Source organism: Lithobates pipiens, unplaced genomic scaffold (genome assembly GCF_037356315.1).
Source record: "Lithobates pipiens isolate NorthernLeopardFrog02 unplaced genomic scaffold, aLitPip1_a1.2 Scaffold_3, whole genome shotgun sequence".
In the NCBI taxonomy this organism is placed as follows: Eukaryota; Metazoa; Chordata; class Amphibia; order Anura; family Ranidae; genus Lithobates; species Lithobates pipiens.
In genome coordinates this window covers 1,744,915-1,814,672 of record NW_027507790.1, presented here as the reverse complement: position 1 = coordinate 1,814,672, position 69,758 = coordinate 1,744,915, and the positions used below count along the sequence as shown (strand labels likewise).

At 42.7% G+C, this 69,758-nt stretch overlaps 2 protein-coding genes across 2 annotated transcripts; both read left to right on the top strand.

Moving 5' to 3' along the window:
- The first annotated feature begins 29,658 nt into the window (after positions 1-29,658).
- Positions 29,659-30,699, top strand: LOC143940068 (olfactory receptor 5V1-like). The gene has a single exon (XM_077461110.1). The coding sequence runs from the start codon at positions 29,770-29,772 to the stop codon at positions 30,697-30,699; it is 930 nt and encodes a 309-aa protein (XP_077317236.1). The 5' UTR covers positions 29,659-29,769.
- A 13,876-nt stretch (positions 30,700-44,575) lies between these two features.
- Positions 44,576-48,271, top strand: LOC143940090 (olfactory receptor 5V1-like). The gene is made up of 2 exons (XM_077461139.1): positions 44,576-44,683; positions 46,615-48,271. The coding sequence occupies exon 2, from the start codon at positions 46,836-46,838 to the stop codon at positions 47,760-47,762; it is 927 nt and encodes a 308-aa protein (XP_077317265.1). The 5' UTR covers positions 44,576-44,683; positions 46,615-46,835; the 3' UTR covers positions 47,763-48,271.
- The last annotated feature ends 21,487 nt before the right edge of the window (positions 48,272-69,758 follow it).

The following is a 69,758-nucleotide window of genomic DNA, read 5'->3' as shown; positions in this document are numbered from 1 at the left end:
CGGTATAGCGCCAGGTCTATTTCTCTTTTCCCCTTTAGTATCCTTCCACCCAATTGGGTAGAAACAAATAGAGGCTGCTCTTACCTAATTTTTTATTTTATTTTTTATTTTATTTTATATTATATATTTATTATCTTTTAAACTGAGTGCTCCATAGCGCAATCTACCTCCCCCCTAATCTTGTACATATGTAAAATTGACCCGGAAATAGCATGGCTAGCACGAGGAAAAAGGCCGCAAAATCGGGTATGGTCAGCCACATGACCAAAGGAAATGGATCCCATGGAGGACCTGGGGATATTGGTCCCGTGACCATTTACCAGGTCGTACAACCAAAAGGACCAATGATGTAAAACAAATCTGGTCACACAATCACAACTGGATGTTGTTTGTGACATGGCTGGAAGCGAACATGGCCGCAAAACGGTCAAATCACATGTCCAAACAAACCACATACCTCGAGGTAAATTACCTGACTTACCTTCTGACAATGGTCACGTGGCCAACAGTAAACAATCTCTAAACTGCCAGAACGAGGCACAAAGATCCAGTGGTATAGGACTAATCTGGTCACATGGCTCTAGACTTAGCCCTTTAGTGACTGCAATGCCTCCACTGGATGATCACAATACTGCCATAGTCTCCCAAGGTAATAATCTCACTGAAGGGTCGCAATGGAAGGAAGCGGACACTGGCCACACGATCGGACGCCACCCATCACAACCCCCCTGTATGTTGGAGAGGTGTACACAGCGGCACCCAGCGAGGTGGCCAAAAATGAGTCGTCATGACACGGCTAAGCGTGCAGTGCAACCCAGAAATTAACAGTCTGGGTAAACACCTTCACACCCAGTCCATCAAATACAAACTTCGCCCACACCAAGGTGGGGTAATCTGATCTCCCCATGAGTGATGGCCATCAGCATCCAATAATGGTGACAAAGATGTGCCTCCAAACATGGAGAGAACATAAGTGATAATGACATGGGTCATCTATGCATAGCAAGACATATTGAATAAAAGTAATACAATACAATGCAATGAACAATGTTAGATATTTAACAAATCCACGAAAACAATAGATGGCAAACAAACATTTATGTGAACTAATGTGAAGGAGATGCAGTACATATATTAAAACTGACATAAGTAAAGTTGTAAAGAGAAGCAAAAATACATTTAGGCTTGATTAATGAAAGAGTTAATGTCACACTCGACGTTCATGCCGAACGGCGAGTAGGACTTAAGCTCATGTATCCAATATGTTTCCAGACAAGAGACTCCGAAAAAGCGGGACGCCCCCTCCAGTGGGGGACAAACTTATCAATGGTCTGAAAATGTGTTCCCGTGGGATCTTAGTTGTGATATTTTAAATAATGGCGAGGGATGCTGTGGCTAATCTTTCTCTTCTTAATACTGGCCAAATGTTCATTAACACATATTGAAAATGTCCTGATAGTATGTCCCACATACTTCTTTTACAGGGGCAGGTCAACAGGTAAACAATAAATCTCGTGGCAAAAGTAGTAAAATGCTTCATGGGGTAGGAATGTTCTATGACAGTTGAAGTGAATGTGTCTGTTTTGCATTGTGAACACTCACATTACACTTCCGACATGGATAATAACCCTTACATTGCTGGAAGAAAGAGACTATTTTGCGGGGGGGGGGGGGGGCTGGTCAATCACATTAGGTGCTATCTGTCCCTGTATTGACTGTGGGTCTCTGAATATAACACCAGCCTGTTCTGGAAGAGCTGGAGCCATGTATCTAACACTCTTAAGAAATTTCCAGTGTTTCTTCGAAATTTCCCTAATCTGTCTAGATTGCACAGAATAGGTGGTGAAGAAAGACCATCTGAACTTGTTATCCAAGATGGGTTTAGGGCAGTGATGGCGAACCTTGGCACCCCAGATGTTTTGGAACTACATTTCCCATGATGCTCATGCACTCTGCAGTGTAGCTGAGCATCATGGGAAATGTAGTTCCAAAACATCTGGGGTGCCAAGGTTCGCCATCACTGGTTTAGGGCATTCCATTAACAGGGAATTTCTGTCAACTAGAGATACCCTATTGATCTCAGTATCCAAGTCGACAGATATGTAGCCCTTCTCTAAGAATCTATCTTTCAGAACTTGAGACTGAGAAAAATAATCAGTTATCCTAGTGCAGTTCCTGGGTAGTTGCAGGAACTGGCTACGTCGAACCGATTTAAGCCATTGTCAGTGATGGCAGCTATCAACCGAAATGGATGCATCAATATACCTAGCCCAGAGAACCAGTTCAGGTCTCTGGAGGGCATAGACGACATCCTCCTCCCACTGGGCCATAAACAGGTTCGCCAGATTAGGGGTAAACTTAGCCTTTATAGCCACACTTTTCTTTTGTAGATAAAACTGAGGAGTTCCATGATGAAATTCCGTTGAACTAGAGGGAGAGTAGTATCCTTGGAGAGATAATGTTTGGCAGCGGAGAAGCCCAAATCATGTGGTATGCATGTATAGAGTACGGCAACATCTGCTGTCGCCAAAATCATACCCTCCCTAAAGTTCACAGACTCAAGAAGTTGAATGGTGTCTCGAGTATCCTTGAGATAGGAGGTAATCAATCTATCGGTTGATGATGAAAGTCCACATATCTACCAATTCTGGAAGTGATCGAGTCAATCCTGCTGACTATTGGATGACCAGGGGGATTGACTGGGTCCTTGTGCACCTTAGGAAGGTAGTATATAGCTGGGTCATGAGAGGACCTCTGCGCTACTATAAGTAACAAGCGCTTGTATAAACAGAAATGCTGCAAAATTATATAGTGATCACAAATCACATGAGATAAAAACATTGTGCAAACAATCCAGATATTGCGCATAACCTCTAGGTGAAATATCTTCAAAATCGTAAAAAATGTATGTAGTCAAGCAAATGACATATAGAGTCTAGAAAAACTGACTAAATATATATAATATAAAGTGCTTGATGCAATAAATAAAAAGTGTTGACAGGCCATATGATGCAAAACAGGGCAAAAGTGCTACAAAAGTGCAGAAAATTATGTCAAACAAAAATATTTCAATAATGAAATCCAGGTGAGTGAATGTGCTCTTGCCGACAAGATTCCCACTGCCAGACGTTGATTTCAATTCCACTGGTACGCTCACAGTGCTCTTACCTCATAGGCATTAAAAAATGCCTTGAATAGGTGCCTTAGCCATCTCTGCGGACCATTGGTTCCATAGTACAACTGTGCCAAATGCAAAGATGGGCATCCACTAGAAGTGCTGAATGAGTGCTTGCATAGGTTGACAGTATCCACATGTAAAGATGAATAAGCTCCAATAGTGTATTACCCAAATAATAGACTATTTTATTAAACTTAAAAAATGGCTGCTTACATTATAAATGCAATAAAATGGCCAGACAAAGGGTACATAAGCGTTTACCACCACCACCTACGTTACTTCCGGTATTGCGATGTTTACTTCTGGTCAACAGTAACGACTTCCGCTTCACAGTGATTACTTCCGGTTGCGTGCTTGCATCCTACGTGCTACGTCACGTACCTCGTGACTTCCTCAGGGAAACTGAGGCTCCGGGTTACTTCGTACTCTTCATCTGTCAACTTCAATCAAGCAGATTATCACCAGAGCACACTCATGCCCTGGATGTCCCGATCTGTCTCTGCAGAGGTCAGTGGATTCCAGGATCAGCTCAGCACCGTTTGTTATCCACATGCAAGTGATGCGGCTGCAAGAAGCACAGAGCCGAGCGAGGGAAGGGGCCTTTAAATCATACCCTCCCTAAAGTTCATGGACTCAAGAAGTCAAATGGTGTCTCGAGTATCCTTGAGATAGGAGGGAATCAATCTATCAGTTGAAGATGAAAGTCCACATATCTACTGATTCTGGAAGTGATTGAGTCAATCCCGCTGACTATTGGACGACCAGGGGGATTGACTGGGTCCTTGTACACCTTAGGAAGGTAGTATATAGCTGGGATGCGTGGAGCCAGTGGGACAAGAAAACTTTTCTCTTTCTTATCGAGAATCCCTAATGAGGAATCTTCATTATTTAGATCTACTGGGGCATTCTTATAACTGGTGGTTTGATCCATCGGAATAAGACTATATGTACTAGGATCAGCAAAAATCCTAGTCATCTCCTTCACATAGTCATCCTTGTCCAATATGACAATCCCCCCGCCTTTGTCTGTGGGGTGGATGATCAAATTTTTTCGTTCACAGAGTTGTTTCAATTCTGCTTTTAAAGTCTGGATTGATATGGAATTTTTTTGGGTAGTTTCTCAAGATCCTGTAGCACTAAGCTATGAAAAACATTAATAGATGGCGCTATGGTCCCCAGAGGGTTAAATAAAGATGGGTTTGTTAGACCTAAATGAACATGACTATCTTGAGTTCCTAATAATGCGGGTCTAGGAGGTTGGGTGAGGAAATGTCTCTGAATGCTCAGTTTATGGGTGAACTTTTGAACATCTATAAATGTGGAAAATGTGTTTAATTGTTTAGGGGGAACATATTTTAATCCTTTGTCTAATACTGATTTCTCAGCATCTGTCAAAATGGCAGAACTCAAATTGAAAATGCCCGAACACTTCAGGTTCTTTTTCTTTTTGCCTTGGATCCTCCACCCCCCCTCGGGTTGACTCTTTTCGTTCTTGGCTTCCCGGGTTTTCCTGCATGGGTCTTGGAAAACCTGAATGGCAGGAAGGACCGGGGTATCTCTGATTCTAATTATAAGGGGACCTATTACATAAGTCCTCTTCCCTATCATTATAGGAATAGGTTTCCTGGTAGGTGTCCCATGGAGCATTTTCTCAAAATGGTGTAAATCGATTATACATGCGCATAGGTTTTCTTTTAATATAATCATTGCTCTGATTGCTCTGATTGTAGTCATCATGGTAATTACGCCAACCTTGAGGGTATCCCCTGGACCCCTCCTGGTAATAGGAGTTTGCCGAATAACCACGGTGTTGGCCCCTACCTCTACCTCTAAGACCTGTACTTCTACTGTTGGGGGGAGGAGGATGGTTAGAAGTAGAAGGATAAGGGGGTCCATTTCTTAGAGCCTGAGATTTGGAAGGTCCACTTCTGGGGTGACCCTGTGTATTACCACAGTTCCCTTGAAGTCCAGAGCCCTCCACCTGTGTAGGTTCGTAGATAAGCATTCTGTCAGGCCGCGTACACACGCGGGGACTGTTCGCTCAACTTTGTCCGCTGAACAGTGTTTCGGTGGACAGTCCGCTCGTGTGTGGGCTTTCAGCGGACAGTTTCAGCGGACAGTCTGCTGAACAAAGTTTTTCGGAAATTCCGAAAAACTGTCCGCTGAAACTTTGTTTCAGCGAACAGTCCCCTCATGTGTAGGCTTGTTCGTCAAACTAAGTTCCGCGCATGCTCAGAAAGGATTTACACGCCGAAGTTTGCATTGCAGTGTATAGGACGTCGTTTTCTAGTCCCGTCGTACGTGCCGTTCACGTCATCGTGCACGGTTTCAGCGGACTGTTCGTTCGTCGTGTGTGGGCAAGTCCGTCCATGCTAATTTTGAGCGGACTGTCCACTGAAACTGTTTGACTGACAAAGTTGAGCGAACAGTCCCCGCGTGTGTACGCGGCCTCAGGGTTTGGTGCCATAGAATTAGAGGTCTCATTCGGGGATGTCTCTCTTTCTGGGGTTATTGGCAGGTTTACTTTTTTTGCCAATTAAAAACTAGATTAGTCTTATAATCTTTAAAGTGGATGTAAACCCACCACTCATGAGTCTCAACTATTGCCATCTTTCTTATGTATATACAGTGGTGTGAAAAAGTGTTTGCCCCCTTCCTCATTTCCTGTTCCTTTGCACGTTTGTCACACTTAAGTGTTTCGGAACATCAAACCAATTTAAACAATAGTCAAGGACAACACAAGTAAACACAAAATGCAATTTGTAAATGAAGGTGTTTATTATTAAAGGTGAAAAAAAATCCAAACCATCATGGCCCTGTGTGAAAAAGTGATTGCCCCCCTTGTTAAAACATACTATAACTGTGGTTGTCCACACCTGAGTTCAATTTCTCTAGCCACACCCAGGCCTGATTATTGCCACACCTGTTCACAATCAAGGCATCACTTAAATAGGAGCTGCTTGACACAGTAAGGTCCACCAGAAGATCCTTAAAAGCTACACATCATGCCGAGACCCAAAGAAATTCAGGAACAATTGAGAAAGAAAGTAATTGAGATCTATCAGTCTGGAAAGGGTTATAAAGCCATTTCCAAAGCTTTGGGAATCCAGCGAACCACAGTGAGAGCCATTATCCACAAATGGCGAAGACATGGAACAGTGGTGAACCTTCCCAGGAGTGGCCGGCCGCCCAAAATTACCCCAAGAGCGCAGCGACGACTCATCCAAGAGGTCACAAAAGACCCCACAACAACGTCCAAGGAACTGCAGGCCTCACTTGCCTCAGTTAAGGTCAGCGTTCATGCCTCCACCATCAGGAAAAGACTGGAACACTGCATTTCATAAAAAGAACATTATAACAACCGTAAAATATGGTGGTGGTAGTGTGATGATCTTGGGCTGTTTTGCTGCTTCAGGACCTGGAAGACTTGCCGTGATAAAAGGAACTATGAATTCTGCTGTCTACCAAGAGATCCTGAAGGAGAATGTCCGACCATCTGTTCGTGTACTCAAGCTGAAACGAACTTGGGTTCTGCAGCAGGACAATGATCCTAAACACACCAGCAAGTCCACCACCGAATGGCTGAAGAAAAACAAAATGAAGACTTTGGAGTGGCCTAGCCAAAGTCCTGACCTGAATCCTATTGAGATGTTGTGGTATGACCTTAAAAAGGCCGTTCATGCTCGAAAACCCTCTAATGTAACTGAATTAGGACAATTCTGCAAAGATGAGTGGGCCAAAATTCCTCCAGGACGCTGTAAAAGCCTCATTGCACGTTATCGCAAACGCTGGGTTGCAGTTGTTGCTGCTAAGGGTGGCCCAACCAGTTATTAGGTTTAGGGGGCAATCACTTTTTCACACAGGGCCATGATGGTTTGGATTTTTTTTCACCTTTAATAATAAACACCTTCATTTACAAATTGCATTTTGTGTTTACTTGTGTTGTCCTTGACTATTGTTTAAATTGGTTTGATGTTCCGAAACACTTAAGTGTGACAAACATGCAAAGGAACAGGAAATGAGGAAGGGGGCAAACACTTTTTCACACCACTGTATGTATACATGCCTCCTGCACCTTTTAAAAATGACCCCCTTCTGCACACCGAGCCCCGCAAATCTCAGAAATCCATGGGCAGCTCTATGCTTCAAAGCTAAGTGGGCAGAGTCGTAGCGTCACTAGACTTCCCGCCCACCTCTACACTCCCCTTTGGCCAGGGAGCATCGCAAAGGAAGCAGAGCGTGCTCATGGCCCCCTGTGACTCCTGCGCATGTGCTACACAGCACAAGCTGTAGTAATAGCTGTGAGTCGCTAAAAGAGGGGAGTAATGATGCTGGCAAAGTACACTGAATGTCTCTCATAAGGAAATGAGATGGCACTCACTGCAAGGGGGAAGAATGGACTGATATGTCTGTCTGTCCGTTTTTATCTCACTGAAAGAAAATAAGAGGATTGCTCAGAGCTGGATTAACCACTTGCCGACCGCCGCACGACGATGTACGTCGACAGAATGGCACGGGCAGGCATAAGGGCTTACATGTACGTCCTTGCCTGCCCGCGGGTCGGGGGCCCGATCGGGCCCCCGCCCGGTGCCTGCGGCGGTCGGTATTCGTTCGGGAGCGATCCCGGACGAGGGGACGGCCATTCATTCATGGCCACCCCCTCGCGATCGCTCCCGACGAATGAAAATGTCCCGTGACATCACTTCCTCTCCTGTAATGTAAACACAGGAGAGGAAGTGATGTATTCTCTCCTCCGTGTCGGTATTTTTCGTTCCGGCACCGAGGAGAGAGCATCGGTGAGTTGCACAAGCACTACACTACACAGTAGAACATGCCAGGCACACTCACACCCCCCCTTTACCCCCTGATCACCCCCCAATTACCCCTGCCCCCCCCCAGTCACAGTGACACCAATTGCATTTTTTTTTTGCATTGGTGTCATTTGTGACTGTAATAACTGTTAGGGCAGTTAGGGTTAGCCCCCTTTAGTTATAATGTGCCCCCCTAACCCCCCAATAAAGGTTTAACCCCGTGATCACCCCCCGTCGCCAGTGTCACTAAGGCTGGGTTCACATTGCAGCGGTTTATGAGAACGAATGTGATTCGCACCGCACTGCAGTGCAAATCACATCCGATCTCTGTGCGATTCGAGTTCAGCCATACAGATAGTATGGCTGAATTCGTGTCGCACCCGCCGCACCCGCCCCAAATTCGCACGGGACCCTTTTTTTGGCCCGCAGCAGAATCGGATCGCATGGGTGTTCACACCATGCGATCCGAGTTTGCAGATCGCACTGTGATATGCGAACTGATCTGGGGGTGTCATTAACATTTCACTGACACTCCCAGCAGTTCGCATAGGGCAGTGTGAACTGCCGCCGGGAGGCATGTGATGTCGGCTGTAGCACCCGAGATCTCGCGAGATGTCGGGTGCATTAGCCGCAATGTCTCCTGGGATTACACGAACGAGATCCCAGGAGACAGTGTGGGCTTCAGCAGGAAATGACGCTGATCCCCGCAAGAGACCGCCCATCGCCGCAGGGGTTTAAAATAAACTACTAAAGATTACAAAAGGTAGGTGAATGCAAAAAAAAAACAGGTGGCATTATGAAATATATTAACTAGAGGCAAGAGAATGGGCAAATGTTTTATTCTGAGTGCAGAACCCCTTTAAGTCTGCTGTTTATCAAAGACTGTTTTGTTTATGGGCAAGTATTTTTCTCTGGAAATTTTCTCCTTTAACAGTTTTAATATTAAAGTTAAGTTTAGTTTAAAAATGTGATGTCAATGTGATGTTTCCCTTGTGCTGCTGTCTTCAGGTTTAGGTGAAATCTTCCTCCTCTAATCATCCCCCGTGCCATCATTATCTTCTGATGTGGCATGGGTTAACAGAACTGAGGAAGCTGTGGCAGATGACTGAAAGACCCCTACCCCACCATTTGTACATCCTGTTTCACTCATAGACGCCTTAGTACTGCTTCTATGAATGGAAGAGTTGGGTGGAAAGGGCAGGCATACTCAGGCACATTTGATGAGTGCCTGTCATAGTGATTTCTGTGTTTTAGTTTAGGCATGTTTCACATTTTCAATTTCAAATTAAAACCACCAAAAAGCACTCTGTCTACTAGCAGGGTCTAGTAGGGTCTTGCATAGATCCCCCTTTAGAGCAGACCAGGGTCCCCATAGATCCCCCTTTAGTCTTACATTTTCACCAACAGTATCTCTCAAAAGTGAGTACATCCCTCACATTTTTGTAAATATTTTCATGTGACAACACTAAAGAAATTACACTTTGCTACAATGTAAAGTAGTGAGTGTAAAGCTTGTATAACAGTGTAAATTTAATGCCCCCTTAAAATAAATCAACACACAGCCATTCATGTCTAAACCACTGGCAACAAAAGTGAGTACACCCCTAAGTAAAAATGTCCAAATTGGGCCCAAAGTGTCAATATTTTGTGTGGCTATTTTCCAGCACTGCCTTAACCCTATTAAGACTGGAGTTCACCAGAGCTTCACAGGTTGCCACTGGAGTCCTCTCCCACTCCTCCATGATGACATCGCAGAGCTGGTGGATGTTGGAGACCTTTCCCTCCTCCACCTTCCGTTTGAGGATGCCCCGCAGATGCTCAATAGGGGTTAGGTCTGGAGACATGCTTGGCCAGTCCATCACCTTTACCCTCAGCTTCTTTAGCAAGGCAGTAGTCGTCTTTGAGGTGTGTTTAGGGTCATTATCATGTTGGAATACTGCCCTGCGGTCCACTTTTCCTGAAGGGAGGGGATCAGTATGTCACAATACATGTTAGCATTCATGGTTCCTTCAATGAACTGTAGCTCCTCAACGCCGGCAGCACTCATGCAGCCTCAGACCATGACACTCCCACCACCATGCTTGACTGTAGGCAAGACACACTCTTCTTTGTACTTCTCACCTGGTTGTCGCCACACACCTGACACCATCTGAATCAAATATGTTTATCTTGGTCTCATCAGACCACAGAACATAGTTCCAGTAATCCATGTCCTTAGTCTGCTTGTCTTCAGCAAACTGTTTGCGGCTTTCTTGTGCATCATCTTTAGAAGAGGCTTCCTTCTGGGTTGACAGCCATGCAGACCAATTTGATGCAGTGTGCGACATGTGGTCTGCTCACTGACAGGCTGACCCCCTACCCCTTCAACCTCTGTAGCAATACTGGTAGCACTCATTCTCCTATTTCCCAAAGACAACCTCTGGATATGATGATGAGCACTTGCACTCAACTTCTTTGGTCAACCATGGCACGGCCTGTTCTGTTTGGAACCTGTCCTGTTAAACCGTTGTATGGTCTTGGCCACCGAGCTGCAGCTCAGTTTCAGGTTCTCTGCAATCTTCTTATAGGCTAGACCATCTTTATGTAGAGCAATAACTCTTTTTTTCAGCTCCTCAGGGAGTTCTTTGCCATGAGGTGCCATGGTGAACTTCCAGTGACCAGTATGAGAAAGTGAGAGCGATAACACCAAACTTAACACACCTGCTCCCCATTCACACCTGAAACCTGGAGGGAGGGAAAATGGCTAATTGGGCACAAATTGGACATTCTCTCTTAGGGGTGTACTCAGTTTTGTTGCCAGTGCTTTAGACAATAATGGCTGTGTGTTGAGTTATTTTGAAGGGACAGCAAATTTACACTGTTATACAAGCTGTACACTCACTACTTTACATTGTAGGAAAGTGTAATTTCTTTAGTGTTGTCACATGAAAAGATATAATAAAATATTTACAAAAATGTGAGGGGTGTACACACTTTTATGAGATACTATATATTCCCTGTGCTACCAGGTTTTCCTGCACTACCAGGTACTCCAGTCTCTCCCTACAAAGAATATATATATATTTAGCCAGAATTGCCCCTTTATAGAAGGCCAGGGTCCTCATAGATCCCCCTTTAGAGCAGGGTCCCCAATAGATCCCCCTTTAGAGCAGAGCCCCCATAAATAACCTGGTAGAGCAGGCCAGGGTCCCCATAATAAAAATGTGGGTGCAGGGTTCCCCTTAATATCCATACCAGACATGAATGGATTTTGGGGGACACCCACGCCATTTTTTTTTTGGTATTTTTGGTATTTTTATCTATATTGCCAGGATTCAACAATTTTTTTCCTTTAGCGCTGTGTCACTGTTATAAACATGGAAAATATGCACTACTTTACAGGCATACTAGGGACACCCCCAGGCATGATATTTAAAGGATTATTTCATTTTTATTGTTTCACTTTAAGCATTATTTAAATTACTGCTCCCAAAAAAACAGCCCTTTTTAAAACTTTTTTGCATTGATACATGTCCCCTGGTGAAGGACCCAGGTCCCTAAAATTTTGATGGCAATAACTTGCATATAAGCCTTTAAAATGAGCACTTTGGATTTTTCGTCCATAGACTTTAACAGTGTTTGCGTATTGGAACAAAACTATTTTTTTTGCCTGTTTGCATGTTCTGCTGAGAACCGAACTGGGGGGGGGGGGGGGGGGCAGTGTTCGGCTCATCCCTAGTTATTGGTAAGAGGCATGGTGAGCTTTTTGACCTTGTAAACCTTTGTCACAATTTTTGGGGAAAATTAAGAAATTAAATACTTTTTTTTTCACAAAGTTGTCATTTTACTAAGTTATTTCTCATACACACAGCATAGGCATACACACAATTACATCTCAAAACATATTCTGCTACTTCTAAGTATGGGGATACCACATGTGTTTGACTTTTTTACAGCCTAGGCACATAATAAGGCCCAAAATCCAAGGAGCACTTTCCTAACTACCATATTTCCTGAGTCCCTGAAGTTCTATTTTAAAAAGCAAGCACCCCAAATTATTTTCTGAGAGGCATAGAAAATTCTTTGAAAATTTAATTTTTTGACACAAGTTTTTGGAAAATGCAGGAAAGCAAATATAAACGTATATATTTTAAGCTATTCCTAACACACATGTGGTGGTGATTGGAAACATTTTCAATTTTCTTTACTTTATAGTAATCTTCTGTCAGTTCAAAATAATCTAAGTTTCACTGGGCAAAGTGGCTGGACAAACCATACATGGCATCTAATGCCGATGGGGGCCATTAACCATAATATGGGTGTTTCCAGTATAAGGGATGTATGGGGCCATTGGTGATAGCAGGGATTAATATTTTCTTTCCACCCTTCTCTCTGTATATGAGGTGAAGTTTGACATTTGAGTTGCCAAATGGGAAAGCCTATATTTAGGCCTAGATAAAATGTATATATTTAATTTGGATTCGTACGAAATACGAATTTTCATTAGGTTTGTTAACTTTTCTTAACAATTACGAATGTTTGCAATGATGAATTTATCATTATGAGGGGATCCCACCTTCCCTGTGCTGTGCTCATTATGAGGGGCTCCAACCATCCCCGTGCTGTGCGAATAATAACGAATAATCGTAATTAACGAAAATTCTTATTTTGTCCAATTTCAATCCAATCTCCCATCGACTACCAGTACCAGTCTCCCACTCCCATATTAAAAAAGGTCATTTTGCCAACCCTCACTCAGCAGCAGAAGAAAACCTCTGATTGGTCAACAAAACACCAGTCACATTTCCGTTATAACGGAATTTGGATCCGAAATTTGTAAACAAAATTTCATATTTCATACAAAAGCATAGAAATTCGTATTTCAGATCCTCTTGAATGTAGAAATTTACGGAAATTTGTACGAATTTGAACTAATCACGCATTGTCTAATAGTTGCTATGCAGGGTAATTGGATCCTGATAGTGTATTAATATACTTTAGGTTTCAATGTGTATGATGTTTTGTTGTGATGTGCTTTGTTTTGTCTGTTTGTCTGTTAAGGAAATTAAATGAAAAGGTTTATAAAAAAGAAAAAATACTAATGCCTTAGCTTGAGCTCTACTTTATTTTACACTTTAATGAGCTTTAACATTTTCAGTGAAATTCATTTTCAGCTATTGTATAAGGGTGGCTACATTGCCCTGCACTGTCTCCCAGGAGGCCACCCAGATGTGCACACTCCTGCCCAAATCTATATAATTATATTCAGCTCTGCTGCTCACTGCCTTGCTTAGGGTGCACATGGACATTGTGGCCAGTGCTCAAGGAATCACAGGTCACAACTGAAGCCACAATGGTCCCATATGGTGTTGATATGTGGAGAGGGCAGCCATACCATCCAAGACAAGAAACGCTGTCTTTTTTAAGGTTATGTAGGGTAGAAAAAAGTTCATCCTACAATCTACTGTACTTCTGCCCACAATGGTGGTGCTATCATGTAAAGCATCTGTGGAAAAAAATAAATAAAAATAATGTCACCATCAAATTATGCACAAGAAAGAGATTTATTTTCAGACTTTTGATCCATTGCAACTTTGTGATCTTTGTGTTCAAATACACTATCATTTAAATTAAAATGCAACAATTAAAAATTTTTTTTTTTTTTTTTTATTCTTTATTTAAATTTTTCATTTATGTTGCATACAAAACATAATCAAGTATTAAAAGAAAAACCATAGGACCAAAATACGTTCATGCCCTTCAATTTTTCACATTATCCTGGTTTTCTTTCTTTACTTCTCAAGTTCTTCTAAAATATCTCCCTCCCCCCCTCTCCCCGCCCCTACCGACCCATTACCTCGCTAAAGATCATAGATTGTCTAAAGATTTTCCAGTATTTCCATTTCACATGGAATCTCTTTCTTTCTCTTTCTTCCTCCATTCCCAGCCCTTCAATACTATATATTTCCTCTACTTTTCCTAACCATTCCTTTACTTTGGGTGCTTCTATTTCTTTCCATTTTTTCGGAATCAGACTTTTTGCCGCGTTTATTAATGAGCTTGTAAGGGAATTCCTATACTCCTTAATTGGGGTGTCTACTGCATGGAATAGGCATAACCATGGGTTCTCAGGTAACTGTATTTTAGCTATTACTTCTATATATCTTATTATTTCTCTCCAAAATTCTTTAATCTTGGGACAGTCCCACCATATATGGGCCAAACTTCCCGTTTGTCCACAATTCCTCCAACATTTCCCAGATTGTCCCTCCTGGTACTTTGCCATTATATCTGGGGTCCTATACCATCTTACTAAAATTTTATAATTTGTTTCTATCATCTCACTATTTTCCGTGGATCTGTGAACCATCTTCAATATTTTTTCTATATTTTGGTTGGTTTGGTGTGCTCCTAACTCTTCTTCCCATTTTTTAATGAAAGTTGCTACCTCCGCTTCACATTCCCGTCTCAAGACCTTATAAAACTGGGCAATGCCTGCCCTTGGGGTTTTCCCCTCGCATATCCGCTCCAAAGCAGTCAGATTTTCTCCATCTCTAAGCGGTTGTGGTAGTCTTGAGATGAAATGTCTAAGCTGCAGGTATCGCCACTCATTCAAATCCATCCAATCATTTTCTTTCTGTAATATTGCTAGTGTTTTCAATTTCCCCTCTTTAATTATGTGTCGTAATTGCATATTATCTTGTTTTATCCATTTCCCTCCTATTGTACTTTTACCAGGTGAAAAAAAATCATTATCTTTTAAATAAATTAAAGGGGAATTATATTTCTACTTGTTATGTTTGTGTATTCCCTCCCATACTCTAAACACATTTTTTGTGACCAAAGGTGTTGTCTTCCCTAGTGATCTATATTTTAAAGGAGTCCAGATTTCTCTACCTAAATTTGTGCCTGATAGACTGTGTTCTATTTTTCCCCATCTTTTTTTACTTTCTAATTTTGCCCATTCCGCCACCCGTGTTAACACTGCTGCTTCGTAATATTTTCTAAAGTCTGGGACATTCAGACCCCCCTCATCTTTTCCCTTTTGCAAAGTCTTCAGTGGGGTTCTAGGTTTCTTGTTGTTCCAGATAAATTTAGAAATCAAAGAATTTATCATTTTAAAATATAAGGGGGGGGGGGGGATATATATTGGTAATAGCTGAAATTTATAAAGGATTTTAGGTTGAATAATCATTTTTAAGGCATTAATTCTTCCCAACCATGACAGGGGCTTTGTTCTTATTCTCCTTATTTCTTCTCTCAATTCTTCTAAAAGGGGGATATAGTTTATTTGATATATTTTTTCTATTGATGCGGTCAGTTTAATCCCTAAATATTTAATTTCTTTTTGCCATAGAAATGGGAATTCTCTCTTAATGTCTAATTCTTCTCTCAAATTTATATTTACGTTTAAGATTTCTGACTTGCTTGGGTTAATTTTAAAGTTAGATAATTCCCCGTACTCCTGTAAGGCCTTTAACAAGTTTGGCATGGAAATTCGTGGGCTAGATACGGTACATAAAACAGAATATCATCCGCGAATGCGGCTGTCTTATGTATTTCCCCCTCTATCTCAACCCCCTTTATATCTGGGTTTCTCCTTACCATCTCCAGGAGTGGCTCCAATGCCAGAACGAACAATAGGGGAGACATCGGACACCCCTGTCTAGTCCCATTGTTCATTCTGAAGGCTGTTGATAGTACCCCATTAACTCTTACCACTGCCTTGGGGCTGTTATATAGTGCCTTTATCCACTTCAAAATTTTGGGTCCAAACCCCATTCCCCTTAGGGTACCCATCATGAATCCCCAGTCTACTCGATCAAAAGCTTTCTCAGCGTCTATTGATAGGAGTAGACTGGGGATTCTACTCTCATTCATCCTCTGAAGCAGTAATATTGACCTTACTCCATTATCTTTTCCTTCTCGCCCCTCAATGAATCCCACCTGATCTGCATGGACTAAACTAGGCATCAACTTCTTTATTCTAGCGGCCAATATTTTTGCGAACAATTTAACGTCCGTATTGAGTAATGAGATCGGTCTATAGTTTGAGCATATTGTATTCTCTTTTCCCTCTTTCAATATCGTGGAGATTGTCGCAGTGGAGGCCTCCTCGCTCAGACCATATTTTGTACCTAGTCCATTATAATATGCACATAGAATTGGAGCTAGTATATCTCCAAACTTTTTTAGATATTCTATTATATAGCCATCAGGCCCTGGACTCTTTCCTCCTTTGGTCTCTTTTATTGCCTGTATTATTTCTTGGACTGAGATTGGATTCTCCAATTCCTGCACCAATTCCGCCGGTATTTTAGGGATATTTGCTTGAAATATATAGTCTTTAATTTTTCCCCTTCTCTTCATCTCTTGTTTTTCTGTCTCTTTATTTCTCACGGAATATAACTGCCCATAATATTCTCTAAAAACTTCTGCTATTTCCTTAGTTTTATAGACCGACTCTCCCTCTTTATTTAATATTTTTTCTATATAATTCTTCGATCTTTTTTTCCTCAATATCTTTGCTAAGATCTTACTATTTTTAATGCCGCTATAATATCTCTCTTTAGTAATCCTATTATATATCGTCCTCATTTCCTGTTCCATTAATTCCCCAAATTCCTCTCTTTTAATAGCCAGTTTATGTAATAGGTCCACTACCTGTCCACTTTCCCTGCCATTTGCCTTTTTATGGTCTTGCTCTAATCCATGGATTTCCTCCCTCAACTCCCTGCTCTTTTTAATACCTTCTCTCGTCCTATTTGTACCTAATGAAATATATATCCCTCTTATATAAGCTTTATGTGTCTCCCAAACAATATTTTCCATATTCTCTTCATTTAAATTAGTGGCAAAAAAAAACTCCAATTCCTTTCTAATTATTTCCTCTCCCTTCTCGTCCAACAGTTCCCTATTCAATTTCCAGGAGAAGGGAGATTTCTGAAATCCTGGGATTTTGATCTTCAGGCTTATTGGAGAATGATCAGACAATGTTCTAATTCCTATATCTGTGGATATCACCTCGTCCAGAACCCTGTGTTCCACTAACCAGTAGTCGATCCTAGTATACGTCCCGTGTACAGGGGAATAGAACGAGTAGTCTCGTATCCTTGGATGCATAGTTCTCCACACATCCATAAGCTGATACTGATATAGCCTATGTTTTATTATTCTCCTCTGCTCCTTCCCAATCCCCTGTACACGGGACGAACTATCCATTTGCGGATTCATACAAAAGTTCATATCTCCAACTATGATTACTCTTCCTCTCTTAAAATCCCATAATGTCTCCAATATTCCTTTCAGAAAAACCGTTGGACTTCTATTTGGGCAGTATATGTTAGCGAGGGTATAGTCTACTCCCCATAGTTTCCCCTTCAGAAAGAGGAATCTACCCTCCGGGTCCACTAATCTTTCTTCTATTTTATAGTATAGTGTAAAAAAGTAACAGTACAGCGCATAAATAAATAATATAAGTGAATAATAAAGTGACACTCTATTAATGCATCTAAACACAAAAGTCCATAGATACAACAAAACAACAAGTAGAGTTGTCAAGGAAAAGATCCGCTTGTGCAGTGTGCCTTCAATCGACAAAACAAGTGATGATGTGATTCCTTCACCAATAAGCAAGATGGACTCTCACCTCAAAACATGGACCCCTGATTTAACAGACAGGTCAGAAAACGCATGTTCCCATCATGGGTTAATCACAGCATTCAGTAGATGTAGCAGTAGTGCTCAAAGATTGAATCCTTTTCAGTATCCTCAAGTTAATATGATTCCATATAAAAACATAAAGAACAAAATCTAGTGCTCTCCGTTTAAACAAATTTATTTTAAAACAGAAATGAAAGAGATACACTCACATTCTGGTGCACTGATCTCCAGTGCTGAGTGCTGGGCATGAAAACAAATATAGCACAGCGTCCATGCATGGATCAGTATAGCAGCTTGCGGATGACGTCACGGCTTAGGTCACGTGGTCCGTACGCGTTGCGTCCCCGAAAGTAGGCGGGACTTTATCAGCGGCGACGGCGTGACGTCGGACAGCCGCTTTTAAGCTGGTATACTGATAATAAGCCAATGAGAGAGAAGATAGTGCGCAAGACAGTTTCACAGAGACAACACGCATCAAGCGTGACTCCGGAAGCCAAATTAACACTTAATCAATTACCGGAAAGAGAGGAAACATTATAAAAACTAATAAAACTAATAACATAAAGGGATGCATATGAATTGAACCACATTAGTAGCAACATACATACGTTACACAACCCATTGCCATCAAATAGAGCATATTAGATAGCAAGAAAAATTCCTAATAACCATAAAAAGCAGTATTATAGCGCTGATGTGGGGACACATAAGTGTCTCTCAGCCCATCGTTGCACCCCTGCAGAACATAAGATAAAACCACAAAGCCGCCGACGCCATCAGCAAGCAACACTGATCCATGCATGGAAAAAACAATTAATACAAAAATAATGAATTACATAATGAAAATGAGCCCCAAAATAAATATCTAAATAAAATAAAAATAAATAAATATAAAAATAAAAATAAAAATGAAAATAAAAATAAAAATAACTAAAAATAAAAATAAAAATAAAAATAAAAATGAAAATAAAAATAAAAATAAAAATAAATATAAAAATAAATGTGAAAATGAAAATAAAAATAAAAATAAAAATAAAGATGGTACATACATGTATAAAATTAGCAAAATTATCTGTCCGAAATGAAGCAGTTTAAATCAAAATCAACGTTCAAGCCACTCGGGGCAAGAACCCTTGTTTCATGAATCCAATGCGACTCACGTCTGCTCAGTTGGCGTATGAAGTTACCCCCACGCCAATGTTTCGTAACCTTCTCTATCCCCCAGAAACTCAAACTTTTGGGATTCTGAGCATGTACCAATTTAAAGTGTCGAGATACATTGTGTGTCCTCAGACCCTTCTTAATATTATTTACATGCTCACCTAATCTCACATGGAGAGGCCTGGACGTCCGGCCAATATATTGGAGGCCACATCCACATTGTAACATATATACCACCCCTACCGTAGAGCAAGTAATCAATTGATCGATCCTGTACTCCCTATTGTTACTAGTAGCAACAAAGGATTTCCTCTTTTTTACATTGCATCTGGAGTGTTTGCAAGCAGTACACCTACCACACGCATAAAAACCAGACAAGAAAGAGAAAAGCCTGCTTTCAGTTTGTACAGGAGGATCAATGACACTGGGGGCTATCTGATCACGTAACGAAGGAGCCTTTTTATATATAAAAGAGGGGCGTGTGGGTAAGAGAGGTCCTAGACCAGATCTGTCATAGCCTTTTTCCTGAAATTTGGAGGATAGAATTTGAGCCTGAAGCGCAAAATCGTCCACTTTAGAACAATTACGTCTTAATCTGACATACTGTCCTCTGGGGATGTTGCACAGCCAAGACTTATGGTGGCAGCTCCCCAGGGGAATGTATGAATTGCGGTCGGTTGGTTTGAAATAATTCTTCAGAGACAACCCATCCTTATCTTTACTAATCTCCAAATCAAGGAATACCATACGTTCCTGACTAATGTTCCAAGACAACTGGATGTTCTTATCATTCGTGTTCATAGTCCCAATGAAATTGTCCAGACCCGCTCGATCACCATCCCATATCATAATCAGGTCATCAATAAATCTTTTGTAGCAGATTAATTCATGGGGGCGATTACGAAAGACGACGTCCTCCTCCCAGTGGGCCATAAATAAATTGGCCACACTGGGAGCGAACTTAGCCCCCATGGCCACACCCCTGGTCTGTAGATAGAACTGATGATTAAACCAAAAATAATTTCTGGTCAAACAGAAATTTAAACATTTACGGAGGAATTTTTTATGGCACTGGAGTGTTTGCAAGCAGTACACCTACCACACGCATAAAAACCAGACAAGAAAGAGAAAAGCCTGCTTTCAGTTTGTACAGGAGGATCAATGACACTGGGGGCTATCTGATCACGTAACGAAGGAGCCTTTTTATATATAAAAGAGGGGCGTGCGGGTAAGAGAGGTCCTAGACCAGATCTGTCATAGCCTTTTTCCTGAAATTTGGAGGATAGAATTTGAGCCTGAAGCGCAAAATCGTCCACTTTAGAACAATTACGTCTTAATCTGACATACTGTCCTCTGGGGATGTTGCACAGCCAAGACTTATGGTGGCAGCTCCCCAGGGGAATGTATGAATTGCGGTCGGTTGGTTTGAAATAATTCTTCAGAGACAACCCATCCTTATCTTTACTAATCTCCAAATCAAGGAATACCATACGTTCCTGACTAATGTTCCAAGACAGCTGGATGTTCTTATCATTCGTGTTCATAGTCCCAATGAAATTGTCCAGACCCGCTCGATCACCATCCCATATCATAATCAGGTCATCAATAAATCTTTTGTAGCAGATTAATTCATGGGGGCGATTACGAAAGACGACGTCCTCCTCCCAGTGGGCCATAAATAAATTGGCCACACTGGGAGCGAACTTAGCCCCCATGGCCACACCCCTGGTCTGTAGATAGAACTGATGATTAAACCAAAAATAATTTCTGGTCAAACAGAAATTTAAACATTTACGGAGGAATTTTTTATGGCACTCAGATAGATCGGAAAATGTGGACATGGCCCACTGAACCGAAGCCTGCGCGTCATTGTGCCCAATAATTGTATACAGGGAGCCAACATCAGCAGTCACAAGGAAACAGGATGCCGAACATTCTAATGATTCAAGGATTTGTATGATATGTTTGGTGTCTTTAAGAAATGCCTTTGTTTTCAACACCAAGGGCTGCAGAAAGGTATCTATATATTGGCCCACCCTAGATGAAATAGAATCAATGCCATTAACTATAGGCCTGCCGGGAGGATTAACACAATCCTTATGTATCTTCGGCAGGCTATATATAATGGGGGTCCTACAAAACAACGGATCAAGGTAAAGTCCCTCTTTTTTATTTAAAACATTCTTGTTTTTTCCTTCCTCCATTCCAACATGGAGTCTCTATCGAGAAGCCCATCGTTGGGGGGAACATCCCATCTCAAGCGACGAGGAATTAATCTGGCTGAAATATATTGCTGAAAGGAAACAATATCCCACCAGGCTTTAACCTTTTTCTCAAAAACATGACCAAGTTTTCTGAAGGCCTGAACAACGTCTGGGGTTTGTTCCAAATATTGAAAAACATCCATGTTTCCTTTCAGCAATATATTTCAGCCAGATTAATACCTCGTCGCTTGAGATGGGATGTTCCCCCCAACGCTGGGCTTCTCGATAGAGACTCCATGTTGGAATGGGAAGGTTTTTTCTTGGAAAAAGGTCTGGAACTGATGGATTTTTTGCTGAAACGAAAGCAAAGGAAAATGACTATTTTGGAAACCCAGATAAATGATATCAGGAGCTCTATTGAACCGTTTAAAGATACTCCTGACTTCACCAGACTCTCTATTGAACTAAGGGATAAGGTTACTAAATGGGATGTTGAGGTCCAAAATAAGAAAAAGAAAAAATTCTTGAGGGATTCTGATGATTTCAATGGGGGGAATGTGTTTAAATGGCAGAAGATGAATCAATCTGAGGGAGATAGTCCTAATAATGTTCCTATTGAGGTTGATGACATAACCTCTTTACCCCCTCCAGGTTCTCAAGCCATTCCCACTCCACAGTATCCCCAAATTGGATCTAGTGGCAATAAAAGTAACTCCCCTAGGGGAGGTACGTACGGGAGGGGTGCCCGTAATAATCGTGGGAAAAATAGGGGGAGAGGTAATAGCAATTTCAATGGGAATTGGGGCCCTAGGGAGGGGCCTGGGAATGACTCCCAATATTATTATGGCTACCACTCCCCAAACAGACAGGGAGGTTACCAGCATGAACACATTTCCCACCAGGGGGCTTCGTATGGTGGTCCTGTGAGGTACCCTATACCTGTGTCCAACAGATTTGCGCCATTACAATATGGTCCAACAGGTGAGGGAGGGGATTTTTTGGGCGCACGGGGTGGTCCAGGGGGGGGGCCCTATGTTCAACCACCTATCCATCAACCCACCAATCCACCTTATGTACAACCACCTACCCATCAGGAGTGGTGGAAACAGCAACCCCACGGAACCCCTCGGTCAGGCAGCCAGGTTGGAAAAAGAAAAGAGAGAGAGGAAGGAGAGGGGGTAGGAGAATTCAAAAAACAAAAACCCCAGTAGGAGCGGGTATCTATAACCTTAGTGGATGCACATTAAGTGACAATGAACTGAAGGTTTTAGATAGAGGTTTAAAATGTGCTCCCGTTCGGAATTTAAATAAATTTCATACTTATGTTAATATTCAGAAGTTCATTAGGAATCTGAATATGAAAAAAAAATTTTTGCCTAATCCGACTAAACAGGTTAGAACTTTTGAAACTCAACATTCTAATCTCCGTAACAAATCTACGTTTAATCCTCTTAATACTGATAACAAGTTTCTGGAGGTTTTTAAAAATGTCGTAATAAATGATTTAGATACACTAAAAATACGTAAAGTGAAAGATCCCCATTATATTAAACTAGGTGTGGAGTCCTTAAAAAGTAGGGATGACATCATTATACGCCCCGCCGATAAGGGCGGTGGGTTGGTCATTCTAGATAAAAACTATTATATGTCCGAAATGAATAGACTTGTGAGTGACATAGATACATATCAAGTGCTAAATAAAGATCCTATGTTACAATATAAGGATGAATTACATTGGCTAATAGAGGAAGGAAAAAACAAGAATGTTTTAAATAAAAAAGAGGGACTTTACCTTGATCCGTTGTTTTGTAGGACCCCCATTATATATAGCCTGCCGAAGATACATAAGGATTGTGTTAATCCTCCCGGCAGGCCTATAGTTAATGGCATTGATTCTATTTCATCTAGGGTGGGCCAATATATAGATACCTTTCTGCAGCCCTTGGTGTTGAAAACAAAGGCATTTCTTAAAGACACCAAACATATCATACAAATCCTTGAATCATTAGAATGTTCGGCATCCTGTTTCCTTGTGACTGCTGATGTTGGCTCCCTGTATACAATTATTGGGCACAATGACGCGCAGGCTTCGGTTCAGTGGGCCATGTCCACATTTTCCGATCTATCTGAGTGCCATAAAAAATTCCTCCGTAAATGTTTAAATTTCTGTTTGACCAGAAATTATTTTTGGTTTAATCATCAGTTCTATCTACAGACCAGGGGTGTGGCCATGGGGGCTAAGTTCGCTCCCAGTGTGGCCAATTTATTTATGGCCCACTGGGAGGAGGACGTCGTCTTTCGTAATCGCCCCCATGAATTAATCTGCTACAAAAGATGTATTGATGACCTGATTATGATATGGGATGGTGATCGAGCGGGTCTGGACAATTTCATTGGGACTATGAATACGAATGATAAGAACATCCAGCTGTTTTGGAACATTAGTCAGGAACGTATGGTATTCCTTGATTTGGAGATTAGTAAAGATAAGGATGGGTTGTCTCTGAAGAATTATTTCAAACCAACCGACCGCAATTCATACATTCCTCTGGGGAGCTGCCACCATAAGTCTTGGCTGTGCAACATCCCCAGAGGACAGTATGTCAGATTAAGACGTAATTGTTCTAAAGTGGACGATTTTGCGCTTCAGGCTCAAATTCTATCCTCCAAATTTCAGGAAAAAGGCTATGACAGATCTGGTCTAGGACCTCTCTTACCCGCACGCCCCTCTTTTATATATAAAAAGGCTCCTTCGTTACGTGATCAGATAGCCCCCAGTGTCATTGATCCTCCTGTACAAACTGAAAGCAGGCTTTTCTCTTTCTTGTCTGGTTTTTATGCGTGTGGTAGGTGTACTGCTTGCAAACACTCCAGATGCAATGTAAAAAAGAGGAAATCCTTTGTTGCTACTAGTAACAATAGGGAGTACAGGATCGATCAATTGATTACTTGCTCTACGGTAGGGGTGGTATATATGTTACAATGTGGATGTGGCCTCCAATATATTGGCAGGACGTCCAGGCCTCTCCATGTGAGATTAGGTGAGCATGTAAATAATATTAAGAAGGGTCTGAGGACACACAATGTATCTCGACACTTTAAATTGGTACATGCTCAGAATCCCAAAAGTTTGAGTTTCTGGGGGATAGAGAAGGTTACGAAACATTGGCGTGGGGGTAACTTCATACGCCAACTGAGCAGACGTGAGTCGCATTGGATTCATGAAACAAGGGTTCTTGCCCCGAGTGGCTTGAACGTTGATTTTGATTTAAACTGCTTCATTTCGGACAGATAATTTTGCTAATTTTATACATGTATGTACCATCTTTATTTTTATTTTTATTTTTATTTTCATTTTCACATTTATTTTTATATTTATTTTTATTTTTATTTTTATTTTCATTTTCATTTTTATTTTTATTTTTATTTTTATTTTTATTTTTAGTTATTTTTATTTTTATTTTCATTTTTATTTTTATTTTTATATTTATTTATTTTTATTTTATTTAGATATTTATTTTGGGACTCATTTTCATTATGTAATTCATTATTTTTGTATTAATTGTTTTTTCCATGCATGGATCAGTGTTGCTTGCTGATGGCGTCGGCGGCTTTGTGGTTTTATCTTATGTTCTGCAGGGGTGCAACGATGGGCTGAGAGACACTTATGTGTCCCCACATTGGCGCTATAATACTGCTTTTTATGGTTATTAGGAATTTTTCTTGCTATCTAATATGCTCTATTTGATGGCAATGGGTTGTGTAACGTATGTATGTTGCTACTAATGTGGTTCAATTCATATGCATCCCTTTATGTTATTAGTTTTATTAGTTTTTATAATGTTTCCTCTCTTTCCGGTAATTGATTAAGTGTTAATTTGGCTTCCGGAGTCACGCTTGATGCGTGTTGTCTCTGTGAAACTGCCTTGCGCACTATCTTCTCTCTCATTGGCTTATTATCAGTATACCAGCTTAAAAGCGGCTGTCCGACGTCACGCCGTCGCCGCTGATGAAGTCCCGCCTACTTTCGGGGACGCAACGCGTACGGACCACGTGACCTAAGCCGTGACGTCATCCGCAAGCTGCTATACTGATCCATGCATGGACGCTGTGCTATATTTGTTTTCATGCCCAGCACTCAGCACTGGAGATCAGTGCACCAGAATGTGAGTGTATCTCTTTCATTTCTGTTTTAAAATACATTTGTTTAAACGGAGAGCACTAGATTTTGTTCTTTATGTTTTTATATGGAATCATATTAACTTGAGGATACTGAAAAGGATTCAATCTTTGAGCACTACCGCTACATCTACTGAATGCTGTGATTAACCCATGATGGGAACATGCGTTTTCTGACCTGTCTGTTAAATCAGGGGTCCATGTTTTGAGGTGAGAGTCCATCTTGCTTATTGGTGAAGGAATCACATCATCACTTGTTTTGTCGATTGAAGGCACACTGCACAAGCGGATCTTTTCCTTGACAACTCTACTTGTTGTTTTGTTGTATCTATGGACTTTTGTGTTTAGATGCATTAATAGAGTGTCACTTTATTATTCACTTATATTATTTATTTATGCGCTGTACTGTTACTTTTTTACTTTGTATTGTGGGATTTGGTATTTTGACCTATAGTATTCTAGCTGCATATTGTTTATTATTTTATTTATTTATTGTGTTCAGCGCTGATTGATTTTTCGTTATATACTATTTTATAGTATACCTCCCGTCCTATACCGATAGCTACCCCTTTTGAGTTCCTTGAGTAAGAATCTCCATAAAATCACACCGGGAACCTAGGAGAATATATTCTAATCTTGCTTTCATATGATAGATGGGTTTCCTGTAAGAACACTATACCCGCTTCATATTGTTCTATTTCTTTCAAAATTTTAAACCGCTTTGCTGATTCATTTAGCCCCCTAACGTTATATGACAAACAATTAACTATGGACATAGATTTTAGTCAGGCTGATTTTCTCACTTTTCTCACTTAGCGAGGTTCTCTGCTGTCGGGTCATCTTTCTCCCCCCACCCCTCCTGCCCCCCCTCCCAACCTCCTCCCAGCCCTCCCAGACCCCTCTTTGGTCCTTGTACCTATATCCAGAATATATCCCCATCCTGGAATATGTACCTCACCCCTTGGGGTGAAGCTCCAAGCCCGGCATTCCGTGTCCATCCTCCCCCCCCCGGCCATTAAGGCCCGGTAGACATAGGGGGGGGAGAGGAGGGAGCAGATAGTCCAGGGAGGCTCTCCCCGTTTCCACCCGTACCCACATTAACTTTTCTTTACTTTACCTCTCCAATCTCGTTTCTTTTGTACTAAATTACACCAGCCCCCCCTCCCCCCTCCCCCCTCCTCCCCATCCCCCCTCTACATTAAGCTCTCTGCCCTATTCCCTCTGCAATTAGTCTTTCTTCTCTTTCCGGTCACTTGGGTATTCTAATGGCTGGGATCTGTAACTTTGTGCAAAAGTCCTATACTTCTTCCAGAAATTTCAATCTAACCGTCTTTCCGTCCCTATGTACTATTAATGCTGCAGGGAACCCCCAACTATATTTAATATTAGCTTGTCTTAAATGTTATAGTAATGGTTTTAATTGTCTTCTTCTGGTTAATGTTTCACTTGACAAGTCCGCAAATACTTGCAAAATTGTTTGCTCGTATTGCAACGGGTGTCTCTCTCTGAGGTTCCTCCATATTTTCTCCTTGTCTGTGTACCGATGGAATTTAACAATGACATCTCGTGGGGTTTCCTCCTTCATTCCTAGAGGCTTTCTGATTCTGTGTACTCTATCGATCTTTAACTCCTCGTCCTGTTCTCGTCCTAATAGGGGTTTAAATATTTTCCTCATTTTTTCTTCCAGTTTCTCTCCGTTTTGCTCTGGGAGGGCTCTTATCCTTAGATTTTGGCGTCTATTTTGATTTTCCTGTGCTTCCATTTTATAGAAGGTATTCCTTTGGTTTATTTGCAATGCTTTCACTTGCGATTTTAATTCTGCGATCTCTTGTGTTTGTTTCTCAGTTCTCTCCTCAGCCTCTTCTACTCTCCGCAGCAAATGGCCCAAATCCATCCGGACATTTGTAATCTCACTTTTAATTAAACTTTCCATCCTTTCAAACATTGCCATCATCTCGATCTTTGTGGGCATTTGAGCTATACTTCGCTGTTCTTCCCCTTCCCCCTCGTTAGTTTCCATCTCTCTCTGTTTGTGTATCTTCTCTTGTTTTATCTCCTTGGGCCCCTTTTAACTTAGCCATTTCCTTTTTTGCGTTTTTGGTTGGCAGGGATGTTTTTTTTCTACATCTGGGCTTTTTTGGTTCCCCTCTTTAGTTGTCAAATATTTTTGTATTGAACTAGCAGTTACACTAGTATTTAAACTCTCCCTCTGGGTTTTAGGTTCTGTTGTTTTATGTGATCTTCCCCTCATCATGTATCTTGTTCATTTATCTTGTTTGGCAAATTACTTTTCCTGTATAGAGGGGGGTACCTCTCGGTTCCAATCTTTGCTTTTATTGATTTGAAAGGAGGGGTAAGGGGAGAGAAGAATATCCTGCCGTTTCACCTCTCAGGCTCCCTAGTTAAGATGGAATACTTCTCTTCACTTTTGCTTTAAGAATTGAAAATTCTGCGACTTGGTGGATTATTTTTTTTTTTTTACTTATTTTACTGGGGCACCTGTAAAGATCCTGTGAAGGACCTATAAAAAACGTACCATTCGTCCCTCTTTTCCGGTCTCTGTATAGCGTAAGAGGGGCGGGAGGACACGCAGAGAGAGAAAAAAAAAACGCATAGGGGGAAAAAAAAAAGGGGGAATGTCCTTATACTTTTGCAGCTCTATTTCAGCTTGACCCAATTGTCTAATCAGCTGCTATCCACCACAGAATGGAAAGTTAGTCTCCAATAGATATTGCTCCGAGCTTATCGCATAGTTAAATCGCAGAGTTCATCACTTAATTCACAGCTTAGTTCGTAACATAGTTCATAACCTTTCAAATCAGTACTAAGCTGTATCAATACAGAGTCCTTAAGTGAACTAAAAACTCAGTACTAGTTTCAGCTATCAGTTTAGTAATTCCAGCATTTAATCAATTGAGCCGCTCCTAGGGTTATTAGGCAGTCATTGACATTTAAAAAGGTCCTCTCGTTAGTACAGTTCATGCAAACCGTTGAATTCCATAGATCTCATGTATTCATAGTTTTCAAACAGAATCATTGCTCCATCAAGACCTCTCTTATGTCTCCAGTCATTTAACTCTCTCAGGCCCCCTAGTTTAGATGGAATTGAAAATTCTGCGACTTGGTGGATTTTTTATTTATTTTTTGCTTATTTTACTGGGGCACCTATGAAAATCCTATAAAGAACCTATGAAAAACTTACCATTCATCCCTCTTTCCCGGTCTCTATATAGCGTAAGAGGGGTGGGAGGACGCGAAAAAAAAAAGAAAACCGCAGAGGGGGGAGAAAAAAAAAAGGAATGTCCTTATACTTTTGCAGCTCTATTTCAGCTTAACACAATTATCTAATCAGCTGCTATCCACCACAGGAAGGAAAGTTACTCTCCAGTAGATATCGCTCCGAGCTTATCGCATAGTTAAATCGCAGAGTTCATCACTTAATTTACAGCTTAGTTCGTGACATAGTTCATAACCTTTTAAATCAGTACTAAGCTGTATCAATACTTAGTCCTTAAGTGAACTTAAAACTCAGTACTAGTTTCAGCTATCAGTTTAGTAATTCCAGTACCTCCAGCATTTAATCAATTGAGCCGCTCCTAGGGTTATTAGGCAGTCATTGACATTTAAACAGGTCCTCTCATTGGTACAGTTCATACAAACATTTGAATTCCGTAGCTCTCATAGATTCATAGGTTTCAAAAAGAATCATTGCTCCATCAAGACCTCTCTTATGTCTCCAGTCATTTAATTTTTAGCCAGCCCCAGCTGCTGCATCTCTCCCTCAGTTAGTCATCAAATCTCTTTAGCTTCCACAGCAAACACAGTTCAAACACAGTTCACAATGCAACAGCACTGGATAACCTAGGGGCTCTGGAGGGTAGTATACAGACCATAGTATACAGAGCACACAAAGGCAGAGATAAGAGGGGGGGGGGGCGTATGGAGGAGACAGAGGGGAGGCCAGCGCCAACAGACACTCATGGGGTCTCAGGATCAGGATCAGGTGTTTTCTCTTGCAGCCGTTTTTTTTTTTTTTTTGATTGAACCAGGGATATCTCTCACTTACCCCTGTTCAGTTTCCTGCATCCTTTACTGCTGTCCACCCCCATCTATCAGTCGCTCCTCCTTGGTCTCCTGATCCAATATCGCGGGGAATAGGCATCTGCGGGGGTCACCATGTGCGATCCTCTAACACGGTGCTCTATCCCTCCTCACCAGCATCTGCATCAGACTCGCCGCCATGGATCTCCTGCCTCCCCTTCCGTCCTCACAGACACCGCCTCGGGCTCCTCCCCCAGCCTTCCCACATCACGTCATGCTGAGCCTCCTCCCTCCTGCCCAGGTCGGGCAACAATTAAAATTTAAATACAAAAGACATCTAATCAAGATGGTTACGAATGTAATTGATTCTGAAATGTTTTTTTTATTTTTTTCAGTAATGTTAAAGTTTAAATAAATATAAATATCTTTCATCTCAGTTTCAGTGCTGTCTAAATAATGGCTGAGAAGATGACATTTAGAATGTAAAGTCCTATAACTAGATTTATTAGCTGTTTGTTTATCATCTTTGCTACTATATAAATAGACCATTAAAATGAGACTTAATCAGTCAAGATTTACAGATTTTCAAATACTTGGATTATCAGATTTACCCAATGTCAGATCATTCCTTTTTTTCATTGTACTTGTTATTTATGTTGTAGCTTTAGCAGGAAATCTTACCATCATATTGGTGTCTTATTTGGATAAAACACTCCATACTCCAATGTACTTCTTCTTAGGGAATCTCTCTTTATTGGACATTTGTTATACATCAACAACCATGCCAAAAATGTTACAAGTTCTGCTTGTGGAAAAAAAAACAATCTCATTTATTGGTTGTGTAATTCAGCTCTACATCTTCTTTTCATGTGTTGGAACAGAATGCATCCTTCTTGGAGTTATGTCTTATGATCGTTTTTTAGCCATATGTAGGCCTCTTAATTATTTGGTGGCCATGAATTCTAAATTTAGAAACATTTTAGCAGGTGCTTCGTGGTTTAGTGGTCTCCTGAATTCTATAATTCATACTTTTTTTACTTTCAGTTTACACTTTTGTCGTTCCAACAAAATTAATTACTATTTCTGTGATATACCCCCACTTCTTTCATTGTCTTGTGAAGATACATTTCTGAATGAACTTTTGTTGCAATCTGTTGGTGTTTTCATAGCATGGACACCATTTATGTGCATTATTGTGTCATATGCTTACATTATTGTGACTATTCTAAAAATAAAATCCAACACAGGTAGGTTAAAGGCCTTCTCTACTTGTTTTTCTCATCTCACAGTAGTTATATTATATTATGGTAGCTCTATTTTCAACTATGTAAGACCAGCTTCAACACATGGTTTAGATAAGGATAGAGTAATTTCAGTCCTGTATAGTGTTGTTACACCAATGTTGAACCCAATCATATACACTTTGAAAAACCAAGATGTCAAAAAAGCTGTTGTCAAACAATTGTTGTACATAAACACATGAAAAAATAAACTACATTGCTATGTGCTATTCATATTTTATATAATTTTTTTTCAATTCTAATTTTATTTTTAATTGTTATAAAGTATTACACATGATTAAACTATTTCAAACATATACACTACTTACAGACATAGTAATCACATATATTATTTTCTTTCCTTTTTCCCCCCTCCCATACATATCTTGGATACTTTAACATAAAAAGAAAAAAAAAAAAAAGAAAGAAAAAAAGGAAAAAAGAAAAAAAATAACAGAGGAAGTAAAATATATATATATATAAAAAGAAAAAGGAAAAAATAAACACACAACCCCCCCCCTTTTTCTCTCCCCTCCCTCTCTCCTCTCTCCTTCCTTCTCCCCTCCTCTCCCTAGCGAAATCTTTCCTTCCATTTCTTCCCTCCTTCTTCCTCAATTTTTTACCAATTTCCTATGCTGTCTCCAGGGAGTCCAAACCAGGAGGCACCTTTCGTACGTATCTAATTCTTGTGCTAAAAGTATCTCCATTCTCTCTATGTTATCCATTTCTAGGGCCCATTCATTTATCGAAGGAGGCTGAGTTGATCGCCAGTGCCGCGGTATCACAGTTCTTGCTGCCGTCAACCAGTACCCAAGAAGATTCTTTTTGATGTTTTTATATGTTCCTGGTAACATAGAGAGAAGGGTGATTTGTGGTGTGTTTGGGATTACCTCCCTAGTAGCTAATGTGTATAATTGCATAATCTTTTCCCAAAAAACAAAAATTAGGGGACATTCCCACCAAATATGAAGCAATGAGCCCTTGTCTGTATGGCACCTCCAACATATATCTGATTTTTCTGGGTATATACGATGGAGTGTCACTGGGCTCCAGTACCATCTTGAGAGCAACTTATAGTTCGTCTCTTGTGCTTTAATTGTCGATGATAAACAGTGGGAAAAATGAAATGCCTTCTCCCATTCCCCAACCTCAATTTGAGCATTGATCTCATTAGCCCATTTATTTATATATTCCGGGGGCTCCGGGTGATTTTTAATAATAACATCTTATAGAGTGCTGATAGAACATGTTTTGGTTTTTGATCTTGTGTCAGGAGAATTTCAAGTTGTGTTAAATCTCTACCCAGAGATTGGCTTGAACGAATTGTAAACCAAAATGACAGTAACTGCCAAAATTCCAGCGTTTGCATGAATGATGGTCGCTGTGTAGGAAATAGGTTTAATAAAGACGGAATTGTCCCCTGGCATAAAATATTGCTCAGTCTATAATGGGATTCCCTATTCCATATAAGAAAACTTGTCCTATTTAATGCTGGTGGAAAAAAGGGGTTGCCAAATAGAGATGTCATAGGTTCTTCATAAGAGGAAAGTTCCAATTGTATAACTGTTTTACCCCATATATTCAACACATGGGATGTAAGAGAGGGCATAGTCTCTAACAACTCTCGATGCATATTACTACCAGACAAATCTAACCATGGCAACACCTTTAAATCTAGTTGATTCAACCCTTGTTCTATTTTTATCCATTGTTTAGTTTCCGAACAATAAAACCAGTCCACCAATCTAGTCAAAACAGCCAAGACGTAGTAATAATACAAGTCAGGTGCACCCGCACCTCCTTTCGTTTTTGGTACTGATAATAATTCCTTTTGTAGTCTTGGTTTTTTATGGCCCCCAAATAAATTTTGTAAAAGCCGATTGTAAAGTAGAAAAAAATGATCTAGGGACACAAACTGGGATAGTTTGAAAAAAATACAAGAATCGCGGTATTATATCCATTTTTAATATATTACTCCTCCCAAACCATGAATGTTGCTTAACATCATATTTTTTAGATCTTGTAAAGTACGTTGCAAGAGAGGAACATAATTCATTGAATATAGATGAATTGGGTCCGGGGGGGTTTTAACACCTAAATATTTTAAAGCTGCAGAGCAAATCTTAAATGAAAAGTTAGCTCTCAGCATTGCAACCTGTTCGGGTATAAGCGACACATTAAGGATTTCTGATTTTGATACGTTTACTTTAAAGTTGCTCAGTGTCCCAAACCGCTGGAATTCAGATAGTGTAGAGGGAATTGCAATATGTGGATTAGTGATATAAAGTAGTAAATCATCAGCAAACAAGGCCAGTTTTATTTCCCTTTGTTTTATCTGTATACGAGTAATGGAAGAGTTCCGTCTAATAGCTGTCGCTAAGTATTCCATTACTATAACATAAAGCAAAGGGGATAGCGGGCATCCCTGACAGGTACCATTTTGTATATTAAAACTTGTTGTCAATGAGCCATTCATTTTTATTCTAGATACCGGTTTAGTGTATAGTGCCATGATCTTATGGAGTATATTTGACCCTAGTCCTATTTGCATTAAAGAATGTTTAAAAAAGAGCCATCCCACCCGGTCAAATGCCTTTTCCGCATCAACTGAAAGAAGGCATACTGGTATTTTAGCCCTTTGTGCATAATTCATTAATAAAAAAGTTTTAATCGTGTTATCACGTGCTTCTCTACTTTGAACTAATCCTACCTGATCCATATGTACTAAGCTTGGGAGAAATGGTTGAAGACGAAGCACAATCAGTTTAGCATATATCTTTAAATCTATCCCAATCAAAAATATAGGTCGGTAACTAGAGCAGAGTGTTAAATCCTTTTCTGGTTTAGGAATTAAAGTGATATGGGATTCTAAAGTCTGTGTTGGAAATTGGTTGTTAGAGGAAATAGAATTAAACACTTTGAGCATAAACGGGGCTATATGTTCTTTAAAAGTTTTATAAAATTTTGATGTAAACCCGTCTGGACCTGGACTCTTATTTGTTGGAGTATTGGCGATTACTTCTAATAGTTCTTCAAGCGAAAATGGAGAATCCAAAGATTCCCTAGTAAGATTCCCTAGTAATAGTCCCTATTGTCGGAATAGCATTTTCCCACACATATTCTTCAATAATATTATCTCCAGCTCCTTTATCCTCCAATATTGATGATGGAGTCAGGTTATAAAGGGCCAAAAAATATTCCCTAAAGGTTTGTTGAAGCACATGTGGATCCGATGTCAGTTCTCCTGATGATTTCTTTATACTTGGTAGTCTGTGATTGACGTGGGTGTAATATATCAGCCAACATTTTCCCACACTTATTCTCGAATCTATATCTTCCCACTGCACGTCTTTGTTGATATGAACTCTGGGATGATTTAAATAACTGTAATAAGGATATCCTTGTAGAGAGAATATTGGCTGATATATCTGGAGAACAATGGGCTTTATGTAGAGTTTCCAATGAATGGAGTTTTGATAAAGTGTTTTCGATAATTTTTGATTTATCTTTTTTAACCCTTTCATGACTAAGCCTATTTTTGGAATTTGGTGTTTACAAGTTAAAATCCATATTTTTTGCTAGAAAATTACTTGGAACCCCCAAACATTATATATATTTTTTTAGCAGAGGCTCTAGAGAATAAAACGGCGATTGTTGCAATATTTTATGTCACACGGTATTTGCGCAGTGGTGTTTTAAAGGCAACTTTTTGGGAAAAGGGACACTTTCATGAATAAAAAAAAAACAAAACAGTAAAATTAGCCCAATTTTTTTGCGTAATGTGAAAGATAATGTTACGCCGAGTAAATAGATACCAAACATGTCACACTTTATAATTGCGCGCACTTGTAGATTGACGACAAAGTACGGTACCTAAAAATCTCAATAGGCGACGCTTTAAATTTTTTTTACGGTTACCAGGTTAGCGTTACAGAGGAGGTATACTGCTAGAATTATTGCTCTCGCTCTGACGATCACGGCGATACCTCACATGTGTGATTTGAACACCGTTTACATACGCAGGCGCGACTTCCGTATGCGTTTTCTTTGCTTCGCGAGCTCGCGGGGACGGCGGGCGCTTTGAAAATTATTTTTTTTTTATTATTTATTTTATTTATTTTAAAACGACTAAATTGTTTTAAAAAAATAAAATAAAATTTGATCACTTTTATTGCTGTCACAAGGAATGTAAACATCCCTTGTGACAGTAATAGGTGGTGACAGGTCCTCTTTATGGAGGGATCGGGGGTCTAAAAGACCCCCTACCCCTCCTTTACACTTCAATGTATTCAGATCGCCGAAAACGGCGATTCTGAATACCGGATATTTTTTTTAAACCGGCGCCGTTGGCAGCCGAGTAAACGGGAAGTGACGTCATGACGTCGCTTCCGTGTTTACGATGAGGAGACTGGAACGAAGCCGATTACGGCTTCGTTCCAGTTCCTCCACAGCAGCCGGAGGCGTCGGACCACTGATCGGTGCTCCCGATCGAGCGGGAGCACCGGTAACAGCGGCGAGAGGCGGCGGGAGGGGGGGACGTCCCCTCCCGCTCCTCCGGCATAACAGCCGAGCGGCTTTTAGCCGCATCGGTTGTTATGGCTGGAAAGCCAATCGCCCGCTGTAAAAAACGGTACCGGGATGATGCCTGCAGGTGCGGGCATCATCCTGGTATACCCCCCGGAAGCCGAGTACGCAGATCTGCGTACGCTCGGCGGGAAGGGGTTAAGACGTGAACCGTGTTGGATGAACACCCCTCGTACTACTGCCTTTAAGGCCTCCCATTTTAAGGGTAAGGCAGTTTCATCCTGTTCATGATCAGAAATAAAGTTATCAATCGCCTCCGCAATTGCTTTATGACAGATTGGGTCTAGCATAAGTGTGTCATTCAGACGCCACGACCAATTTGTACCCTGAATCTGGGGGGGGGGGGGGGTGATATTGTTATTGTTATTATTGAGGCCTTTAACATTGTAGGTACAAAATTTCAATGACGCTGGAGGGGAAAAAATTGCTACCATATCAAATTATGAGGCAGCGAAAGGAAAAGGAAGAGAGAGAGAAAAGGAAACAAAAAAAAAAAACACACAACAATTTCGAAGTTGGGCTCACTAAAATTGGAGAAGCTCCTTCTCTCCGATCCCCAAGTTACCCAGGGAAACGTTAATTAATTACCCCCCCAAAAAAAACCCCACCCAATATGGAATTTATCCAAAAAAAACACCAAGCCCTACCCGAGGGACGGTGTTCCTACAAGGGGAAAAAGTTAAAGAGCACTGAAGATGTCTCTACGCAGTGACAATGGGCATCCATAAACAAACATAATAATAATAAAAGGTGTAGACAGGTATGGGAAAAAAAATACAAATAAATCAAATCTATCTATACCTATTCCCTCCCTCGTCCCTCTTCCCCTCCCTCCTCCCCCCCCCCCAAAAAAAAAAGAGCGGAGTTCAATCTTAATTACGTTATATACAAGGTAAACATATTAACATACATGACTCACAATGTAGTTATCTCCTCGTATAACACAGGAGTTGTGATCACATATCTAACCCCGTACAACTTATTAGTATTGCAGAGGGAAAAAAAAGGGGGGGGGGTTGGTGGGAGGGGGGGGGGAAGGTAAAAAACAAAACAAAAAAAACAATAATAAGTGTAAACAAACATGAGGAGGGTAAAGCGGGGACACAAAAAAAAAAGAAAAAAAGGGTAATTTTTGAGAATATATTAATTTTTTCGCATATATTCATTCCCCTCCCCACTTTTTCCCACTTTTTTCCCACTCCTCAGAGATCCCTCTACACCAAGCATTCCTAAGAAGGGCAATAAAATGATTCTTAATTCATTATTAAATTAAATGAGCTATTATTACAATTACACTTGGAATCAGCAGCTGCTTTAATCTGCCAGATTAGACTTTGGGTTTTCTATTTGATTAATTCTATTACCCTCCCAGTGTTCCGTTCTTCTGAACTGTGTATAAGTCTTGGGCCAAATTATTAATGTGAGATCGTGCAAACCTAAGGCGGATTGTATAGCAGGAATATCAGATGGATCACGTAAATTTAACCACCTGCCACCTTTCTTAATTTGTAATTGAAAAGGGAAATTCCACCTATATACAATGTTACGATCTTGCAACATTTTTAATAAAGGCCTTAATGCCTTCCTCTTCTCCAAAGTGAATTGAAATAGATCTTGTAACAATTGTATATTTGCTTCATTAACATTAATTCGTCCCCTCTCTCTTGCCCTTCTCATAATCTCCTCTTTATCCTTATAGAAATGCACTTGGCATATTATGTCTCTTGGTTTATCTGAATCTAATTTACGTGGTCCCATTGTCCGATGTACTCAAGTTCCAAATTCAATTCCTCTGGTTTCCCCAAAAGTGATCCAAAAATTGTATTAACTGTTATGACTAGCTCTTCAGTTCTAACTGATTCTGGTAATCCCTTGATCCTAATATTATTTCTTCTATTACGGTTGTCTTGGTCCTCCCATAATTGAAATAATGTGTAGATATGAGACTCTTGGGCATCTATACGCTGTTCCTGTGAGTGCACACGATCTACCAATATATCTACAGAATGCTCCACTTCTGATATTTTCTTCCCAGTTGCCTGTAGTTCTTTATGTACAGATTGATTCTCCTTATGGAAACCATGTTCTAGAGGCTGTATAAAAGCTTCCATCTCATGGCGAGTGGGCAGAGCTCTTAAGTAAGTCCGTACATCCCCCACTTCCGGACCCACCTCTTCACCCATTATATCACCTTTTAAATCCCCTCCTATATCCTCGCTATCAGTTGTATTCACTGGATTACACCCCCATAACAAGAGGACAGATGGGGGTGTGTATAGAAGAGTGGATGATGTGTGACATAAACTTCTAAATGTTGTGCATAAAATGCCAGGACAGTTCAAAACACCCAAAATGACCCCGATTTGAAAAGTAGACAACCCAAGCTATTTGCTGAGAGGCACGTCGAGTCCATAGAATATTATATATTTTGGCACAAGTTGTGGGAAAACTATTTTTTTATTTTTTTGCACAAAGTTGTCACTAATTGACAAATATTGCTCAAACATGCCATGGGCATATGTGGAATTACAACCCAAAATACATTCTGCTGCTTCTCCTGAGTACGTGGATACCACATGTGATAGACTTTTTGGGAGCCTAGTCACGTACAGGACCCCGAAAACCAATCACCGCCTTCAGGCTTTCTAAGGGCGTAAAATGGTGATTTCACTTCCTTATTACCTATCACTGTTACGGAGGCCATGAAATGTCAAGACAGCAGAACCTCCGTCCCCAAATGACTCCATTTTAGAAAGAAGACACTTCAAGCTACTTGCTGAGAGGCATATTGAGTCCATGGAATATTTTATATTTTGCCACAAGTTTCTGGAAGTTTCTTTCTTTTTTTAATTATTTTTTACAGAAAGTTGTCACTAAATGATATATTACTCAAACATGCCATGGGCATATGTGAAATTACACCCCAAAATACATCCTGTTGCTTCTCCTGAGTACAGGGATACCACATGTGTGAGACTTTTTGGGAGCCTAGCCATGTACAGGACCCTGAAAACCAAGCACCTCCTTCAGGCTTTCTAAGGTTGTACATTTTTTAATTCACTCCTCACTGCCTATCACAGTTTAGGAGGCCATGGAATGGCACAACCCCCCCCCCCCCCATGACCCCATTTTGCAAAGTAGACACCCCAAGCTATATGGTGAGAGGTTTTCAATCACTTGGGGCAGTTTTACAGTGGCTGTTTGAAGAAGGATCTCGTTGTTATGGCAGCAGCTAGCTGCCATAACCCTGGTATCCCCTGTGGGCAGTCCGCTACAAGATAAAAGTGGTCCCTGCTGCGATACGGTGCCTTCTGCCACTTACCGGAGCTATCGGCAGCGGCGGAGGCAATCGTGTCCTTTTAGTAGCTGTGCATAAAGACGAGTGAGGGGAAGATGGCTCCCACCCGTCTCCATACAATTGCTGGGCGGAAGGTCCAGGGTCCAGCGATGGATGATCATATCCAGCGATGGGGGATCTTTCAGTCCAGCGCTGTCCTTACATCCTTCTTCTGTCTCCATTGCGGAGACACTGCGGAGATCCCAGCGCTGACGTTTCTTATATTAGGAGAGCGGGGCCACTCGTCACCTGACCCCGCCCCCTCTGACGCTGGTGAAGGGAGCCAGGGGTTCCCCAGTGACGTATGGGTGACCCCGTCACCCACACGTCACTGGGGAACCCCTGGCTTCCCTCTCCAGCGTCAGAGGGGCGGGGTCAGGTGACGGGTGGCCCCGCCCTCCTAATATAAGAAACGTCAGCGCTGGGATCTCCGCAGTCTCCGCAGTGGAGACAGAAGAAGGATGTATGGACAGCGCTGGACTGAGAGATCCCCCGTCGCTGGATATGATCATCCATCGCTGGACCCCGGAGATCCGTCGCTGGATAGCAAGAGTGGATTAGCACCGCTGGAATCTTTTTTTTATTTTTTTTATTTTTAATAAAGGAATTTTTCAAAAGTGTGTTTGTCTTATTTAACCATATTGACACTTTCTTTGTGAAATGGTAGGGGTACTTTTGTACCCCCTTACCATTTCAAACAGGGGGGGGCCGGGATCTGGGGGTCCCCTTGTTAAAGGGGGCTTCCAGATTCTGATAAGCCCCCCGCACGCAGACCCTCACAACCACCAGCCAGGGTTGTGAGGATGAAGCCCTTGTCCTCATCAACATGGGGACAAGGTGCTTTGAGGGGTCACAGACCCCCAAAGCATCCTCCCAATGTTGAGGGTATGTGGCCTGGTACGGTTCAGGAGGGAGGGGGGCCGCTCTCTCGTCCCCCCCTCTTTTCCTGCGGCCTGCCAGGTTGCATGCTCGGATAAAGGGTCTGGTATGGATTTTTAGGGGGACCCCCACGTCAATTTTTTTTTATTTGATGCGGGGTTCCCCTTAATATCCATATCAGACCTGAAGGGTCTGGTATGGATGTTTAGGGGGACCCCCACGCCAATTTTTTTTTTGTTTGACACGGGGTTCCCCTTAATATCCATGTCAGACCTGAAGGGCCTGGTAATTGAATTTAGGGGAACCCCCACGCTTTTTTTTTTTTTTAAATCAATGAATGAATGAATTGTCGGCTAATACAGAGAACACTCATTGAATGTTCTCTGTATTACGGGGAGCTGACAATTTAGCCGCAAGTGATTTTAAAAGATTTTTTTTCCTGCACAAATGACACTTTGTGCAGGGACAGTTCTAAGCACCAGAAACATGCGCCCCTTCACAGGCATACTATAGATACCCCACAGCTACGAAATTTAAAGGAATATTACACTTTTATTGTTTCACTTTAATCATTATTAAAATCCCTGCTCCTGAAAAAACGGCCGTTTTTAAAACTTTTTTTGCATTGATTCATGTCCCCTGGGGCAGGACCCGGGTCCCCAAACACTTTTTAGGACAGTGACCTGCATATTACCCTTTAAAATGAGCACTTTAGATTTCTCCCATAGACTTGTATAGGGTGTTCCGGCTTTTCGAATTTGCTGCGAACAGCCCAAATTGTTCACTGTTCGCTGAACAGGCGAATAGGCAATGTTCGAGTCGAACATGAGTTCGACTCGAACTCAAAGCTCATCCCTAATTGCCAGGATCCGGCAATACATTACAGCCGCAAGCAGTTTTGAATGACATTTTTTTCCCTGCCTTTGGTCAATCATGGCTCTTACAGCAGAGTGCGCTGTGATTGGCCAAAACATTCAGGTCAGGTGCATGTTTTGGGCAATCAGCAGCCATTAATGCACTGCGAGATCGCAGTGCATTGACGGTCTTGCTTTCCGCGGGCGCTCAAATTTCCCATGAATGCCCCATAATGTTCTGAATTTGGCGAATAGGTGAACATCTAATGTTTGAGTCGAACTTACATTCAACTCAAACAGTGGGCTCATCCCTAATATACAGTAGTCCAGCCCTCAAAAATTCCACTCGCCTGCTCGCATTTTGCAAGTGGAATTTAGTGAGGAGCAGGGGTGGATCAGGCTGACAGCTCCCTGGCTGATCGCTTCTGGCAGAAGCGATGCAGGCTTTTTTTACAGGACACCAGAGTGGCCCAGAGGGGGGATTCCCTGACCTCCCCCGCCGCTCTGATGTTCTCTGATGTTCTGTAAAAAAGCCTGCACCGAGGACACAGAGTGGCAGGACCGGACTGAACTGAACTGTGTGTGACGTCTAGATGAAGCTATACACTAATATTTGTGAAACGCGTTGACGTCACTTTTACCCGAACGTCACGCTGCGAAGGCAGTGGAGGGCATCCCCCATGAGGCTGTGAGCCAACAGCAACAGGATACGGGAAATAGGATCTGCATGGGAACCGTTTATATGCCGGTACCGATTAGCGAGTATACACAGGATTGCATCGCTGAACAAGACACTCCAGTGATAACCCGTGACCTGAACGCTCCACCCAGGACTAAGCAGGGCGAATGGTAACACGCAAGTAGTCAGTGATCAATAGGGTGAAATGTACCTGTGTTATAGCGGCGTTCATTGCGGATGCTTTGGACAGGCATATACTAATAGTTTGACAATCTGTTAAGGGATTGCATTTTTCTGCTGTTAAAGTCAAAGTTATCCTTGGAAACCTCAAAGTGATTACACAGCGGCATTCTTAGTGACTCTCACATCCATACAAGCCCCTCTCGAATTTGATTGTTCTATATAGACTGATGATACAATTAGTATCACATATGAAAACATAAGAGTGAGGTTTATGTTTACATTGTATATTCTCCTGGCCGGTCCTCTGCCCTATACTATACTTTCTTTTTTTTCTGTCAGCTCGAGCCACCGGGGGGGATTCGACACTGGCCCTACACTGCTGGGTCCTTGCTGAGTTTTTCAGCTTTTGGTGTTATTTTGTAACTAGTATAGTTTACGAGTATTTATGCAAACTTGGGACCAGTGTCGGATCCTACTGGCGTCCGGACGTTGTTTATATGTTATATGTTGTCTGTTAACACAAATTGTTTGTGCATATATGTCCCCCCCTTAGGTTAGTGCTTGCCAGGTTTGGAGAGATTCTGCAAATCCTGGATATTTACACTTTTTTCAAAGGTTTTTCAAGGTTGCCCTTTCACATATCATGTTTCACGTGTCTTAGTGATATACTTATGAATTTTTTACCTGGCAATGTTAGATAGCCTACATTTTTGTATAAAATACATTTTTAAAATATTTATGCATCAATGGTTATTGTTCCTCAGTGATCCTCACTTTTCTTCGGGGTTACCCGTCTATGGGAATCCACACTATCTTTTTTGCTGATATTGTGTTGGAGGTTAGAGGACAATTCCACCTATTATTCACTACACGACAATATTGACCGTTTTTCTGTTTATGATGACAGCTTCCTGGCTGATCGCTTCTGGCTGAAGCGGTGCAGGCTTTTTTACAGGACACCAGAGTGGCCCAGAGGGGGGATTCCCTGACCTCCCCCGCCGCTCTGATGTTCTGTAAAAAAGCCTGCACCGCTTCTGCCGGAAGCGATCAGCTGGAGGACACAGAGTGGCAGGACCGGACTGAACTGAACTGTGTGTGACGTCCAGATGAAGCTATACACTAATATTTGTGAAACGCGTTGACGTCACTTCTGCCCGGACATCACGCTGTGAAGGCAGTGGAGGGGATCCCCCATGAGGCTGTGAGCCAACAGCAACAGGATACGGGAAATAGGATCTGCATGGGAACCGTTTATATGCCGGTACCGATTAGCGAGTATACACAGGATTGCAACTCTGAACAAGACACTCCAGTGATAACCCGTGACCTGAACGCTCCACCCAGGACTAAGCAGGGCGAATTGCTGATGGGCGCAATGAGACTACATTTTTGGGCACAGTGAGCAGTATTTGTGGACACAGTGAGCTACATTTATGGGCACAATGAGCAGAATTTATGGGCACAGTGAGCAGTATTTATGGGCACAGTGAGCAGTATTTATGGGCACAGTGTGGCTACATTTATGGACACAGTGAGCTGCATTTATGGGCACAGTGAGGCTACATTTATGGACACAGTGAGGCTACATTTATGGGCACAGTGAGCTGCATTTATGGGAACAGTGAGCTGCATTTATGGATACAGTGAGATAAATGTATGGGTATAATAAGGCTGCATTGATGGGCACAGTAAAGCTGCATTGATGAGCACAGTGAAGCTGCATTGATGGGCACAGTGAGGCTGCATTGATGGACACAGTGAGGCTGCATTGATGGGCACAGTGAGGCTGCAATGATGGGCACAGTGTGGCTGCATTCATGGGCACTGTAAAGCTGCATTTGATGGGTACTGTGAGGCTGCATTAATGAGCAGTGATGAGGCTGCACTGATGGGTACTGATATGCTTTATGTTAATATTGTTAAAGTTGTTCAACTTAATTCTGCATAAAACCTTTAACAGTGTCATTTCATGAGATAATTTATGAGGGCATGTTTAGGGGTGGGGCAGGGGAGGGGTTGGGTGGGGCCACTGGTGGTGAGTAACTTTTAAGGCCTGGCTAGTGGCTCTGGACTTGAAATTTTGAGCCCTGCAGTAGTCTATCAAAGTACCACCTAGATTCTTAGGAAGGAGGTTCTTGTCCTCTAGTACTGTCTTAGCTGTATGAAGATGATGGATGCCTGAACTTGTCACTAAATCACTTCTTTATTGCTCTGCTTACCAGTAGGGATGAGCTGAAGACCCCCCGATACTGTTCGCACCAGTACAAGCGAACAGGCAAAAAATGTGAACAGGCGAACATGAAAAATCAAAAGTGCTAATTTTAAAGGCTTATATGTAAATTATTGCCCAAAAAAGTGAATAGGGACCCTGGTACTGCCCCAGGGGACATGTATCAATGCAAAAAAAAAGGTTTTTTTTCAGGAGCAGTGGCTTTAATAATGCTTAAAGTGAAACAATAAAAATGAAATATTCCTTTAAATAGCATGGCGGGGGGGGGGGGGGGGGGGTCCCTTAGTCTGCCTGTAAAGTGGTGCATCTTCCCCATGCTTATAACCGTACCGCAGCAAAATTTCATTGGAAAAACTGTCATTAAAAATTGCTTGTGGCTGTAATGTATTGCCGGATACTGGCAATATACATAAAAAAATAAAAAATCATTGAAAAACAGGGCATTGGTTCCCCCCAGTCAATATCAGGCCCTCCACACCAACATTTTTTAAAACAAAAGGTGTGGGGTCCCCCCAAAATTCCTACCAGGCCCTTCAGATCTGGTATGGATTTTAAGGGGAAACCGCCAAAATTTTGAAAAAATAACGTGGGTGTCCCCCAAAATTCATAACAAACCCGTATCCGAGCATGCAACATGGCAGGCCACAGAAAAAGGGGGGACGAGAGAGCACCCTACTAGACCAAATACCCTCAACATGGGGAAGGTGCTTTGGGGTCCCCCCAAGGCACCTTGTCCCTGTGTTGATGGGGACAAGGGCCTCATCCCCACAACCCTTGCCAGGTGGTTGTGGGGGCCTGTCAGCGGGGGGAGGGGCTTATTGGAATATGGAAGCCCACTTTAACAAGGAAGCCCCAATATCCCGCCCCTCGATGTGAATGGGTAGGGGTACATTGGGGTAAAATGCTCCATAATGTTCCATATTTGCTGAACAGACGAACACCCAATGTTCTAGTCAAACTTACGTTCGACTGGAACATCATCCCTACTTAACAGATTACAAAATACAACAAGAGTGAAAGTCAATGGGAGAAACGGGCAACATTAAACTGAAATGTCTACGGAACTGTCAAGTGCCCTAGATGAGTGTCCAAACTAAATTTCTACAGTAACAGAACTAACATTCTTAATGTATTTTTAAACATTTCCAATATTTTTTTTCTTACAATTCAAAGCAAATGTTTTGTAAACTAGCAGACTTCATTAGTCAATTACAGAAACCCAGCACATCAAAAGCCCAGAAGCACTGTTAATATTTCACAAGCCACACTTAATTAATTTACTAAATAGTTTTGGTTCTCTGGTGCTTTCTTAATTTGTTGACATAGAAAACTTGTTTCATGAAATCCTATATATTGCACAAGCAGCATGTAAAAATACATAAGGAAGACATACTGTATCTCATTGAACTATAATTTTTTCTAAATGTCATTATTTTCTTGGGTACGTATGAACCAAGATTTTCAAAAAAAACTGTTTTTATGTTCAGAGTATTTCTATTTTTTTAAAGATTTTTTTTTCTGCAAAGTACCCGATTCAGTATGCTTGGTGGTAACATTTATTCTGAAATACTGAAATTATGTGCTGCTGCTCACTTTTTATAATTAGTGATCCAAGCTGTGATATGAAAGCCCACCGTGTCCAACAAAATATAAATATGATATACCTGATAATCTGTACAAGTATCATATTTGCAGTTACTGTAAGTAGATACATAAGAAAAAATGCAGCCAATAGCATAAAGCAGATAAAAAGCCATATATTAGAAAATGGACAAACACATTATGAAGATGACTATTTAACCATTTAAGCCCCGAACCATTTTGCCAGCCAAAGACCAGAGCACTTTTTGCAATTCGTCACTGTGTTGCTTTAACTGACAATTGCACGGTCGTGCGACGTGGCTCCCAAACAAAATTGACATCCTTTTTTCCCCATAAATAGAGCTTTCTTTTGGTGGTATTTGATCACCTCTGCGGTTTTTATTTTTTTGCGCTATAAACAAAAATAGAGCGAGAATTTTGAAAAAAAACATTATTTTTTACTTTTTGCTATAATAAATATCCCCAAAAAATATATAAAAGAACTATATTTTCTCGCAATTTAGGCCAATATGTATTCTTCTACATATTTTTGGTAAAAAAATCGCAATAAACATTTATTAATTGGTTTGCGCAAAAGTTATAGTGTCTACAAAATAGGGGTTTGTTTTTTGGCATTTTTATTCATTATTTTTTTTTTTTACTAGTAATGGTGGTGATCTGCGATTTTTATCATGACTGCGACATTATGGCAGACACATCGGACAATTTTGACACATTTTTGGGACCATTGTCATTTTTACAGCGATCAGTTCTATAAAATTGCATTGATTACTGTAAAAACACTGGCAGTGAAGGAGTTAACCACTAGGGGGCTAGGGAGGGGTTAAGTGTGTCCTGGGGAGTGATTATAACTGTTAGGGGGCATGGCTACGAATGACACTTCATTGATCATAGCTCCCGATCACAGGGACAGTGTCACTAGGCAGAATGGGGAGATGCTTGTTTATATTAGCATCTCCCCATTCTTCAGCTCCATGAGACGATTACAGGTATCCCCGTGGACATCGAGTCCGCAGGACCAGCAGTCCTACTTATGGAGCTCCCGGCAGGGTCGCGTGCGCACGTCACCACACAGTGGCAAATTCAAAGGGACGTAACTGTAACTGTATGCCCATTTACCCAGCCATGCCATTCTGCTGACGGCGGTCGGCAAGTGGTTAAATCAATACAAGGCTGATGATAACATATGAGGTGCAAAGTACTAAACCCATAGCAACCCTATTTGTCAGGACCTGGATCACCTGCTGGTGGCACTGTGGTTCCCTGGGCGGAGGGTTGTATTTCTGGTTTCCACCAGTGCATGTCTCCCAGCAGCCAGCAGATCCCAGTAATCGGTCTCCACCTGATGCTGGCTGCTGGGAGAATATTTAGTTCCTCCTGTATTATTCCCTGGTATGTCATTGTTTTGCCTGCCAGCAGGGTGGATGCTTGCTGTTAAATTCTGAGCCTTATCCCTGCCTGATCCTGCTTCTGCCTTGCACCTGTCTTCTACCCTGCTGCCTTGTACCTGCTTCCCTTGTTCCTGATTCTAGTCCTGGTTCCCTCCTGTTTTTCTGTGTTCCCATTTTGTATTTGTGTTCACTATTTAGAATTTATTGTATACAGCTAGTTGCTAGTTGGGCTTTCCGTTACTAAGGTTGTTTATTAATATTTTTTGCCAGTTGGTTATTGTTCACTTGCATTTTCAGGTTTGCTGTGTATTTTGGTTTTGTTTTACTGTAAATAAATCTTGCTTACGTCATATATAGTCTGGTCTCAATCTGGTTACAGATCTGGCCATCCCTGCTGCTGGATTCCTGAAGTTGGTATCCCTTACACTATTTTCGTTTAATCCATCAGATGTACTGAAGATCAACACTGACTCATCATGCTGAATAGGAGAAATTAATATTTTAAAAGAAAAGTTAACTATCATCTAGCTATGTACTAGAAATATGCATTGATTGTTGTAGTATATTTAAAGATCTAAAGTGAATGCCAGGATAAGCACAATGAACACAAATCAGACATTGTTCAAAGATTTTTTAATTCTTCCATTAACAGACCAGCCTAATTTAACAGGTGTTCTGTTTTGCACAATACTTTTAATCTACATACTGACTCTGTTCGGAAATGTTGCAATAATTTTGGTGTCAAAGTTGGACACAAGCCTTTATATGCCGATGTACTTTTTCTTGAGAAATTTATCCTTCCTGGACATCTGCTATACTTCTACCACAATGCCAAAAATGCTGCAATTACTCTTAGCAGAGAAAAGATCCATTTCCTTTCTAGGGTGTGTAGTTCAAATGTACACATTTATTGCCCTAGTAGGCACTGAGTGTGTTCTCCTTGCAGTAATGTCCTATGACCGTTTTCTAGCTATATGTATCCCTTTGAGATACTCATCTTGTATGACCCACAAAGACTGCATTGCCCTTGCAGCTGTGTCTTGGGTGAGTGGATTGCTGAATTCAGTGGTTCATACTTTCTTCACATTTCATCTACATTTTTGTGCTTCCAACAAAATCAATTATTTTTATTGTGATATACCTCCAATTCTTTCCATTTCATGTGATAATACTTCAGTTAACGAAAAGCTCCTTTTGTCTATTGGGGTATTTATAGGCTGGACACCATTCTTTTGCATCCTTGTGTCTTACATATATATTATTGTAACTATAATCAAGATGAAGTCCACTGAGGGAAGACAGAAGGCATTTTCTACATGTGGTTCTCACCTAACAGTGGTGATAATATTCTTTGGTAGTGTTATCTTTAGTTATGTGAGACCAATATCTACATACTCTATGACCAAAGACAGATTGATTTCAGTTCTTTATAGTGTTGTTTCACCAATGTTAAACCCTATTATATATACAATGAAAAATCAAGATGTTAAAAAAGCTTTTGAAAGGCAATTCATTCGAAGACTATGATTTTCTTAGGACACTTTTACTTTAAAAAATCTTTATGTAAAAAAAGTGTCTGGTTTAGGTTCCAGCCATAGCATTGCTGTGTGTGAGGGCTGGGAGCTTTCACACATATATCTCTTCATTTGGAAAGTTGAAATGAGTCAGTGGGGTTCATCAAAAGCACCTCAAGCATAGACTTATGCACACTGATTCTTTATTCTCATATACAGGTTCAGAGGGATGGCAGCCCAGATTTTTCAATTTCATTATGCTTGTAGTCTTTTCACTTGCTGTAGTGTATTAGTGCAATAAATTATACTACATAACAGAGCGGCCTGACAAAAGTCAGATACCAATCCAAACCAACAAACTTTATAGGCTCAGAATAGGAGACCACACATAAATATAAAACACAGTAAATTTATTATAGACCATTAAAATACAATTAAACGAACCGAGGCAAAAAAAGCCTGACACTGTATCCACATAATAGTGTCCCATATGCTCTATTTTTTTGGGGTACAGGAAGTCCTTTCACATATATAAGTACAATTGAATTGCAAATTAAAATAACTGTATGCTTCCGGTAGCCAGATCTACCAGGTTAATATTTTGCCAATCCTCAGCTTCTTCAGGACCCGATAGGGCCTGAAGAAGCACATCTCAGTGCTCAGCCATTGGTTAATTGTCAGCACTCATCATTCCTCAGTGCCTCACTTGGTGATCATTTCTTGCTCATCAGCCAGCCCCTTCTAGCTATGTGAACTGCCTGGTTCATATCACCCATGCCTTCACCTTGGTCAACATATCTGAAGATTCTCTGCTGTGTTCCTGTTAAAGACTTGCCGTTAAAGACTTGCCTGGCTGACATCCCTTCTGGTTCCTCATCCCATTTGCTGTCTCTGTCTACGCTGGGTTATACAGGCTTTGGCGGCATTAACCAAGTGATAAAGTACAGATTTTTTATATATCTGAAGTGTAATTTGTGAACAGTGGAGCAAGAATAAAGCAGGATCCTCTGATATTGGGAGATCTGTAAGTTTTTGAGAAATCCTCTGTACCTCCAACCAATACTGTCTAATCTTTGGGCAAGACCAGAAGAAAAGTAAAGTCTCCTGCTGTTCCTCTCTATATCGCCAACAGCGGTCCGAGGCCTCTGGAGAAAATTTGCAAAGAATTGATGGGGTATAGTACCAACACATTAGTCATTTATAATTAGATTCCTGAATTTGCGTACAAATAAATGAGTTCAACGAAAGATGGATAATATTCTGACACTGAGCTGGTGTAAAGGTCTTTTTGAGATCTCTTTCCCATTTTCTAAGACTCGGTATCAAACAGTCTTCTAAGGGAGCAATTAACAAGGCATACCTTTTGGAAATAGTAAGAGAAAAAGGTTTGTTTTCATCACAGTATGATTCAAATGTTGTTTGCTGACATCGATAGTTCGTTGGTGGTCCTAAAGATCCCCAAAAAATGGCGTAACTGCAATGACTGCCAGAAAGGCTTTACTTTTCTGTTCATGTTCATTTTGTACTATTTAGCAGGTATTTTATTTAGGTTTTTCATTTAAAAAAATTACCCATAGACTTAGGCATAGACCAAATTTGGTATAATCATGTCTTTTTCATTCCAGCTAACTCTGAAGTCAACTTTACAGTGGGACTGGGTGTTTTGATTCAACATCTGCATGGACTGAACACTGTATGGCTGTGCTATTTGTATTTTTATTGCACTTTGGGCACAGTTATTATATTTTTTTTTCTCAGCTCTGCATTTGAATTGATACTTATACTACACAAGTATAATGTGAATGTATTTGTTAGATTTGAACTGGGCTACTAATGCAACAGCAGTGGTGTGCTATACACAGTTTTATATAGAGTTGTATGTTGTGGGTCCCATATACCACCACTACACAACTTCTGTACAATAGACATTTTGAGCGCAAATACAATCCAAACCAAATCAAATATAATCTGTTTAAAGAATAGGGATGAACTTCTGATTTGGGTCTATGATGGGTTCAAGGCAAGTTCGGCATGTTTGAGTTTCACTGTTCTGGTAAACTAATATGGGAATTAATTTGTCTGAATTTGTTGTAACAATAATGCACTGCAAGGGCCTTTGAACTTGTGTCAGCTGAAAAGAACAGCCAAAGTTTCAGTGTATTGGAAGCTGGTATTTGGAAGGCTGCCAAACTGCATCAGGGAAAGATTAGGGCCAATTGGCAAACTTTAATTTTGATACCTAGCTCATTGGGCAATTAAACTCTTTACTGCACTTTTTTCGCTGCAAGACTTCTGCAGAAAAAAATTGCACTTTTTTTGGGGGGAGGCAGTATTTTTTTATTTCAATACATGTTGGCAGTATATTTTTATTTTCTATTATTAAGGCCTTTATTTCATTTTGGTTTACTTAAAGCACAGCATTCACTTGTTCCTGACCATCTTTTCTTGCATTTTCTTGCATTTTGTTTCAAGCACGCTGCTGCATTGTTGGAAAATAAAAGAGTAGCTAAATGTTTAAACTCTTCAACTCCGGAAAGGTTTACCCCTCTTCATGACCAGCCCATTGTATGCGATATGGCACTGCATTACTTTAACTGACAATGCGCGGTTTTGCAATGCTGTACGCTTCACCTCTGAGGTTTTTATTTTTTGCACTGTAAACAAAAAAAGAGTGGCACTTAAAAAAAACAAAAAACAATATGTTTTACTTTCTGCTATAGAACATATCCAATAAAAAATTAAAAAATTCTAATTGCTTCATCAATATAGGCCAATATGTATTCAGCTACATATTTTTGGTAAAAAAATCCCAATAAGCGCATCTTGCTTGGTTTGCGCAAAAGTTAGACCGTCTACAAACTGTGGGATAAATTTATGGAATTTTTAGCTTTTTTATTTTTTTAAATATTAATGGCAACGATCAGCAATTTTTAGCGGGAATGCAACATTGCGGTGGACAAATCTGACCCTAAAGCCACGTACACACGTAGCCGTCTGTCCGACGGACTTAGTCTGGCGGACTTCCCGTCAGACTGTCCGTAGGACTTTCCGAACGGGCTACTTGCCCACACACGGCACTTTTTCAACGGACTAATACGGCGTACTAAGTCCGCCGTACTATCCGCCCTACTTTTGAAATGAATGGACTCGCCCACACACGCGGAGGATATCAGTGCCCACCAGTGCAGCCTATCAGTGCCCACCAGTGCTGCCTCATCAGCGCATTTCAATGAAGGAGAAAAATGACCTGTTTGCAAAATTTTATAACAAATTATTAAACATGATTTTTTATTTTTTTGCATATTTTTTGTTTGTTTACCAAACAATAAAACTCCCAGCTGTAATTAAATACCACCAAAAGAAAGCTCTATTTGTGGGAAAAAAATGATAAAAATTTCATTTGGGTACAGTGTTGTATGCCCGCGCAATTGTCATTCAAAGTGCATCAGCGCTGAAAGCTGAAAATTGGTCTGGGACTGAGGGGGGTTTAAGTGTCCAGTAAGCAAGTGGTTAACATATTAAATAATTGCTTCTGCATTTGATTTTTACTGTGCACTGTGTGCAGAGTGCATGGCTTAAGGGTGCGCTACATACAGAGTGCAGAGTTCAGGAGTGTTTTAAGTACAGAGAGCAGGGTGCAGGAGTGCACTATAAACCAAGTGCAGGGTTTAGAGGGGAGCTAAGTACAGAGTGCTGAGTTCAGGAATAAGCTACATAGAGAGTGCATCATTCAAGTGTGCACTGTGTAAAAAGTGCAGATTTCAGTGGTGTGCTGTGTACAGAAAGCAGGTGCGATGAGTGTGCTACATACAGCATGCAAGGTTTAGGAGTATGCTATGCACAGTGTTCAGCACAGTCTGTCCACATCTCACTTTCACCCACCCTTCTTGGCTCTGAGCTCGGCACCACTCTTCCCTACCCCCTACCTCTGCACCCCACAAACCCTCATCTCCCCCGAACCAAAGTTGCCTTGCATCAGATCTACCCGGCTCAGCTCTAGTTCCAGTGTACTAGCAGTGTGCTAACCTAGCAGTGTAGGTGGAGCCACCTCACCTTGCAGGGAGAACATTGGTTGGCATTTGTCCCCACTGTGCCCCACCATAAGTGCGTGCAGGGATCTGTGAGAGTCGCTGACAGCAAAGCTGCCCTTGTAAACATTAAACATTGGGTCTTTCCAATGGAGCCTACACATGGTTGCATTTTCCAAAGAAAAGCTCTCATCTGTCTTTTGCTGGCCAAAATTCCGATCTTGTGTACGCGGCATTAGGCATTCATGAGTTAGGCTTATTATCTTTAAATAACTGTCCTGCTGCTTGACAATTTGTGCACTTTTTGCCTGTACTAAATTTGAGCCTAAAATTGCTATTTAAAATTGTCCTGCTTTAGTCCAATTTTACACTGCTGTATCTTCTACAGTCTTTTAATTCTTATAGTAAAATCCCTAACTGTGCTCTGTCTCTCTAGTTTATTCTGGCCCAGAATTAAAATTTAAAATTGTCTTGTTGCTATCCACCCCCTCCCAGGTGAATTTGTAAAGTCCATTAAATTAAAACGCGAACACATACAAAATATAATTTTTTAATGTTCTGCAAAGTAATTCCATGTTAACCACATAGTCCAATGATGTAATCTATGTCAATCACATGTTCACTGATGTAATTCTTGTCAATCATAATGGCCGGTATCCTGGCAATGCTTACATGCTGCACCTTAGTCACTAACTTAAAGATTTCCTAACTGTGCTAGTGATAGGCAACCGGGAATCCCACGTGATGTCATTGTCACTGGACAACGTGATTTACTAAAATATTATTACATTTTATTTTTTATGTGTTTGTGCTTTATTTCAGTTAAATAAAGTTTTCAAGGTGTGTATGTATACTTCTTCTTGGGGCATCAGAGGTGGGGAAGGGGCCCTTAACCCTCAAAACTGAGACAAGGGTGTTTGCTGTTCTTATATATGGGAACCATTAAAGAGGAAGTAAACCCTGATGAGTTTACTTCCTCTTTCATTCCCTGCAAAGGCAAAGCATAATGGATTACTATGCATCGCATAGTAGTCCATTATGTGTCACTTACCTGACACAGGAGCCAGCAAAGTCGCCGCTGTCCCCTATAGTCCGCCGCATCCATCTTCTTGGTAGGGTCTCGCAGCTCCGCCGCTGTCATTCGGCGAAGCCGCGATGATGTCACTCCCGCGTATGATGATGACATTGAGAATGCCGCGCTCAGTGCACCTGCGCGCTGCTGTCTACGGCGCATGCGCCGTAGACAGCAGTACTGTTTTCGGGCAAATATCTCCTAAACCATATAGGTTTAGGAGATATTTCTTGGACCTACAGGTAAGCCTTAATCTAGGCTTACCTGTAGGTCAAAGTGGTTTGTAAGGGTTTACAACCACTTTAAATAATTGATTGTGTTTTTCCACATATTATACTCGTTCTGGCTTTCCCATTGTTTTTACTTTATTTCAAAGGCTTGGCCTTTGTTTTTGTTTGCTTATCATATCTCACATGGGTTGTAAACCAAAATCTTATTTATCTCTCCCAATTAGGTGGTGCCCCATGTACATTTGCTAGATGTAGTGGCCAATTAGGGTGCCTTATATTAATTTACTGTACAGAAGGAGAGGGGGATATAAGGAAGTGTGCTCTCTTTTTATCCTGGTCACAAAACCACTCAGTATAACCACACCTGAAGCTGAGAGGTAAAATAACTACATACTTGTACTGTACCCTGTATTGTAAATATGCTTAGGTGTGTAATTTGTAAATATCATGTAACCCACCATACTTATATTGCGTGGGGAGGTTGATTATGAAAAGACAAATATACTGTGCACTACAAGTGCATTTGCTCTAGATCTATTGCTCTGTTGTTTTCTATCATCCAATCAAGGACAAACATGCAGTGCACAGTATATTTGCCTTTAGTAAATTAATCCTAGTCTGTTACATTGTGTGATAAAGATATATCAAGTCTCTGATGGGAGGCCGGGTTGCTAAGAGGGCGCACCTTGCGCAGCGTACCCCTGGGAGTGGAACAGGGAATACAGTGCCCAAAGGTGCGCGGATTGGCAGGTAGGGTTGCTGGGTCGCTGGGCTGCTGGGGAGCGCAGGTAAACAGGTTGGGCAACCATGCGTGGACGGGTTCCAGTGGAGCCAACAGGAACAGGGTCAAGCCAGGCCAAGGGTCATACACAGCAGATCCAATCCAATACAAGGTACAGCAGGATGAATCAGGAGAAAAGTTGTAAGCCAGGCCAATGGTCGACACCGTGCAGACAAGCAGAGGTACAGGAGGTGAAGGCGTGTGTGTAGTCAGATCCAAGCCAGGGGTCGGTGCAGGCAGAGAGCAGGGAGAGTCAGGCAAGCCAGGTAGTAACGGGAATCAGGCAGTCAGATACAGGCAGCGGGTACAGGGAACACGGAGCTGACGATAATCCAGCAACCTGCCTACAGTTTTCAGCGGCTTAAATAGACCAGCAGGCTCCAACAACCGTCACCGTGCGTGCGCTCACACATTTTTGCACACATACCCGTGTGCGCACATGTGTTAGCGTGTGCATTGGCGCGCGCCCATGCGCAGTGGTGCAACTGCGTGCTCCTGCCGTTGTCGTGCACCTATGTGCGCACATGTGCCTGGAAATTCGCCCGGCGCGACCGTAATTGTTCCTGGCAGGATCGCCAGTTATGAGATTGCTTCCCTGACAAGATGAAAGGATGCATGGCTAAAGGTTGATAACATCTGCACTGGATGATGATGTCACCCTGTCCTTGGTGCCATAAGGGGGATCAGAAGTCCTCCTTTTTCATATTAATGTAGCATCCCCTAGCTGTGTTGCCAGAGTGCTAATATTTTTGTTACTGTAGGTAAAGTGTCAGGCTTGGCTGGCAGCCAAGTCTGTGTGTTTTTCTGGGTCAAGTTTTAAGTGACTCAAGAGCTTACCCTAATACTATGGGAATTGTAGTTTCTGAACAACTGGAGGGCAATAGTTTGGAGACCCCTGATTTAGAAGAATGGCAGTGGAGGTGAGGAGGAGCTGCATGAAGTATTCTGGGGGCCATAACCAATCCCCAACAGATGGGTTGGTGGGGGGCAGGTCCCCTCAAATAATCTGGGTCAGCCCAGCTTGGGCAGTGGAGTTCATGTGGAAAATGAAAATGGAGTGTAAGGCTGGCCCTTGAGGGAGCCCCTAGTCTGGGGGATGTGACCTCGGGCCTGAGCTTGGGTGCGAAAGGGACCCTCTTCATGACACAAAGAAGTGTCCTGACCAGGAGGCAAGGGAGGACAGCAGGAGAACACTGTCAGGAAAATCTCCAGAGAGGAAGACAGCCAGGAGGGCTGGTGAGTGTTATGCCCCATACACACGGCCGGACATTGTAACCACAAAATCCATCTGATTTTTTCCGACGGATTTTGGCTGAAATTTGTCTTGCATACAAATGGTCGCACAGAGTTGTTGGAAAATCCGATCATTCAGAACGAGGTGACGTTGTAAACGTATGATGGGACTACTTAGAGGCCAGTACCCAACAGCTTTAATCTCCAAATTTTTCTGAGCATGCGTGGCACTTTGTGTGTCGGAATTCACTACACACAATCGGAAAAAGTGTGATCGAATTTTGTTGTCGGAAAATTTTAGATCCAGCTCTCATTCCGACAGAAAAAGTCTGATAGAGCCCACACATGATCGGATTTTCTGACAACATAATCCGATCTGACTTTTTCCGTTGGAATTTCCAACCGTGTGTATGGGGCATTACAGTCAGAGGACTGAGAACCATGCCTGGGAGGACTGTGTGCAAGCAGTCTGGGCTGGATGCAGAGTTAGTCTGGAAGGACGGTGAAGTCTTAGCCAGGAGAGCTAGTAAAAGGGGCAGCTACAGCCAGGTGGGCTGGCAGTGCCTGAAGAGGTGGTGCTGAGATCAGTATCCACTGGGGTAGGAGAGCTGAGCATTGGGACTTCTTTTTGATACACTACCAAGGCTCAGTCTCTGCCTGCGAAGGGCATTTGCTTCAGGACTGATTTTGCTATTATTAGACCATCCATACAGTGCCAGCTGGTCGTGGGAGTTGTTGTTCTACAAGCAAGATTGTGCTGGAGGTAGAAAGAGAAATGTATATACAGGCTGTATATAGTGTGTGTCCCTGAAGATTTCTGCTATTTGATCAAGTGGGCAAACCATAATACCCTCAACCTATCCAAGTTCAATTCCCCTAATAAAATACAAAACAAAAGCTGCAAGGACCGATTCTTGTCTTTAGTGTCTGGTGGAAAATGTTGTGTGCCTGGCTGTACAGGGTGAAAGATATCTTCATTCACCAGGGGCTCATGCGTGAGGTAGCGCTACATTAGAGCCCTCCCTTCAAAAACAGTGCTACCTTCAAGTCCTTATCTTGATAGAGAGCATGAGGTATAACATGTCTGGATAGAAGCATAACTTCCATCCTCTTCTGAATTCCTGCCCTGGATCATCTACTGTATTTCCATGTTGCAAGCAGGCAGGCTGGATGCCAGCAGAATAGAAACAAATTGCGTGTGTGTGTATCCTGTCAGCCCCCCTGAACCATGAAAACCAATGATGTGGTTTACCAGATGGGGGCAGGGCACTGTGCAGCCATGGCACCTCTGCATATCAAAGACTGTGCAGTGCCCCCCAGCCCAGCATCGCTGTCCAAGAAAGATTACCATTACATATCATAGTGCCCTGTGCTGTCTAACTGTCAGCATGCCTTTGTTATGCCTATGTGCAAAATGCCCAGCCTGCCACACTTGCTACCCCACTGATCGACCTCCTCACCTACCCAATGCCACCCTACACCCTCAGATCATCATCACATATCCAAAACTAGATGAGGCGACAGCACTTTATTCTGATTGAGTTGTAAGCACTACAAAAACCAGCAACACACAAACTGCTAAAAAGTTATGTTACAGTAAAAGATGTCAAGGGGACATGCCTATGTCTGGGTGGAGATATTATCAAATGAGAGATTTCTTTAACAAATTAGAACCTCAAGTAAGACCCCGGAGCTCCCTTACGACATTTGAGAATATGTGCATGAAGATGGCAAAATCAAGTCACTTACTATCTCAGATGTACAAACTGGTTCTTAGTGGACAAAGTAGCACAACCCCTTATTTTATTAAAGAATGGGAGAAAGAATTAAGTTGTACATCTATCCCAACACAAATAAAAAAATTAATGGAATTAACGCACTCTACATCTATAAGCTCAGCAATACTTGAAATGTCATACAAGTTTATGGTTAGATGGTATCGGACCCCAGCCAGACTAGCACAGATATACCCGACAGCTGATGGGCACTGCTGGAGGGGGTGTAAAGATAGGGGTTAAAAACAAAAGTTATTGGCGCACAAATGAATAAAACCTTTTGTGGAGAATGCTTTGTCCAAATGTTAGGTTAATTGTTGTCTCAAGGAGGACCTGTATATAGTCTCAATGTGCAGCTGCTAGACCACTTTGGACGTGGTGGAAGAAAGCAGAAATTGAACCATCAGAAGGACAGTGCATCAGAGAGACTCATAGTCTGATGTAAAAAGCATAAAGACAATTTATTAAATGAGAAAGATAAAAGACTCAATAAAGGACGTTTGATCCTCCTGGGATCTTAAAACCTTTACATCAGTCAATCACGACAATAAAACAACAGTTGCTTGATGACAAATTAGCCCTGGCATCTTCTATTCCTGACTTTGAGATGTTGGTGACTACAAGGCTGTGTTACCAATGTAGTCTATTGTGCACGTAGATAAAAGGACTGTGGGTGATTAACTTCCAGAGGCAGGGGGAACCAGTAGAGCTCATATACAAATGAAAATAAATGATTGGAACTGAGTTCCCAAAGTCACTCACTTTTATGAATGGCTGGACTGTAGGGCTGGGGCGCCGTCATGCTGGGCTGGAGGAGTGGAAGAGAAAGGGTCAATCCTGCTTCCTGTGCTCCGGGACGGGGGTGCAGTAAGCGCTGGAGAATGTTGGTCCAAGTTGAACACAAGGTGGCGTCCACCTTGTGTATCGGAGAGGCTTGGAGCGCAGCGCTCCGCTTCGCTTGCCCGAGCGGTTTGCGGGTCACTAACATGTTTCGCGCGCATGCGCTTTATCAAAGCTGACAGCTTTTCTCCAGCGCTTACTGCACCCCCGTCCCGGAGCACAGGAAGCAGGATTGACCCTTTCTCTTCCACTCCTCCAGCCCAGCATGACGGTGCCCCAGCCCTACAGTCTAGCCATTCATAAAAGTGAGTGACTTTGGGAACTCAGTTCCAATCATTTATTTTCATTTGTATATGAACTCTACTAGTTCCCCCTGCCGCTGGAAGTTAATCACCCACAGTCCTTTTATCTACGTGCACAATAGACTACATTGGTAACACAGCCTTGTAGTCACCAACATCTCAAAGTCACGAATAGAAGATGCCAGGGCTAATTTGTCATCAAGCAACTGTTGTTTTATTGTCGTGATTGACTGATGTAAAGGTTTTAAGATCCCAGGAGGATCAAACGTCCTTTATTGAGTCTTTTATCTTTCTCATTTAATAAATTGTCTTTATGCTTTTTACATCAGACTATGAGTCTCTCTGATGCGCTGTCCTTCTGATGGTTCAATTTCTGTAAAGATAGGGGTACATACCGCCATATATGGGGGTACTGCCCAAAAATTAGGGTATTCTGGGAGAGTGGCGTTATGGATAGGGAGGATGACTGCAAAGCCCTTAGCCCTTGTACACATGGTTGGATATTCCGACAGAAAATGTCCAATCGGACCGTCTTGTCGGATAATCCGACAGTGTGTGGGCTCCATCCGACAGACCAAGTTTGAGAGATTGGCTATAAAATTTACCGACAACATGATCCGATGTGCATCAGTTCCGATCATGTGTTGCCTAGTCCGACGGACAAGGTGCCACGTATGCTCAGAATAAATTCTGAGACGGAATCGCTCGGTCAGGTAACACTACCACTCGTAATCAATATAGCACATTCATCATGCTGCAGTGTTAAAAATTCTTTAATGCAGCACATTCTCTTTTTCTTTACAATGCTACAAGAATGAAGTTGTTTTGCTGCTCATATTCACACACACTTCTCCCAAACTTATTTCTTTATTCTTTTTCCTCATTTCATGAATACAATATTTTAATTCGTCACATCTCCCCAATCTTTTTTTTATTTTTTTTATTTGGTGGTTGGTTTTTTTTAATCAACGTCTCCTTTTTTGACAGTTTGCTCATCTTCGCATTTTTTTTGGTGTGTTTTGTGTGTCAACTTACCACAACACCATTATTATCTTTTTATTTTATTGTTTTCTTTTTTAATCTAGAGGAGGTTGTTTGGTGTTGGTGCCCCTTGTTATTAATTTGAATTTGTATTTTTGAAATGTACCTGCCTACTCACAAATAAACTGTCCTTTTTGAAGTAAAACACATACGCAAGTATTTCTTGAACCAAAAAAAAACTTTATTTAGGTGTCAAACAAATAAAGAGGAAGGCAGCGCTGGAGAAACTGGTCAATTTGGCGAAGCCTTTGGCCCCCAGGGCAGACATGAACTAATTTGAAAATGCAAAATTGGTGGCCTGAGTTGTACATATCTCAGGGAGAGCAGTCTGGTCCAGAAGTCCAAGAGATCAGGAAGAGCAGATGCCATCTATGTCCCCAGGCTGTGGTCCTACAAGAGCCTGCATCTCCTGTCAGACCAGACTGAACCCAGGCCATCACTCTCTGGTCTTCCTTAGACACTTCCCTCCAGGTTTCCCTCCAGGCTGTGGCTCAGCTTCTGTAGTTGTGGCTAGGGATGAGCCGAACACCCCCCGGTTCGGTTCGCACCAGAACTTTCGAACGGACCCCGCGCTCGTTACGAACGTTAGAACCCCATTGAAGTCTATGGGACTCGAACGTTCGAAATGGAAAGTGCTAATTTTAACGGCTAATATGCAAGGTATTGTCCTAAAAAGGGTTTGGGGACCTGACTCCTGCCTCAGGGGACATGGGTCAATGCAAAAAAAAGTTTTAAAAATGGCCGTTTTGGCGGGAACACTGATTTTAATGACGATTAAAGTGAAAAAAAAAGTGAAATATTCCTTTAAATATGGTGCCTGGGGGGTGTCTGTAGTATGCCTGTGAAGTGCCATGTGTTTCCCGTGTTTAGAACAGTCCCTGCACAAAATGACATTAAACGGAAATAACACCATTTAAAACTGCTTGCGGTTTTAATGTTATATCTGGTTCCTGCAATATGGTTGAAAATCATTCAGAAAAATGGCATGGGTAGCCCTCCCTGCCCATTACCAGCCTATTTGGGTCTTGTACGCATATTAAGGGGAACCCCGTACCCATATTAAAAAAAGGAAATGCGTGTGGCCCCCAGGCCCTATATACTCAGAGCAGCAGTATACAGGCGGTGCAAACAAGACAGGGACTGTGTAGGTTTGTTGTGTTAAGTTGAATCTGTTTGTAATTTTCAACTGGTACATTTTTAAAGTGTAGTTCCAGTCAAAAAAACTATTTTAAAGCTTTTTGGAAAACATAGGGAAGGGTTATCACCCCTGTATAATTTGTTTTGTCGTCCATCTTTTTTCATCTCACTTGCTGTTGTCTCCTTCCGTTTGCAAGTAGGAGATGTTTGTAAATTGGATGTTTGAAAGTAGGGGCCTGCCCTATATGCTCTGCAGAAATGGCGGAACAAGGTGTTGGTTTTGCCACAACATTGTAAGCCCTCAAAGTGACTCTTGGTGGGCGCTGGAGCGCCCTGCTGTGAACGATTATATCAAGAATTGTAATTACATGCCATTGTTGAACAGTGGTAGAAAAATTGACCTTTGGTGGTTGTGGTGCTGGTGCCACAACACTATAAGTCCTCACCGTTACTCTGGGTGGGCACAGGAAGGGGCCCTCCTGTGAAATATTATATCAAGAATTGTAATTACATGTCCCTGTTAAACAGGGGCAGAAAAATTGGGCCTTAGGCACTGGTGCTGGTGCCACCACACTCCAACCTCTGCCATATACTCTAGTTTTATTGCAGGAATTAGCCCTGCTGCAAAGCATTGCATCAAAAATTGTAATTAAACGCCCCTGTTAAACAGGGGCAGAAAAATTGGGCTGCTGGCATCACCCAGAACCAAAAATGTTCTTCCAACATATCAGCGGAGGAGGAAGAGGATAGAAAATCAACATAACAGGACAGTCACTCAGCATCAGCATAGGCAGTCTTGAAGGGATGTGGTATTTCAAAAAAAAATTATTCGGTTACATCAGCTTCAGGTGCTTGGTAGCTGTGGGTGATCCAAGACTGATTCATCTTGATGAAGGTCAGTCGATCAACTGATTCGGTGGACAGGCGCACCCTGTGATCGGTAACAAAGCCACCAGCAGCACTGAAGGTGCGTTCCGAAAGAACGCTGGATGCAGGACAGGCCAGTAGCTCAATTGCATACTGTGCAAGCTCTGGCCAGTGATCCATCCTCAAGACCCAGTAAGCCAAAGGATTTTCGGTGGGAAAGGTGTCCAAGTCTGACCTTGCCCCTAGGTATTCCTGCACCATGTAAATTAGACGCTGGCGATGGGTGCTGGAACCAATCATACCTTGAGGCTGCGGACTAAAAAATTGTCTGAAAGCATCAGTCAGACGGCCACCTTCTCCACCGCTCCTTCTGACCGATGCCTCAGCAACACGTTGTCCAGGACCAGGAGTTTGTAACCTCCCAGTCTCTGGGAACGCGTTGCACAGAGCTTTCTGCAAGGCCTCCCGGAGATGTCTCATCCTCTGCTCCCTCTGCGATGGCAAGATAAGGTCGGCAACCTTACCCTTGTACCGTGAATCAAGGAGAGTGGCCAGCCAGTAATGGTCCCTCTCCTTGATCCGAAGAATACGAGGATCCTTCCGCAGGCTTTGCAGGATCAGGGAGGCCATGCAGCGTAGGTTAGCTGAGGCATTCGGTCCGGAGTCCTCTGGGTCACTAAGGACAACATGATCCGCAGCTACCTCCTCCCAGCCACGTACAAGTCCACGTGTTTCTTGGGACTGTAAATCATCCCTATAAGACTGCTGCTGCTGATGCTGAGTGCCAGCCTCCACCTCCATGCTGACACAATCATCCTCCTCCTCCTCTTCCTCCTCACCCTCTTCCTGTGTGATGGGTGGCACAGCAGGAACACTGTCTGGATAAAGGGGGCCTTGAGAGGCAAGGAAGTCCTCCTCTTCCTGCCTCTGTTCTGCCTCAAGTGCCCTGTCCATTATTCCACGCAGCGTATGCTCCAAGAGGTGGACAAGAGGTGCAGTGTCACTGATGCATGCACTGTCACTGCTCACCATCCTTGTGGCCTCCTCAAACGGTGACAGGACAGTGCATGCATCCCTGATCATGCCCCACTGGCGTGGTGAGAAAAAACCAAGCTCCCCTGACCCTGTCCTGGTGCCGTAGTCGCACAGGTACTCACTGATGGCCCTCTGCTGCGTGTGCAGCCGCTGCAGCATGGCCAATGTTGAGTTCCATCTGGTGGGAATGTCACATATAAGGCGGTTCTTGGGCAGGTTCAACTCCTTTTGGAGCTCAGCCAGCCGAGCACAGGCATTAAATGATCGGCGGAAATGCACACAGACTTTCCTGGCCTGCTTCAGGACATCCTGTAAGCCGGGGTACCTGCCCAAGAACCGCTGCACCACCAGGTTAAGGACGTGAGCTACACAGGGCACATGGGTCAGTTGTCCCTGTCGGAGGGCGGAGAGGAGGTTGGTGCCATTGTCGCAAACCACCATTCCTGGCTTAAGCTGGCGTGGCGTCAACCACCTCTCGGCCTGCCCCTGCAGAGCTGACAAAACATCCGCCCCAGTGTGGCTCCTGTCCCCCAAACAAACCAGCGCAAGCACGGCATGGCATCGTTTTGCCTGCGTACTTGCGTAGCCCCTGCAACGCCTACGGAGCACCGCTGGTTCTGAGGACAGAGCACTGGAAGAGGCCATGGAGGAAGAAGAAGAGGAGGGGGTGGAGGAGAGAGGTGTGTCACAACCAATAGTAGCATTTTGGAGGCGTGGTGGCGGAACAACCTCCAACACTACTGCACCTTGTCCTGCATCCTTCCCAGCAGCCAGAAGAGTGACCCAATGGGCCGTGAAAGACAGGTAACGTCCCTGTCCATGCCTGCTGGACCATGAGTCAGCGGTAATATGCACCTTACCGCTGACCGCCCTGTCCAGCGAGGCAAGGACATTGCCTTCCACATGCCGGTAGAGAGCCGGAATCGCCTTCCGTGAGAAAAAGTGGCGTTTGGGGACCTGCCACTGAGGAACCGCACATTGTACAAACTCACGGAAGGGGACCGAGTCTACCAACTGAAAAGGCAGCAGTTGAAGTGCTAGCAATTTAGCCAAGCTAGCATTCAACCGCTGGGCATGTGGATGGCTGGGAGTAAACTTCTTCCGCCGGTCCAGCAGCTGGGGCAGGGACATTTGCCTGCTATAATCGGACGTGGATGTACCACTAGCAGAGTTCCCGGAAGCACTTGGCTGTGACACACCTAATTCTACACCTTCATTCCTCTCAGAGCAGGTTTCAGAGAGGACTGAAGGTCTAGTGGGGTTGGAGATGCCAGCTGATGAGGAGCAAGGAGAGGTCCGCTTTGTTCTTTGGTGTGGGTCTCTGAGGAACGCTTGCCAACGAGCTGCATGGCAGGTCAACATATGTCTGGTCAAGCATGTGGTGCCCAAGCGGCTGATGTTTTGGCCACGTGAGATACGCTTGAGACATATGTTGCAAATAGCAGCGGTGCGATCTGATGCACTCGTCTCAAAAAAGGCCCACACCAAAGAACTTTTAGAATAACGCGCAGAGGAAGCGCTCTGCGCAGGCGGAGCTCTGCGGTGTGATTCAGTCGGTGTGCTGCCCCTAAGCTGGCCCCCGTTGGACATGTGCCTCCTCCTCCTCCTCCTCCTCCTCCCTCCTTCCAGGCACCCACGTGGAGTCAGTGCCCTCATCATCCCCTCCCTCTTCATCGCTGTAGCAAACCTGGCAGTATGCTGCAGCTTGTGGAACATGACTGCCAGATTGCTGTCCTTCTTGAGCATCCCCTCTCTCTGCGCTCACGCTACTGCCTTCCTCTAGCTGAGTGTCATCATCAGAGCCCACCAAACACTGGGCATCCTCCTGGAGCATGTACCCAACACTGTGCTCAAAGAGTTCAGGAGACTCCTCAGGAGGACGTGGTGGGTCTAGGGAAGGAGTCACTGATGATGACATTGAGAGGAGGGAAGACGATGCGTTGGCAGCTGCTTTGCTACTACCCTGAGACTGGGTGGGAGAGGATGAGGAGGATGAAGAGGGCTTGGTCATCCACTCTACCAAGTCGTTGGCATGTTGCGGTTCAACATGTCCAGCTGCAGAAAAGAAGGACAAGCATGTCCCATGGCCACGTGCTGATGACAATGCACCGCGTCCACGACCAGCACTGTTGTCTCTAGACACAGAGCCTGCTTGCCCTCTTTTATCGGCTCGCGCCTGTCTGCCTCTCCTTGCTGGCCTTCCAGACATGGTAATGGCCTGAAGGGAGTTGGGTAAAACAGTAGTTGGGTAGTTTATTTTGAGCTGGAGGCACACAACACCCACTAACTCCTGCAGATGCCTTTTTTATAGAACAGCAGAGATAAAGGGGTATATACAGATGTATACTGTGCTGTGCTGGAAGCACACACAACTTCCAATAACTCCTGCAGATGACAATTGGGCCCAAATAGAGAACAGCTATGTAGGTGGATTATAGCGGTATGTACTGGGTACAGAGCACGCAGATAGCACGCACTATCTCCTGACACTACTGACTGCAAGCTCTATTGTTAAAGATGGACCACTAGTTATATAGGTGAGGTGAATATCACGGTGTATACTGCGGTCAGGGTACGCAGACAATAAGCAGAAAACAGCAGAGTTAAAGGGGTATATACAGATGTATACTGTGCTGTGCTGGAAGCACACACAACTTCCAATAACTCCTGCAGATGACAATTGGGCCCAAATAGAGAACAGCTATGTAGGTGGATTATAGCGGTATGTACTGGGTACAGAGCACGCAGACAGCACGCACTATCTCCTGACACTACTGACTGCAAGCTCTATTGTTAAAGCTAGATCACTAGCTATATAGGTGAGGTGAATATAGTGGTGTATACTGCGGTCAGGGCACAGACAATAACCACTACACAAGAGCAAGATAGGAAATCAGCCAAAAACGATTGGTGTGTAACTGTGTTGAAGGTACACAGAACACCCACTGCTTCAGATGCCAACACACTACACGAGGCCGCCTCAAAGGCGGCCTTATATAGTGTGGGGCGTGCACTACACAGCCTGAGCTATGATTGGCCACAGGCATCCTGCCTGTGGCCAATCATGGCTCTCCTCGCTGCTGGCGCTGCGATTGACCAAGCATGCGGGGTCACAGTGCATGCTTGGCCAATCATGAGCCAGCAATGCACTGCGCCACCGCAGTGCATTGTGGTCCGCGCGCGCCACACGAATTTTGACGCGAACGGACCAAGAGTTCGGATTTCGCCGAACGGACGAACAGCCAATGTTCGAGTCGAACATGCGTTCGACTCGAACACGAAGCTCATCCCTAGTTGTGGCAGGAGGAGGAGGGCAATGGTTGACCTCCCGGCTGCCACTTGCCACAGCCTCCTCCCGGCTGAGGTCTTCCTGTGTATGAAAATGGGACATAGTTTTAGTTTTTTGGTCATCAATCACACAATTTTGTGCTCATGACTGTTGCAAATTGAATGTTAACAAATAGAACAGACTATCATTCTGAGCCCAGCATTTTTAATTCTTGTCCCAATAATTTTTGGTCACTACTGTCTATTCATATGTAAACCACTTTGTTAAATCACAACTTACTGATCAATAAGAACATCTAGTTAACATAATTAAATGTACGACAAGAAATATGTTCAACAATGCTATACCTGTCTCAAGCTGGGCCCCCCCACATGTTGCTGCCTGGAAGGCCCAGGTTGAACGTTGGAAGCCTCAGCTGGGGGTGAAGGAAGCCTTGAAGGAAGACGGTAGAGTGGTGGCCTGGGTTCCCCCTGGTCTGCCAGAAAATGCAGCCTCTCGTAGTACACCATCCTGGGGACATAAATGGCATCTGGATCTCCTGATCTCAGGGAATTCTGGTACTTCTTGCACTCCCTGAGATATGTACTCCTCAGGGCACCAACTTTGGCCTTCACATAGGTCATGTCTGCCGTGGGGACCATGGTCTTTACAAAACCAAGCAGTTTCTCCAGCGTTGCCTTCCTCTTTTTTAGGTCCTTATAAAAGGGGTTGGTCATCTGCCACAGGCAGGGCAGCTCCCTGAGCAGATCAATGAATAGCCCCATAAAATGCGATTTCTGGAAGGGATCCATCTTGTCTGCAAGACACAACACAAGACAAACCCTAATAATAATGTCATGCTAAACTCTCCTAATCTTGTCCCAACATAGGCCTATATAGAAACCGTAAAGGCTAGTGATGTACCAAGTTAAAATTGTACATTCGTGTGAACGATCGGCGCTTCAGCTCCTCACTCTGCTCACAGATCGTACGTACGACACACGCGTGTTGCATTTTATATACAGTACGCATGCGTGAAACTCCGCCCGCCCCTGACGTTCTTTCTAGACTATTCCCCGCCCCTTCTCTTTCGGCGCAGTGGGGAGAGCACATCGCGGAGACACAGCAGGGGCATGATAATTCCAAAAACGAGGAGGAGGAAGAGGAAAGCCCGGAGCCCGAAACCTCCCGATCCCAGAGGAGAAGATTTAAGGCCTCAAATATGTCTTTTGTTGAGATGTTGGAGATGGTGGACATATTGAAGAGGAACGACTATGATGGGAAGTATGGACCGTACCCAAACCCAAATATCAGAAAGGCCAAGATCATGACTAAAGTTGTGAAGAGTCTTCAGAAGAAATTTGGGGTACGACGATCCAAGGATCAACTGAAAAAACGCTGGTCAGACCTGAAACTGAGGGTGCACGATCAGTACAGAAGGATCAAGCGAGTTCTTCAAAAAAGTAAGTAGTTGTCATGTGTTCATATTATTATTATTGCTTGCATACTGCTCCATGTGCTTTGATTTAATGTTGTACAGTTTAAAATGGCCATTTTCATGTTCATGGGTTCAATCGTTCGTAATAAACATTGTTCGTTAACCCACTCCAAAAACAATGTTTTGCCAACTTGCACTTGACTACATTTGTTCACACAACAGATAAGTATTCCAGCTTTAGAAAGTGTCAAAAATAATGTTTTCACCTTTGAACTCTGCCAAAAAACACAATTGTACGACACTTCCAAGCAATGTTTCATATGTATGCTAAGTATTCCTTTTTTACATTCTCATAGGGGAGAGAAGACTCAGGACGTCCACACCTCCCAAAGAAGGGGAAATACCAACACCAGAAGCAGAGGAGGAGGAGGAAGGAGAGATTGTCGAAATTGGCGAAATTGTCACCACAACAGGTGAGTGTTGGAGACCACAGCTTCAGGTAAGCTAATCAATGTATGTCTGCATATTTATAATACTGGGTGTGTTTTTTTTTTTTTTTTTAGGTGATGTGGATGTTGTGGAAGAAGAATCACATTTTACCAGTGAAAGTGCCCCGATCCTCATTGGGGAGATAATGGGGTGCAATAGCGATTTAGAGAATATACAGAAAAACATCAATGGCGTTCAACAAAAAATGAAGAACATCATTGATGTTTTGGGGAGAGTCTGAAACACCTCAAACTAGCTAGCATCGATATTACATTTTCAAAAACACTTTTATATTTTTCGAAAAACCAAATTTGGAAGATGCACACAGTGTGTCAACACGTGCTATCTCCCATCATGGGGGATCAATGTTCGTGTTTTGTGGATACGACCCCTTCTTGCTACTAAAGTGGCTGAGATGAAGGGGTTGCATCCCCAAAACACGTACATTGATACCCCATGATGGGAGATAGCACATGTTGACAAAAGGCATGGGATCAGGAGGAAACTGGCCACTTTTTGATTCTCAATTTGTGTGCATCTTCCAAATTTGGCTTTTTCAGGGGTGACACCCCATCCAATGAAGGCAATATCAACACAGTTTGTACATACTCATGTCTGATATTGTCTTCACTTTTCAAAATTGAACTTTGTAAATTCCTGTGTTCTGTATGTTATGCTTTGATACATGCCTGTTTACACAAAAACGCCAAGTTATAAAAATGTTACCCAAAATAATGTTTTATATCCACCAAATATGTTGGTTTGTTGTAAAACCCTTTTCTAAACGCAGATGTGAATGTTCTTTGAGTAAAAAGTTAAATTATCAACAATGCTTATTTTCCTTTTTCAATGTGCAAAAGCAGTATGTCAGGGCTCTGCTCGCGCTGTGCAGGCGAATCTGCATGTGCGCATGTGTGCCGTTAGACAAACCAGGCATTGGCACGTGTGTGCCAGTGTGCACCTCAGGCGCACACGCGTGTGCAACGGGCATGTGCGCAACGGGCGCGTGTGCGCACACTGCTCGTGCACACGTACATGCTCTAGCGCTGTTTGGCGCTAGTGGCCCTATTTAAAGGTGACAGCTGCACTTGTTCAGTGCTGTTTGTCTGCAGCTTGTACCCGAGACTCCTGTTACCTGCCAATCTGATTGCTACTACTGACCTTGTTTACGTCTGACACTGCTGATCTCTCCTGCCCTGATCCCGGCCTGTCTGACCCTGTTTATGGACTGCCTATCTCTGATGCTGAATGTCTGCTAGCCTGTGACCTTGCCTTTGCCTGCAGTTTCTGCCTAATTGCCTATCTGTTCTGACCCGGCCTGTTTGACCAACCCTCTGCTTGTCCCAAGTGTGCTGAGTTCCATCCAGGATCCCCTGCCGCTGTTCCTGTGCCTGCTTCCACCTAGCTGATAGTCCATCCTTCTGCTCTACTAGCTTCTGCCTGTTTCTGCAGTTCCAGCCTTCCGGAGGACCATCTCCACTGCCTGCACCAGCTGCTGCATCCGGCTCAAACACTCCTACCCCGATGCGCTCACGGGACCACTGTCTTCACTCCAGTGGGCCCTGAACCAGAGTCGTAAGAGAAGTATTCTCCCACCAAGTCAGGCTCACCACCCAGGTACCTAACAGTACAAACAGCCATGACTGAGCCTGTGGGAGAAGCTTCTACTATGAAAGAGATCTGCTCACATCTTGCGGCCAGATTGGAAGAACAGGTGCAACATCTTTCCGGTTCCAGTTCCACGGCCGCTGCACCTCCTTCGCTTCCTGCTCAACCGGCTTCCCAGCCTGCAGTGATGATGCTTCCACCAGAACCAAGGGTGCCTATCCCAGAAAGATTATCGGGGGACCGTTCTAAGTTCTGGGCTTTCTGTAAAGCCTGCCAGCTGTATTTTGCTCTCCAACCCAGGATTTTTTCACTGGAAGCTACCAATGTTGGATTTGTGATTTCTCTGTTGCAAGGGGAGTCTCAGACCCGGTCCCATCATCTCCTCGAAGGAGACAGCGCTCTGACTCAATACCTTCCTTCCTTGAGGCCATGACACAGCTGTATGAAGATCCTCAGCGAAACACCACAGCTGAATCTACTCTATCTGTGCTCCAGCAAGGTTGCAGAGCGGCCGAGGACTATGTTTCGGACTTTAGACGCTGGAGCGCAGACACCCAGTGGAATGAATCAGCCTTGAGACACCAGTTCCGCAAGGGCCTCTCAGAGGGACTTAAGGATGAACTTGCTTGTGTTGGTACTCCAGATTCCCCAGAGGGTCTAATCACGCTTGCCATCCAAATTGACCTCCGGCTCCGGGAACGCAGAGCCGATACTTCCTCTCAACTCCATCGCCCGGCTTGGATGACTGCAAGGGTCCCGACTCCTGCTACCCGATACCCACCTGCTCCATAAGTGGGTCCTGCCAGCCCTGCCCCTGACACTGATGAGCCAATGCAGGTTGGACTTATGCGACCCACCTTGTCTC

Excerpts from the sequence above, each read along its gene's own strand:
- LOC143940090 (XM_077461139.1), top strand. The coding sequence starts at position 46,836 with ATGAACACAAATCAGACATTGTTCAAAGATTTTTTAATTCTTCCATTA.
- LOC143940068 (XM_077461110.1), top strand. The coding sequence starts at position 29,770 with ATGAGACTTAATCAGTCAAGATTTACAGATTTTCAAATACTTGGATTA.